At 40.7% G+C, this 60,948-nt stretch overlaps 3 protein-coding genes across 4 annotated transcripts; 2 read left to right on the forward strand and 1 right to left on the reverse strand.

Annotated features, from left to right (window-relative positions):
- Positions 1-11,111: 11,111 nt before the first annotated feature.
- LOC119724128 (peroxisome biogenesis factor 1-like) lies at positions 11,112-42,250 on the forward strand. 2 transcript variants are annotated; one of them, XM_038195046.1, is made up of 22 exons: positions 11,112-11,374; positions 13,862-14,030; positions 15,431-15,589; positions 18,143-18,226; positions 20,583-20,697; positions 20,957-22,227; positions 22,821-22,953; positions 23,862-24,102; positions 25,410-25,666; positions 26,365-26,535; positions 27,271-27,425; positions 28,322-28,538; positions 29,878-30,071; positions 31,016-31,150; positions 32,250-32,374; positions 33,347-33,429; positions 33,550-33,653; positions 34,602-35,193; positions 36,822-36,985; positions 37,766-37,813; positions 38,883-39,016; positions 40,797-42,250. In XM_038195046.1, the coding sequence occupies exons 2-22, from the start codon at positions 13,935-13,937 to the stop codon at positions 40,879-40,881; spliced, it is 4,563 nt and encodes a 1,520-aa protein (XP_038050974.1). In that variant the 5' UTR covers positions 11,112-11,374; positions 13,862-13,934; the 3' UTR covers positions 40,882-42,250. The 2 variants fall into 2 exon arrangements, with proteins under 2 accessions (XP_038050974.1, XP_038050975.1); XM_038195047.1 differs by having other exon boundaries at positions 11,113-11,374; positions 25,434-25,666.
- LOC119724129 lies at positions 42,147-47,594 on the reverse strand. The gene is made up of 5 exons (XM_038195048.1): positions 47,445-47,594; positions 45,630-45,680; positions 45,407-45,505; positions 44,314-44,533; positions 42,147-43,519 (listed from the first exon to the last, which is right to left on the reverse strand). The coding sequence occupies exons 1-5, from the start codon at positions 47,552-47,554 to the stop codon at positions 42,821-42,823; spliced, it is 1,179 nt and encodes a 392-aa protein (XP_038050976.1). The 5' UTR covers positions 47,555-47,594; the 3' UTR covers positions 42,147-42,820.
- Positions 47,595-47,784: 190 nt separating this feature from the next.
- On the forward strand, positions 47,785-60,193 carry LOC119724130 (ribonuclease H2 subunit B-like). Its single transcript, XM_038195050.1, has 10 exons — positions 47,785-48,022; positions 48,896-48,967; positions 49,513-49,620; positions 50,573-50,646; positions 51,340-51,454; positions 52,568-52,738; positions 53,501-53,582; positions 58,446-58,509; positions 58,736-58,819; positions 59,706-60,193. The coding sequence occupies exons 1-10, from the start codon at positions 47,914-47,916 to the stop codon at positions 59,811-59,813; spliced, it is 987 nt and encodes a 328-aa protein (XP_038050978.1). The 5' UTR covers positions 47,785-47,913; the 3' UTR covers positions 59,814-60,193.
- Positions 60,194-60,948: the final 755 nt, after the last annotated feature.

The following is a 60,948-nucleotide window of genomic DNA, read 5'->3' on the forward strand; positions in this document are numbered from 1 at the left end:
CCTGATTTTTTTGACATGTTTGGAGAGCTAGTTAGTCAGGCTACAACGTCCAACAAGTTTGAAGTCCATAGACCCAATACTCGTGGAGAAAATGAGACATAAGCAAGAATATTTTGCCCGAGTTTATTTCTGTGTGTAAATTGCCATAGAGTAGGCTGTCAGCGGGCTTCACTCCGTGGTTTGTTTACATGCTATATCTCGTCTTGAAGGTATCTTGTTATGAAAAATTCCTGATTTTTTTGACATGTATGGAGAGCTAGTTAGTCAGGCTACAACGTCCAACAAGTTTGAAGTCCATAGACCCAAATCTCGTGGAGAAAATGAGACATAAGCAAGAATATTTTGCCCGAGTTTATTTCTGTGTGTAAATTGCCATAGAGTAGGCTGTCAGCGGGCTTCACTCCGTGGTTTGTTTACATACTATATCTCGTCTTGGAGGTATCTTGTTATGAAAAATTCCTGATTTTTTTGACATGTATGGAGAGCTAGTTAGTCAGGCTACAACGTCCAACAAGTTTGAAGTCCATAGACCCAATACTCGTGGAGAAAATGAGACATAAGCAAGAATATTTTGCCCGAGTTTATTTCTGTGTGTAAATTGCCATAGAGTAGGCTGTCAGCGGGCTTCACTCCGTGGTTTGTTTACATACTATATCTCGTCTTGGCGGTATCTTGTTATGAAAAATTCCTGATTTTTGACATGTATGGAGAGCTAGTTAGTCAGGCTACAACGTCCAACAAGTTTGAAGTCCATAGACCCAATACTCGTGGAGAAAATGAGACATAAGCAAGAATATTTTGCCCGAGTTTATTTCTGTGTGGAAATTGCCATAGAGTAGGCTGTCAGCGGGCTTCACTCCGTGGTTTGTTTACATGCTATATCTCGTCTTGAAGGTATCTTGTTATGAAAATTCCTGATTTTTTTGACATGTATGGAGAGCTAGTTAGTCAGGCTACAACGTCCAACAAGTTTGAAGTCCATAGACCCAAATCTCGTGGAGAAAATGAGACATAAGCAAGAATATTTTGCCCGAGTTTATTTCTGTGTGTAAATTGCCATAGAGTAGGCTGTCAGCGGGCTTCACTCCGTGGTTTGTTTACATGCTATATCTCGTCTTGAAGGTATCTTGTTATGAAAAATTCCTGATTTTTTTGACATGTATGGAGAGCTAGTTAGTCAGGCTACAACGTCCAACAAGTTTGAAGTCCATATACCCAAATCTCGTGGAGAAAATGAGACATAAGCAAGAATATTTTGCCCGAGTTTATTTCTGTGTGTAAATTGCCATAGAGTAGGCTGTCAGCGGGCTTCACTCCGTGGTTTGTTTACATGCTATATCTCGTCTTGAAGGTATCTTGTTATGAAAATTCCTGATTTTTTTGAATGTTTGGAGAGCTAGTTAGTCAGGCTACAACGTCCAACAAGTTTGAAGTCCATAGACCCAAATCTCGTGGAGAAAATGAGACAGCAAGAATATTTTGCCCGAGTTTATTTCTGTGTGTAAATTGCCATAGAGTAGGCTGTCAGCGGGCTTCACTCCGTGGTTTGTTTACATACTATATCTCGTCTTGAAGGTATCTTGTTATGAAAAATTCCTGATTTTTTTGACATGTATGGAGAGCTAGTTAGTCAGGCTACAACGTCCAACAAGTTTGAAGTCCATATAGACCCAATACTCGTGGAGAAAATGAGACATAAGCAAGAATATTTTGCCCGAGTTTATTTCTGTGTGGAAATTGCCATAGAGTAGGCTGTCAGCGGGCTTCACTCCGTGGTTTGTTTACATGCTATATCTCGTCTTGAAGGTATCTTGTTATGAAAAATTCCTGATTTTTTTGACATGTTTGGAGAGCTAGTTAGTCAGGCTACAACGTCCAACAAGTTTGAAGTCCATAGACCCAAATCTCGTGGAGAAAATGAGACATAAGCAAGAATATTTTGCCCGAGTTTATTTCTGTGTGTAAATTGCCATAGAGTAGGCTGTCAGCGGGCTTCACTCCGTGGTTTGTTTACATACTATATCTCGTCTTGAAGGTATCTTGTTATTAAAAATTCCTGATTTTTTGACATGTATGGAGAGCTAGTTAGTCAGGCTACAACGTCCAACAAGTTTGAAGTCCATAGACCCAATACTCGTGGAGAAAATGAGACATAAGCAAGAATATTTTGCCCGAGTTTATTTCTGTGTGGAAATTGCCATAGAGTAGGCTGTCAGCGGGCTTCACTCCGTGGTTTGTTTACATGCTATATCTCGTCTTGAAGGTATCTTGTTATTAAAAATTCCTGATTTTTTTGACATGTATGGAGAGCTAGTTAGTCAGGCTACAACGTCCAACAAGTTTGAAATCCATAGACCCAATACTCGTGGAGAAAATGAGACATAAGCAAGAATATTTTGCCCGAGTTTATTTCTGTGTGTAAATTGCCATAGAGTAGGCTGTCAGCGGGCTTCACTCCGTGGTTTGTTTACATGCTATATCTCGTCTTGAAGGTATCTTGTTATTAAAAATTCCTGATTTTTTGACATGTATGGAGAGCTAGTTAGTCAGGCTACAACGTCCAACAAGTTTGAAGTCCATAGACCCAATACTCGTGGAGAAAATGAGACATAAGCAAGAATATTTTGCCCGAGTTTATTTCTGTGTGTAAATTGCCATAGAGTAGGCTGTCAGCGGGCTTCACTCCGTGGTTTGTTTACATGCTATATCTCGTCTTGAAGGTATCTTGTTATTAAAAATTCCTGATTTTTTGACATGTATGGAGAGCTAGTTAGTCAGGCTACAACGTCCAACAAGTTTGAAGTCCATAGACCCAATACTCGTGGAGAAAATGAGACATAAGCAAGAATATTTTGCCCGAGTTTATTTCTGTGTGTAAATTGCCATAGAGTAGGCTGTCAGCGGGCTTCACTCCGTGGTTTGTTTACATGCTATATCTCGTCTTGAAGGTATCTTGTTATTAAAAATTCCTGATTTTTTTGACATGTATGGAGAGCTAGTTAGTCAGGCTACAACGTCCAACAAGTTTGAAGTCCATAGACCCAATCTCGTGGAGAAAATGAGACAGCAAGAATATTTTGCCCGAGTTTATTTCTGTGTGTAAATTGCCATAGAGTAGGCTGTCAGCGGGCTTCACTCCGTGGTTTGTTTACATGCTATATCTCGTCTTGAAGGTATCTTGTTATAAAAAAATCCTGATTTTTTGACATGTATGGAGAGCTAGTTAGTCAGGCTACAACATCCAACAAGTTTGAAGTCCATAGACCCAATACTCGTGGAGAAAATGAGACATAAGCAAGAATATTTTGCCCGAGTTTATTTCTGTGTGTAAATTGCCATAGAGTAGGCTGTCAGCGGGCTTCACTCCGTGGTTTGTTTACATGCTATATCTCGTCTTGAAGGTATCTTGTTATAAAAAAATCCTGATTTTTTTGACATGTATGGAGAGCTAGTTAGTCAGGCTACAACGTCCAACAAGTTTGAAGTCCATAGACCCAATACTCGTGGAGAAAATGAGACATAAGCAAGAATATTTTGCCCGAGTTTATTTCTGTGTGTAAATTGCCATAGAGTAGGCTGTCAGCGGGCTTCACTCCGTGGTTTGTTTACATGCTATATCTCGTCTTGAAGGTATCTTGTTATAAAAAATTCCTGATTTTTTTGACATGTATGGAGAGCTAGTTAGTCAGGCTACAACGTCCAACAAGTTTGAAGTCCATAGACCCAATACTCGTGGAGAAAATGAGACATAAGCAAGAATATTTTGCCCGAGTTTATTTCTGTGTGTAAATTGCCATAGAGTAGGCTGTCAGCGGGCTTCACTCCGTGGTTTGTTTACATGCTATATCTCGTCTTGAAGGTATCTTGTTATGAAAAATTCCTGATTTTTTTGACATGTATGGAGAGCTAGTTAGTCAGGCTACAACATCCAACAAGTTTGAAGTCCATAGACCCAATACTCGTGGAGAAAATGAGACATAGGCAAGAATATTTTGCCCGAGTTTATTTCTGTGTGTAAATTGCCATAGAGTAGGCTGTCAGCGGGCTTCACTCCGTGGTTTGTTTACATGCTATATCTCGTCTTGAAGGTATCTTGTTATGTAAAATTTCTGATTTTTTTGACATGTATGGAGAGCTAGTTAGTCAGGCTACAACGTCCAACAAGTTTGAAGTCCATAGACCCAAATCTCGTGGAGAAAATGAGACAGCAAGAATATTTTGCCCGAGTTTATTTCTGTGTGTAAATTGCCATAGAGTAGGCTGTCAGCGGGCTTCACTCCGTGGTTTGTTTACATGCTATATCTCGTCTTGAAGGTATCTTGTTATAAAAAAATTCCTGATTTTTATGACATGTATGGAGAGCTAGTTAGTCAGGCTACAACATCCAACAAGTTTGAAGTCCATAGACCCAATACTCGTGGAGAAAATGAGACATAAGCAAGAATATTTTGCCCGAGTTTATTTCTGTGTGTAAATTGCCATAGAGTAGGCTGTCAGCGGGCTTCACTCCGTGGTTTGTTTACATGCTATATCTCGTCTTGAAGGTATCTTGTTATAAAAAATTCCTGATTTTTTTGACATGTATGGAGAGCTAGTTAGTCAGGCTACAACATCCAACAAGTTTGAAGTCCATAGACCCAATACTCGTGGAGAAAATGAGACATAAGCAAGAATATTTTGCCCGAGTTTATTTCTGTGTGTAAATTGCCATAGAGTAGGCTGTCAGCGGGCTTCACTCCGTGGTTTGTTTACATACTATATCTCGTCTTGGCGGTATCTTGTTATGAAAAATTCCTGATTTTTTGACATGTATGGAGAGCTAGTTAGTCAGGCTACAACATCCAACAAGTTTGAAGGCCATAGACCCAATACTCGTGGAGAAAATGAGACATAAGCAAGAATATTTTGCCCGAGTTTATTTCTGTGTGGAAATTGCCATAGAGTATGCTGTCAGCGGGCTTCACTCCGTGGTTTGTTTACATGCTATATCTCGTCTTGAAGGTATCTTGTTATTAAAAACTTCTAATTTTTTTGACATGTTTTAAGAGCTAGTTAGTCAGGCTACAACGTCCAACAAGTTTGAAGTCAATAGACCCAAATCTCGTGGAGAAAATGAGACATAAGCAAGAATATTTTGCCCGAGTTTATTTCTGTGTGTAAATTGCCATAGAGTAGGCTGTCAGCGGGCTTCACTCCGTGGTTTGTTTACATGCTATATCTCGTCTTGAAGGTATCTTGTTATGGAAAATTCCTGATTTTTTTGACATGTTTGGAGAGCTAGTTAGTCAGGCTACAACGTCCAACAAGTTTGAAGTCCATAGACCCAATACTCGTGGAGAAAATGAGACATAAGCAAGAATATTTTGCCCGACTTTATTTCTGTGTGGAAATTGCCATAGAGTAGGCTGTCAGCGGGCTTCACTAAGTGGTTTGTTTACATGCTATATCTCGTCTTGAAGGTATCTTGTTATGAAAAATTCCTGATCTTTATGACATGTATGGAGAGCTAGTTAGTCAGGCTACAACGTCCAACAAGTTTGAAGTCCATATACCCAAATCTCGTGGAGAAAATGAGACATAAGCAAGAATATTTTGCCCGAGTTTATTTCTGTGTGTAAATTGCCATAGAGTAGGCTGTCAGCGGGCTTTACTCCGTGGTTTGTTTACATACTATAACTCGTCTTGGAGGTATCTTGTTATGACAAATTCCTGATTTTTTTTTACATGTATGGAGAGCTAGTTAGTCAGGCTACAACGTCCAACAAGTTTGAAGTCCATAGACCCAATACTCGTGGAGAAAATGAGACATAAGCAAGAATATTTTGCCCGAGTTTATTTCTGTGTGTAAATTGCCATAGAGTAGGCTGTCAGCGGGCTTCACTCCGTGGTTTGTTTACATGCTATATCTCGTCTTGAAGGTATCTTGTTATAAAAAATTCCTGATTTTTTTGACATGTATGGAGAGCTAGTTAGTCAGGCTACAACGTCCAACAAGTTTGAAGTCCATAGACCCAATACTCGTGGAGAAAATGAGACATAAGCAAGAATATTTTGCCCGAGTTTATTTCTGTGTGTAAATTGCCATAGAGTAGGCTGTCAGCGGGCTTCACTCCGTGGTTTGTTTACATGCTATATCTCGTCTTGAAGGTATCTTGTTATGAAAAATTCCTGATTTTTTTTGACATGTATGGAGAGCTAGTTAGTCAGGCTACAACATCCAATAAGTTTGAAGTCCATAGACCCAATACTCGTGGAGAAAATGAGACATAAGCAAGAATATTTTGCCCGAGTTTATTTCTGTGTGTAAATTGCCATAGAGTAGGCTGTCAGCGGGCTTCACTCCGTGGTTTGTTTACATGCTATATCTCGTCTTGAAGGTATCTTGTTATAAAAAATTCCTGATTTTTTTGACATGTATGGAGAGCTAGTTAGTCAGGCTACAACATCCAACAAGTTTGAAGTCCATAGACCCAATACTCGTGGAGAAAATGAGACATAAGCAAGAATATTTTGCCCGAGTTTATTTCTGTGTGTAAATTGCCATAGAGTAGGCTGTCAGCAGGCTTCACTCCGTGGTTTGTTTACATGCTATATCTCGTCTTGAAGGTATCTTGTTATAAAAAATTCCTGATTTTTTTGACATGTATGGAGAGCTAGTTAGTCAGGCTACAACGTCCAACAAGTTTGAAGTCCATAGACCCAATACTCGTGGAGAAAATGAGACATAAGCAAGAATATTTTGCCCGAGTTTATTTCTGTGTGGAAATTGCCATAGAGTAGGCTGTCAGCGGGCTTCACTCCATGGTTTGTTTACATGCTATATCTCGTCTTGGAGGTATCTTGTTATTAAAAACTTCTAATTTTTTTGACATGTATGGAGAGCTAGTTAGTCAGGCTACAACATCCAACAAGTTTGAAGTCCATAGACCCAATACTCGTGGAGAAAATGAGACATAGGAAAGAATATTTTGCCCGAGTTTATTTCTGTGTGGAAATTGCCATAGAGTAGGCTGTCAGCGGGCTTCACTCCGTGGTTTGTTTACATGCTATATCTCGTCTTGAAGGTATCTTGTTATAAAAAATTCCTGATTTTTTTGACATGTATGGAGAGCTAGTTAGTCAGGCTACAACGTCCAACAAGTTTGAAGTCCATAGACCCAATACTCGTGGAGAAAATGAGACATAAGCAAGAATATTTTGCCCGAGTTTATTTCTGTGTGGAAATTGCCATAGAGTAGGCTGTCAGCGGGCTTCACTCCATGGTTTGTTTACATGCTATATCTCGTCTTGGAGGTATCTTGTTATTAAAAACTTCTAATTTTTTTGACATGTATGGAGAGCTAGTTAGTCAGGCTACAACATCCAACAAGTTTGAAGTCCATAGACCCAATACTCGTGGAGAAAATGAGACATAGGAAAGAATATTTTGCCCGAGTTTATTTCTGTGTGGAAATTGCCATAGAGTAGGCTGTCAGCGGGCTTCACTCCGTGGTTTGTTTACATGCTATATCTCGTCTTGAAGGTATCTTGTTATGTAAAAATTTCTAATTTTTTTGACATGTATGGAGAGCTAGTTAGTCAGGCTACAACGTCCAACAAGTTTGAAGTCCATAGACCCAAATCTCGTGGAGAAAATGAGACAGCAAGAATATTTTGCCCGAGTTTATTTCTGTGTGTAAATTGCCATAGAGTAGGCTGTCAGCGGGCTTCACTAAGTGGTTTGTTTACATGCTATATCTCGTCTTGAAGGTATCTTGTTATAAAAAATTCCTGATTTTTATGACATGTATGGAGAGCTAGTTAGTCAGGCTACAACATCCAACAAGTTTGAAGTCCATAGACCCAATACTCGTGGAGACAATGAGACATAAGCAAGAATATTTTGCCCGAGTTTATTTCTGTGTGTAAATTGCCATAGAGTAGGCTGTCAGCGGGCTTCACTCCGTGGTTTGTTTACATGCTATATCTCGTCTTGAAGGTATCTTGTTATAAAAAATTCCTGATTTTTTTGACATGTATGGAGAGCTAGTTAGTCAGGCTACAACGTCCAACAAGTTTGAAGTCCATAGACCCAATACTCGTGGAGAAAATGAGACATAAGCAAGAATATTTTGCCCGAGTTTATTTCTGTGTGTAAATTGCCATAGAGTAGGCTGTCAGCGGGCTTCACTCCGTGGTTTGTTTACATGCTATATCTCGTCTTGAAGGTATCTTGTTATGAAAAATTCCTGATTTTTTTGACATGTATGGAGAGCTAGTTAGTCAGGCTACAACATCCAACAAGTTTGAAATCCATAGACCCAATACTCGTGGAGAAAATGAGACATAGGAAAGAATATTTTGCCCGAGTTTATTTCTGTGTGTAAATTGCCATAGAGTAGGCTGTCAGCGGGCTTCACTCCGTGGTTTGTTTACATGCTATATCTCGTCTTGAAGGTATCTTGTTATGTAAAAATTTCTAATTTTTTTGACATGTATGGAGAGCTAGTTAGTCAGGCTACAACGTCCAACAAGTTTGAAGTCCATAGACCCAAATCTCGTGGAGAAAATGAGACATAAGCAAGAATATTTTGCCCGAGTTTATTTCTGTGTGTAAATTGCCATAGAGTAGGCTGTCAGCGGGCTTCACTCCGTGGTTTGTTTACATGCTATATCTCGTCTTGAAGGTATCTTGTTATAAAAAAATCCTGATTGTTTTGACATGTATGGAGAGCTAGTTAGTCAGGCTACAACATCCAACAAGTTTGAAGTCCATAGACCCAATACTCGTGGAGAAAATGAGACATAAGCAAGAATATTTTGCCCGAGTTTATTTCTGTGTGTAAATTGCCATAGAGTAGGCTGTCAGCGGGCTTCACTCCGTGGTTTGTTTACATACTATATCTCGTCTTGAAGGTATCTTGTTATGAAAAATTCCTAATATTTTTGACATGTATGGAGAGCTAGTTAGTCAGGCTACAACGTCCAACAAGTTAGAAGTCCATATACCCAAATCTCGTGGAGAAAATGAGACATAAGCAAGAATATTTTGCCCGAGTTTATTTCTGTGTGTAAATTGCCATAGAGTAGGCTGTCAGCGGGCTTTACTCCGTGGTTTGTTTACATACTATAACTCGTCTTGGAGGTATCTTGTTATGAAAAATTCCTGATTTTTTGACATGTATGGAGAGCTAGTTAGTCAGGCTACAACGTCCAACAAGTTTGAAGTCCATAGACCCAATACTCTTGGAGAAAATGAGACATAAGCAAGAATATTTTGCCCGAGTTTATTTCTGTGTGTAAATTGCCATAGAGTAGGCTGTCAGCAGGCTTCACTCCGTGGTTTGTTTACATGCTATATCTCGTCTTGAAGGTATCTTGTTATTAAAAATCCTGATTTTTTTTGACATGTATGGAGAGCTAGTTAGTCAGGCTACAACGTCCAACAAGTTTGAAGTCCATAGACCCAATACTCGCCGACAAAATGAGACATAAGCAAGAATATTTTGCCCGAGTTTATATCTGTGTGTAAATTGCCATAGAGTAGGCTGTCAGCGGGCTTCACTTCGTGGTTTGTTTACATGCTATATCTCGTCTTGAAGGTATCTTGTTATTAAAAATTCCTGATTTTTTGACATGTATGGAGAGCTAATTAGTCAGGCTACAACGTCCAACAAGTTTGAAGTCCATAGACCCAACACTCGTGGAGAAAATGGGACATAAGCAAGAATATTTTGCCCGAGTTTATTTCTGTGTGTAAATTGCCATAGAGTAGGCTGTCAGCGGGCTTCACTCCGTGGTTTGTTTACATGTTATATCTCGTCTTGAAGGTATCTTGTTATAAAAAACTCCTGATTTTTTTGACATGTATGGAGAGCTAGTTAGTCAGGCTACAACGTCCAACAAGTTTGAAGTCCATAGACCCAATACTCGTGGAGAAAATGAGACATAAGCTTGAATATTTTGCCCGAGTTTCTTTCTGTGTGTAAATTGCCATAGAGTAGAAAATGAGACATAAGCAAGAATATTGCAAAAAACAAGAATCGGGAAATATATACTTGCAAAAAACAAGACTCGGGAAACATATACTTGCAAAAAACAAGACTCGGGAAATATATACTTGCAAAAAACAAGACTCGGGAAACATATACTTGTAAAAAACAAGACTGTTACTAAAAATAGACTTCACAAAAACAAGACTCGCGAAACATACTTGCAAAAAACAAGACTCGGGAAACATATACTTGCAAAAAACAAGACTCGGGAAACATATACTTGCAAAAAACAAGACTCGGGAAATATATACTTGCAAAAAACAAGACTCGGGAAACATATACTTGCAAAAAACAAGACTGTTACTAAAAATAGACTTCACAAAAACAAGACTCGCGAAACATACTTGCAAAAAACAAGACTCGGGAAACATATACTTGCCAAAAACAAGACTCGGGAAACATATACTTGCAAAAAACAAGACTCGGGAAACATATACTTGCAAAAAACAAGACTCGGGAAATATATACTTGCAAAAAACAAGACTCGGGAAACATATACTTGCAAAAAACAAGACTGTTACTAAAAATAGACTTCACAAAAACAAGACTCGCGAAACATACTTACAAAAAACAAGATTTGCCAAATTTATACTTGCAAAAAACAAGACTCGGGAAACATATACTTGCAAAAAACAAGACTCGGGAAATATATACTTGCAAAAAACAAGACTCGGGAAACATATACTTGCAAAAAACAAGATTCGCCAAACATATACATCCAAAAAACAAGACTTGCTAAACATATACATCCGAAAAACAAGATTCACCAAACATATTCATCCGAAAAACAAGATTCCCCAAACATATTCATCCGAAAAACAAGATTCCCCAAACATATACATCTGAAAAACAAGATTCACCAAACATATATTTGCCAAAGAGCAATTTATACATTCGATGGCACTAACGGGCTTTCGTACATAATAAAGAAAAACACACAACAAACTTTTTTATAACGAAACACTTCCAGGCTAAATTATCAACGCTAAGCCAGTGAATGACTTGATCAAGTCTAAACCATCCTCGCACGGCGCCCTCGTGTGGTACGAAACCCATTTTCCTTCGGATCTTTCTGCTGATACATGTGATATGACATGTATGATGCATGACCTGCATGACCTGTGGCGTTTGAGTAACATCGACCGCTAAGCCGCGATCGATTGAATCTTGATCATCCGAGACTAGCACCGTCGATTGATCATCAAATCAAAACTCACACATCTCCAAAAAATGAGGACGGGCCTAAATTTCTTTATCCGCTTCGCTTTTCCTTCCCAAGAAGCAGTTGAGCATAGAGAAAATTTTATTTCTAAGTTATAAGTTGTCCAATTTCCGGACAGGTAAGCCTAACGTTAACTTAAGTTAAAATGACGGATGTTGTGCGCTTTCTTGAAAATCACACAATCTTAAGAATGAGCGTACATTCTTAAGATAAGAATGAGCACGCATTCTTAAGAATGAGCACGCAATCTGAAGAATGAGCGCTCATTCTTAAGATTGCGTGGGAATATCTCGTGCGCAATTGATGAATTTTACGCAATCTTATTCTTAACAAACAATTGCACGGCATAATTATGTTAAATGAAATGTATAGCGGTTAAAGGGGAAATAATTCATATGAAGAAAGAAAACGATCTATGCTCCTGTACTCATAACTACGATAATTTGAATCAAATTAAACCTGTTATTATTGCAACCGTTTTTTTTCTGCCCACCCGGCACTAGGCACTATGGGAAGTTTTGTAATAACGGAGGACTGGGAACAAGTCTGGGAAGTGCTTTGTTTAGGCTAGACAAGTTACAAGTCCCTATATGTATCATATGCATATCACAAAAAAAAACGATGTCCAGAAGCTGCCAAAATTGCTCTTTTGACTAGGCCTACCGGTACTTGGTAGATAAGCTCTGCAGCGTAACTATGGGGGTGTGAACACTGAACAATAGCAATTTAAGTGGCAAATAGCATAAGCGCTATGGGATGTTGCAGTATTCATTCTCATTCTCGCCCCCCCCCCCCTTTTAATTGTTACCCCAAAAATCAGCATTCGTCCCACTTGTCTCTTATTTTTTCCCGGTCTTTTCCTAGGTAAGTGACCTTGCGTTGCAGTGACCTAATTCTTAACAATTGTACTGTTGCAATGCAAGGCTTGCATTGCAACAGTACAATTGTTAAGAATTAGTGAATGAGGATGCAGCTAGACTTGCTGCAGCGCAGCCGGTGCTCGGCATCGACAAGACTGTTATCTTGCCGTGCATTCTTAAGAATGTGCGCTCAATCTGGAAGAGTTATATTTTGCGAAGATTGCGCAAGGATCCAGTTGCGCAATCATAAGAATGTGCATGCGCATTCTTAAGATTGCGTGATTTTCAAGAAAGCGGACAACACGGATAACGTTTTTTAATTGTCTATTTAGCCGCAAACCGGTCTCGCATTGTTTCCGTTCTTAAGCCGGCCGATAGCACCCTCATTACCAGTATAAGGGCGGATCCAGAACAAAATTGTTTTTGATCCCCCAAAAAGGTGGGTCCCAAAAATTACAGCATGGGGTTCGGGGCCCCCTCTTGTGTATGTGGCCTCCGTATTGAACAAAAATTGGTTTCTCACGTTACATTTTCTTAGCGTGAGTAACCGATTTCGTACGCCTTGTTTATCATGCAAAACACATTTTTCTGGATGTCATCTTTGGTGCTTAGGTAGGTCTACGTCTACTCTATCTACCATGTGGATAACAGTTGTTAAACCTTTTCAGTAAGGTAATTACAGCCCAAGGAAACTCAAAAGTACATCAAAAATGTAACGTGAGTAACCGTGGAATTGATCTTTTGATATTCACTCAGGAAAATCTGAGATTTGTTTAAGTGTGCCAAATAAGCAGCTTAACAGGAATTACTTGGCCCAGTTTTGTGCCCAATTTTTGGATGCCACAGGTTTTGGGACTTAATGTCACAACAGTACACTTTTCCACAAATTATCAATTACGGTACATTTTGACATTTTGTTGACCGTGTTGACAGTTTGGATCAAAGGTTGATTCCTGAAATACAGACAAGGCCATTTATTCGCATGAGCTATAAACAAATAAGGGAATAAATGTGTGCTCCGGAGGTTTTTATCACTCGTTTAATACCGCTTAGAGTCTGGGTGCTGATAATTACCCGAGCCGGAGGCGAGGGTAATTATCAGCACCCAGACTCTAAGCGGTATTAAACGAGTGATAAATACCGACCGAGCACATATTTATTCCCATTCATAAATACCTTATCCGTAAATTTTTTTCAAATAATTCGTTCAAAAAATCCCGATTTTGTTCAACAAGTTCATTTCATGCTTTTTGAAACATCCCTCTAGCAAAATAATGGAGTGTTCAGCTGGCGAGTAAGATGTAAACAACCCTTTTATGGAGATTGACGCGCGCGTAACATGTTCTGCGCGATGTCACGCAGAACGCACCTGGGGCGTTGCGTTTTGAATTTAGAACTATAAAATTCTGACTCGCTTGTAGTGTTGCGCATGCCTACGTGAGGATTGTGAACGTTCAACCAATGAAACGGTAAGAGGCACTGGCTTTTTGGGAGTCCACATTTTATTGTGACACTGGAAAAGTGTTTAAGACCAGCTAGCCATGTCTTTATCATCCGTTTAATACCGGCCACGTGACGGGCTCTCGACCAATAGGAATAGCTAAACTGTCTGAGGTATTTATGAATAGAGTTTTCGAAGTATTCCTTAGAAGTACGTTTCAAAAGAGATGATAACAATCTAAAGAAAGAAATGTCAGCGAATGTTACTTTTGAAGCCCTATTGGTATCTTTTTTTAATGTACCAGAAATGACTTGAACAGTCACATCCAACACGGTCCGCGCCGCACACTGGTAGTACGCCTCTGAAAGGGACCAATCATGGCACTTCGTATCGCCGTCGTGGAGTTCACGCCCATGAAGAGTTGCTTCATCAGTCTGCCGGTGACCTGGGGTCAAGAGTTCCAGCGAAAACAGGTGATCTATCACATGACCAATTCTATGAACAGTTCAGACACTTTGTGGTTATTATATCAGTAACCTTGTTGTCTGGGCCCACTTTCATAAAGATGCTTAAGCAGAAAATTTGCTTAAGCACGAAAAAACATTGCTTAGTAAAATTAGGTTACCGGCCAAAACTCCATGTGATGTACATTGCTTGTGACTGGTATTTAGCTATTGTTTACTGAGCATAACAATCGCATTGAGTTTTGGCCGGTAACCTGATTTTATTAAGCAAGACGTTTTTGTGCTTAAACAAATTTTGTGCTTAAGCAGCTATATGAAATTGGCCCCTGTTGTTACTGATTGGCTTTACATGTATTCCAATAATTCCCAAAGTTGATTTTTTTTTTTTTTCTATTTACCTGAGAGGTATCAGATGTGTTATATTTGTTTACAAATGAGTTTTCTTTTGGGTGCCATGCGTGTGCTTTCTTATGGCTCCCGTAAGTGGCTCCCGCAAGAAAGCACAAGTATGCAAACTGTAATGTCCCTGAGTTTGAGTTCTGGAGATTTGAGTCTGAGTATTTTCATATTTCAAAATATGAGTACGAGTTTGGTTATTCTCACAATGGTACTCGAGCATGTCGAGTATAAGCCTTTTTCGGAGTTCCAACTGCGCGCATTAGTAACCTGTGACAACGCACATTGTTTGTCACAAATGCCCTTTGACAGTACCCACAAGGCACAAACAGCCTTTTTGTAAAGTCAGTGGCGCGATGTTGTCAAAGGCCATTTGAGACAAACAATGCGCGTTGTCACAGGTTATGAAGGCGCAGTTGGAACTCCGAAAAGGCTTATTACTTGAGTGCAAATACTGTGTGTGACAGACGTTCTTCAAAAATTCCAATGAAGAGCAGCCATGGTTTCATGTGCGGTGCCTTTAGAGCTTAATAATAATCCAGTGTGACCAAGATGCTCATCGACCTCAATTGGAATCCATTTGAGACCAGGCGACAGATGCAACGACTAGCCACACTCCACAAGATTCTTTACCAAGACACCGACATTGACTCCAACTTATACCTCAGACAGAAAACTACCAGATCCAGGAGAACCCACGACAAGCAGTTTGAAGTCCACCATCATAACGTACATCTTCCCCTTTATCCAGTCTTTTTTTCCTGAAGCCATTCTATTTTGGAATGCCCTACCACAGCAAATTGTCAACACAACTTCCTTTGCCATCTTCAAAAGCTCCTTTCAAGACCAACAAAGCTTTCACCTCCCCCGCTAGGCATCAATCCACTCTCGCCAACTTCACTTTAGTCCCTGGTGGACCGTTCGGGAGTTTGATCTACAAGTTACAAGTGCAACAACACTCAAGCTATTATGTTATTCATGAACTAACTCTACTTTTGCTGTTTGTTTTACAGAATTACATCTTCGAGCTTCAGTGGGGGGATCGAGGCAGGGCATATGTCTCGTGGGCCGGAGATACCCTCAGGTTGCCCGAGGGAAGTACAGTCGGGAATCCCACAATTCAAATCAACGGTCTCTATGGTAACAAGCTGGGGCTGTGCCACGGGGAGGAGGTAATGCATTTGTAATGTTCATGAAAATAAACCCAAACCTTCACAGTAACGTTGTGCATCGGGTCGGGTTGACCAGGCCAAACTGACCCGAAACATAGATATAAACTGAATCCGAACTGAAACAGATCTGAGCTCCCCAAATCCGACCCGCCCCAACCCGGCACAATTTCAGAGAAAAACCGGACCGAATCAACCCAACTCGAATTTGCTTGGGCAAATCCTACTAACAACTGTATATATTTAACAAACGCCGTGTCCATTTTTTGTGCCAGGAATTATTTTTTAAAAATCGTCTTTCAGTAAAGAATCCTATCATACAGAATGGTGAACACTCCTAACGTTACTGGTGTGCCTACACGTCATAGACTGTGCGTGATACTGATAGACCACAAACCACATGTACAATGGGTTGTACCGGGCACAGTGACTCTACAATAATATTACACCTCTTGAAATTCAAAACTGTTTGGGGGGGGGGGGGGTTTCGGTTTACTTTGACTTGTCTTGAAGCAGCATTTGCAAAATGGAAACATGTGACTGGCATTACGACCATTGTACCTACATTTATGGCTTGATTTTTGAGTCTTAACCAAAAATTTTTTAAGCCAGATAATTATATGCAATGTACGTGACGGCAAGATTTTAAGGTACACGTATCATTCTGCGCAGCATGAAATTCTACCATACGTTCTTGTGGAAATGTCTTTATCGTTTCATGGGAAATGGGCTTCAAAGCAAAAAACATTGGTGCAATCTAAAGTAAAGTGCAACTTTAACTCAACTACTTTGGAATTGAACACAAGCTGCCACTTCCCCAGGAATAAACAGAAATCCTCCTTTTTTTACATTTTTGCAAGTTTCATGGGAAAAAAAAGGTTCGACCAGAGGCTGTAAAAGCACTGTTCAGGTACTGCTTGCATCACCAAGAACAAAGTAAACCCATTAGCGCCTGTACTACATAGTATTACATTGTGTTTATTCACTGAAGAATCAATAAAATATACATGTTGAATGCCTGGGCGGTTTTGGGTGCTGGTGCTACAGTGAGTAATAGGCAGGGCGGTTTCAGACACTACAATGACTAAAAGGTTAAGATGTATAGTCGTGTTCCCTAACGTGGCGCACTTCGAAGCTTACCCGAATTTCCTCGTGTAGTGTTGCCAAACCTCTTTGTTGACAAACCTCAAATTCATGCAGAAAAATACTAGTACTTATACCTCATTAATGCTTGCCATTTAACCTCTGTGAACAATTTCGGTTTCATAAAATTTAATCCGAAATTCAAAAACGGTGGCGTCTGGAAATTGGGCACAAATTGGCGGAGTGTTCCCTAACGTGGCGCACTTGAATAAATCGCGGAAAATTCCAAATTAACATTTAAGAATTTCTGTAAACTTGATAAATTCTGATAAATAATTATTATCTCTACTTACATACCCAGCCAGATGTTTGTCAGAAAATTATTTTCTTATTTTTCGGGGCATTTTCAAAGGGTTCACTTTGCACTTGAAAATAAAATCGGAAAATCACGCCAAAATAAAATTTTCTTCTAACTTTGTTACGGGTAGATAAACTCGCAATTTATGAAGAGGAGTGTTAAGAACTTCATGAAATTTCACTTTCTGTGAAATTTCAGTTAAAACTTTTGCTCTAGGTAGGTGCTACAGGCGAAAAAACAAAGTGCGCCACGTTAGGGGCCGCGCCACGTTAGGGTACATCAACAGTACATGTACCTTAACCGTAACCTCACCTAATGCTACAAAATACTACTGAGTAGTAACCTGTAGTATGCATTTCTTTGAAGTGTGCACAACACATGTAGTATTCTGTAGTATTTGGTCCTTGACCCCCAAAGAGCCCTTAGGACGTTAGGGTTAAAAAGAATGCATGTATGTATGTGCACCAGTATATTGGGAATTGTGTGATGTTGTATTGATTTCAACCAGGGGCCTTTACATGTATAACGTTGCCCAGGTCTCCTGTATCAATGCAGGCAAATTGATTTTTCCCCCATATCATGGCATTGATAACATATGTTGATTCTTACTGTCTTTTGTAATGAGAAGCAGTGGCAACAGCTGTTTTAACAATATATGTGTTATTCATTTATAAGCATAGTGTTTAATGCTAAATTTTAGTAGATGCATTTTGTCGGCTGATGCGACATGTTATTCGGAAGGCAGACACAGTAAGTGATATTGAACATACAAACAATGTTTAGAGATGTACTGTTTGACATACTTTGTTCTATTTTGGGCGTCTTCTACTCTCTGAAAAGGGTTTTATTTTGTGACCGCTGCAACGCCGTACCGTAGCTCTACCAAATGAGCTATCCTTCTGTACATGTTGGCGGTTCCTAGTTTGTCAAAGTCTTTGTTGAAGGAGCGCTATAGACAGACGCCATTATCCAAGTTACGATGCTAGCAACGTTAGCAATGCTGCGAACCTTGGAAAAAGCAAAAGGGATCACTCAAAGAGGATAGGGTTTTATTAATACAATTTGTTAAATAACAAATTATGTGTAATTGTGGTTTTTTTTCCTGATGATTTCAGGTTTTGTTAAAGCCAGTCCCAAAGGTCCATTCCTGCAGCAGGGTCAGCGTGGAGCCCGCAACCTCTGATGACTGGGAGATACTGGTAAGTGGTAGGACACCAGACAAGATAAATTCATGATGCATAGATCCGATTAGCCTACAAAAGATTACTCAAAAAACTGCAGACATGAGAAAAAATTTATTTGGAAAATAACCTTGTTGTGCCACACGATTTTAAGAAGATGACTTGCCAGTTATAAAAAAAAGTGTATGGTTTGAGTTTTTATTTGTTTTCCTCATAATTTACTTTCGTATCAAGGTCGTTAAGGCTGTGGTACCCTACACGTATTTAGTTTGGTCTGTAATTGTTTTTTACTCATTAGATGTCACGTTATTAGTGATGTATCACATCCACTGTGCCAACAGCAGCTCATTAAAGTGTCTGACATGCATGTCTGACTTTATGGAATTGCCCTGGATTTAACACTGTTATAGTTAACTCTTTCATTGCCCGCAAAATTTGAAAAGTTTAACCCTAAAGTGCCCAACTTCGAGGTTTTTTTTTTTAATTGTTCAAAATTCTGTAAAAAAAAAAGTAAATAAGTTTTACTCACTAAATTTGTTGTGGCTGTTCTCTGCTATATCCTTGGTACATTGGAAAGTCAATAGTAGTAACATACATAGTGATACACCCTGAAACACTGTCCTGCACACAAGGGAATTCCACACTTCTTGCAGAAAATACAAGTGTCAGTGCTGCGCCCTCTCGCAAGAACTCGAATGAAACAAATAAACGCAGGTCGTTCCCGAATGAAAACGATATTATTAGAAAGAGCGAGAGCGCCCCCTTGTGATAACATGCTTACTCTACCTCGTACATGTACGAGGTTGGCAGTTTCAATCTAACAAATATACCTCGTACATGTACGACTTTGGCACTGAAAGAGTTGAAATAACAATTACATATCCTAAATTTCTACATTCATCATACTAGTTAAATTTAGTGCGTGATTTTGTGATACCTTTTTTAAGAGTTATTTTCCCCATGCAAGTAGTTACACTTAATTCCGGCATGTTCATGTACATGTACTTACAAAACTGCATTACATTGTACATATGTACACGTATGTAAACCAGTTTGGCAGATTTGTATGGTTCACAGGTCAAAGAGCTAATTTTAACAGCTAGAATATGGCAGCATGAGGGATGTGACATGTTTAAAATCTACCAAAAATCCAAGACCTGGCTTTGAACAATGTACATGTACATTCACATTTTACATTCAGGACTATACAACTCAACCACTACATGTATTAGTAGACTTGTGTTTGAGTAATAAACATCGAGCATGTCGAGTTGGAATCTGATTCAGAGTCACCAGTGATTTGGGTCAGGTCTGAGTGAGAGTCACGAGAACTTAAAGAGGTTGTGGAATGCTCGAAGACATTTCCGTCATTTTTCGGATATATGTAGCCTAAGGTGTGATGAAATAAAAACGACTATTGTTTCTGTCATGAAATGAGTACAAAAGGTAGGCCTACTTTTGAGAGCTGTTTTTCAAGTCCTGTCATGCCTGTTTCGACCCGAACGTGCAATTTGTGTAAAAGTCGTTGTTGCGGGCAGCAAACAAAACACAGTAAATCGTGACGTAATAAACAGGACTCCCGATGCAGAGTAGCATAAACGAGTCCTGTTTATTACGTCACGATGTACTGTGTTTTGTTTGCTGCCCGCAACGACGACTTTTACACAAATCGCACGTTCGGGTCGAAACAGGACCTGAAAAATAGCTCTCAAAAGTACCCTTTGTACTCATTTCATGACAGAAACAATAGTCGTTTTTATTTCATTACACCTTATGCTACATATATCCAAAATATGACGGAAATGTCTTCGGGCATTCCACAACCTCTTTAATTCACACACAAGATATCATCAGGTGACAGGTAAAATAAAGAAAGCCATCTTACATTGTACAGTTATGCACGTACAGAATGCAATAGTGGTTTTTTTTTTTTTTGCAATCCTTGTGCAACTCATGAAGACGAACATGTAAGGTACAATTTAATATAAAGTTTATCGTTTCAATTCAATAAGTATTATTTTGCAAGGGAAAAAGTTCTTTTTTCCATTTAAAATCGAGCAAGTTGTCATTTTACCATCAAGTCCGAGTCACTAACATCAAGTCCAAGTCCCAGGTCAAAGTCAGGAGGGTTGAGTCTGAGTCTGAGTCATTGTTAATAATACTTGAGTCCGAGCCTGGGGTTAGACAAATGTGACTCAAGTCAGGCTTGAGTCCGAATCAAAGGTGATATATCTGTGTTTTGTACCCTCTTCTTTTCAAACATAAAGGCGTAATGTGCAATGCATTGCTGCACAATTGTTGGATTGTGAAGGATCGAGGAAAAAGCAAAACTATCTACGTTGTTAGGCTTAATTTTGTATTGTTCCATTAACAGGAATTGAACACTGGCTATGTGGAGTCCAATCTGCTGAATCAAGTCAGGATCGTCTGGACAGGCCAGATTCTGCCAGTTTGGATCGAGAAGAAGATTTGCATATTCATCAAAATTGGTGAGTTGCCCCTATTTTCAAATGCCATGTAATCAGAAACAGAACTTTGGGGGGGGGGGCCTAAGACTACAATCACAACAGCTGGAATAGAGAAAAGCTACACATAATTTCTTGTCTCATAAGTTGAATCCTTTGCTAGCGTTTCTGATAAAAAAAGTTGCCGTTTCCTGTTTTGAATTGCAGCCTCTCACGTACAGACCATACATCAGTACTCGGGACTTGATTCACATTCAGCCGGTAAATCTCTTATTGCTCACAGGTGCTACAGATCCCCCTGCATCTTGTGTCCAGTTGGAGCCCAACACCGAACTCATTGTTGCGCCCAAGTCTCGCCACAACCCAGCACCAGCCACAACTCCTGTATCAAACACAAATACCCCCGGTAACCCTGACAGACAGGGCGGAGATCGTTCTCAGAGACACCCTGACGCACCACTTCCAAACAGTTCCAGTATGGGTTCCATCATCGCCAGTGCCCTGTCCGGCTTCACCAGCGACTACGACTCCGCGACGAGTCCCAGCGACACCACTTTCTCCACAGCCCCTCTGACGGACGCTAGCTCCAGTCCAACGACTCCCAGCGAACCCTGGGACGTTCCCCCAGAAACTCTTGACAAATCAATACCTTGGTCCTACAAATTTTGGCGTAGGGTTAAGTCCGTGTTTGTGCGTGACGAGGCTGAATACATTTCAAAGATGGGGAGCGGGGACATGGAGGAGGCACGCCGTAAGATGGCGGCCGAGTTCTGGAAGGATGTGAGGATCGTTGCTCGTGTCCAGCCGATGTTTGAGCGCCGTAAGAGCTCTGTGTCCCGAGTCTCATCCTCATCAGGTTTACTAAAGTCAGGAGGTCGTACGCAGCTCGCTGACTCCAAGCGGCATCACATAGCACCCAGTACTGCCACAGCCAGCGGGGAGAGACCCGATGATTCTGAAAACTGTCCAAGTCCGTCAGCTGACACCCAGGAGTCCTTCATGAGCTCCTACACGCACCTCATGCAGCCCACCACGGTCTACCTGACCTCCAACTGTGAGACGGAATTCGTCCGGCACCACAACTCCAATACAGACGAGCACCAGTGTCCCGTCAACGAATTTGTCACGTTCCTAGCCTACCTGGCCAAGCTCTCCTCCCCAAAGGAAAAAAAGGAGGAAGTCAACCGCAAGTTTCAACAAACCCAGAACAAGTACGAGAAGGCGATGCGAGAAGCCTTGGAACAGAAACACCTACAGGCTGCCCCTGCCCAAGCAACCACAGACGCTGCCGCAAAGAGCGAAGACTCCAACCCGTCTTGCGTGGTTCGCGTCATCATCCACAGTAACGAACTCCAGCGACATCAATCTGGCCAATCGGAGAATCTCTACTCTTCCAACACGTTTCAGAAGCAGGACATCTCCTGGTTCGTCCAGCTTCCTGACTTGCTTCGACGTCAGCTCGGACTGGAGTCCTCGGCCAAAGTGGAGCTGCGACCGGTGCTCATCCCACCGGTGCCCATTCACAGCATTTCACTATTCCCACTGTTTGACAAGGTGCGGTATTTTGTAATCACTACTTACGTAATTTGAGGGGCTAGCAAAATTACTAAAACCTCAGTGTTGGTTGTAATTGGTTCGCATCATGTCAGGGGGTTATAAAATCAAACGGCATCTTCAGACCAGTTATATAGCGTGTAAGTCTTGCCAGTCCATGTTAACTATCTATGTGAAACTCTGTGTATCAAGCGCTGACTAGTCTAGTCACAGACTCCCGTGTTTGAATTTATCCAATTGTTACCTGTGTGATCGGTTGAACGGAAGTAGAGATCAACAATTGTAATTTTATTATAGTCAACAATTTGCAATTTTTTTCAATATGTTGAAATTGTAATGTTTTTATTTTCTTTCTAAATACACATTTATTGCCCTTGATTGGATGGGCCCAGGCAGGACTCAAACTAAATGAAAAAAATAGGACGTTGCACATATTGCATAATCCTATACATGGTGTCCGGATGTGCTGTGTTCTAGTTAAATCTTGCAGGTTTTTGAAGTCACTTTTCATGTTTGGCTTTGATATCTAAGAGAAAGATCTGCTGGGATAATAGTATGAGGTTAAGTTACTAGCTCTGCAATATTTTTTTCAGCCCTCAGATCTCAAAAATGAGGACCTTGTCTTTGCATTTGAATACTGGGTGACGTGTGTGAGCTGCATGATATCACCCATCCCCATCAGACAGCATGGAACCCTACTGAGGTTTCCCATCTCTAGAACTGGAGGTTAGTACCGTATTCTGGGGTATTTTTATTATACATGTATCTGTTGTGTGTTCAATGCTTGGTGGCTATCTGGATAGTGGTAGTGTTTTTTTTTGTAGTCATGGTAGTGTGGGAAAAATCAGAGACTTAGATATCCGAATATCCTAAAAAAAATTTAAATTGAGTAACGGTTATCTGATTTCACCTGAAGCTCTCATCCAGCTCACAGCATGCTCTCCGCGATGATTGGGTATATAGTGTGCAGGATTCAATGACCCATGGGCCTTTACAAAACCATTCCAGAGCTGAAAATGGGTGAAAATCTCTTATTAGTCAAATGGGCAGGCTGTCCATGAACCACTAAGGCCACTAGTGTTGAGTAATCGGAGACCATTGAGCAAATTGAGGGATGTTCCAGTTGTTTTCTTTAACTGTGTCACCTAGAAATAAAAGACTTTAAGGTTGGTTTTAAATATCCGGTTTCCAAAATCCAAGCCAGATCTATGAGGAATTCAAACCAAGTTTTTAAAAAGTCTGGAGTTTAATCCTACCATTACTCTTCTGTGATTCTTCCAGAGTCAACTGTTATTTCTTTAATTTGTTCACTGGAGGGGTGACCACTGCCTCAATCTTCAATCCTGCAAAGTCCTCCAGCAATCACTGTAAAAATGTTTAGGCAGAGCCAGTGACATGCTGGAGCAATGTGGAGGATTTCAAGTACAATGTAGGCCTAAGTTTATGCACGGCTGAGCATAAACAACACAACCTCCGGGCCTAAGACCTTGATACAGTGCATCCTCCCAAATCAACCACACATTTTTTGCCATATAGTCTCAATCCTGCAAAATCCTCCATTTTGCTAAGAGGATTTTGGACGATTTGGGAAGGTTAGGGTTTAAAACTTTGCCAAACTTGTGTCATCCATCCAGATGTCCATGGAGAGTTTCTCATCTCCGTCAACCAGCAGGACAAGCCTGCCCCCTCCTCCTCCTCACCCGATGCCTCCCCGTCCTACTACCTCCTGCATCCGCTCATCGCCAAGAGATGCCGGGCCGTCATCAGAGACAAGATCACCGCATCCAACAAGCCTGCCTTCATCCCTAGGATGCCATCCAGGGGCGTGGCCGAGCTGGACAATACCGTGGGCGGGTACAGACTACGGGATCTGGGGTAGGTGAAGTTTTTGCTGGACCTGAAGGGCCTGCTTGTTCTTTCTCTGACTCACTGACTGACTCCCCGATTGATTCACTTACTGACTGACCAGAGATAATAATAATAGTGGAGTCTTATATAGTGCACGTATCTACCAACAATTAGGTACTCAAGGTGCTGGAAATTATGTCTATTGTTAAGAAAGGTAAATAAAGTATATGAGAAATATGAGACCCATTATGTAGCACCTTATAAGGGTTGACAAGGTGCTGCGGCGCATATTGCAGCCACTGCCAAAAACACCGGGGCAAACCCCTTCTCTTAGCGATAAGTGTCACTGGGTTCTTTAACGTGCATTACCCAACACATGGGACATACGGCTTTAGATCCCATCCGAAGAGAACAAGCACCATGTTCCCACGGTCAGGATTCGAACCTATGTACCGCGGCACACGAATCGAACACAGTAACCATTGGACCACAGCACCCCCACTGTATGTAGTCGAGTCCATTGCAAGTCCATCACAAGTCCAGTCCCAGTAAATCACAAGTCCAGTCACAAGTAACAGTGGATGTACAACAACTTTGACAAAGCTCACTTGAATAGCTTGTGAGTTGAATTGGAACTGGATGATTTGTGATGGACTTGTGATGGACTTGTGATGGACTTGTGATGGACTTGTGATGGACTTGTGATGGACTTGTGATGGACTCCACTATGTTGTTGTGACCAACTGATTTCCAACTGTTGTCTGGGTCACACTTAGTACAAGTGTGAAAGTAAACACAAGTTTGTAAAACCACACTAAGTTTAGATCCTTTGCGTGGCATATTTTGTTACGTTGCCTTTTGCAAAACAAAACAAAAGTGTCAAAGATGACCTCTGAATGCAAAAGCAATTTTGCGCTTTGGATAATCAAAGGTTGAAGGAGTAGCAACTGTGGCAAATTTTGCCTCCAACGTTTCATGATGCAATTTGCTTCTTAGAGTTTGCATTTGTACAGGCACAAACTGGCCATAATATTGATGTGACACAGCTAGTCCAGTTTTATTGTCTGTGGTAATTATTTTTGTTTTATCTCTATTTATTTAACTTTTTTCCCCTCTATTTGCATGTCTTCGATTGTATTTGGGCCCAATCTTTGGGTTTATCCTTTAAAAAAATATTTAAAAAAATACATGTAGTTCATACCAACTTCAGTCAAAAGCAATACATTTTGCTGATTATTTGCATGATTCTAACGTATTAAAAGAACTTAAAATTCCGGTATGTCAGTATCCACAGCATTTGAAAGTCCTCATTAATCCTGGACCTTTCAAGACAGAAACTTTGGCTGTTCAATTTCCAGGGGAGCCGCAGCTTTGGGCCAGCAAGCCCTGGACTACCTCAGCACGGCGCTGATGACGCGGCCAATCAGCCGGTGCCTGGGCGAGTCCCTGCCGGGGCTCCTGCAAGGCGGCCTGCTCGTCTGCGGCCCCAGGGGCAGCGGCAAGAGCGCCCTCTGCCGGTCGGTCTGTCGGGAGATGGCGCAGTGGCCCAACCTAGCGCACGTCAGCCTGGTGGAGTGCAAGCCCTTGAAAGGTTAGTACAGAACCCGGTGCTCAGTTGCTGGGGGAAAAAAAGAGCCAGTTCATGTTCTGCCCGAAATGCATTTCAAGCAGAATTTGTCAATAGCCAGTTGCAAATAAAAACACAAGCAGAATTGATGTGGTACCTACTGCTTATTTACATCAAACCAGCCAGCCAATCTTGGCAAATTTGGTGGTCAAGTGGTCAAGGCATCTGCACTAATAGGTCTCGTTCAAATGACGTCATTTCCTACAGACTATCCACATGCATCGGCAATTTGAGCATCAACTTGCATAACACGCATCGGCCGCGTCGTATTTGGAACACATTTCGAGCAACAAGCACGCGTGGTTGGATTATTTTCAACACTGCACAATGCGTGCTTGATTACGTAAAATACGCAGTTGCAGTTCTCCTACAGAGATGGCCGTCATTGAGCGAGCCCTATAAACAGAAGGCCCTGAGGTTGAGCCCTGCCCAAGCAAGCTGGTGGCTACAAGGGAAGAAGGGAGGTCATCGCTTGTCAACAAGATGCCTGTGTACTATCAGTATGCTTTGCTGCAACCACCTCTTGACTACCCAGCAAACTCGTTAACATGAATACATTTCTCATTGAATTTTGAAATGTTCTGGGGGAAAAAGTGTATTTAACATATCAAATTGCTCAAAAATCGAGTCGTAACTGTGGTTAAATTTTTTTGTTTTTTCAGGGAAACGTATCGAGACCATTCGCAAGATCTGGGAGGAGGCTGTGAACGAGGCAGCGTGGCGACAGCCTTCCATCGTCCTATTGGATGACCTGGATCATGTGACTGCCTCGCCGCTGGGACCGGAGCAGGAGATTGGCCCTGAGGCAGTGTACCACACCCGCTTGGCTGACGGTAAGTGGGAAAACCAAACCTGTGTTGAGTTATGTAAATGGGTCAGTGTTAAGGGTCCACAGTGTGACATTTTTTCCTGTCCCCGTTACCTTGGCACTTTGTAATTTGTCATTCAAGTATCATTAAGAAGTCTAACCCCCTAAGGGTTCCTCAGGACTACCCTGCTAAATCCAACAGAGTCCAACGGTTACTTCGTGCTCAATCCAACAGAATCCAACTGTGCCTAATTTTGAGTTGTCTGCTGGATCCAACAGAGTCCAAATTAAGTAAGAATTGAGGCTTTGCATGGTGGAGACACTAAATAATGAAAGGTTTGCGGAAATGTGCGAATAATTTCTCAACTAAGAGAATGGTTCTGAAAAGAACCAGAGGTATAAACTCCAAATTGGCGTTATTTATCAGTACAGAATCCGACTCTGAATATTTGTACAAGGGGTTTACTGCTCAATCCAACAGTCTGCAACGGGTATATGATGTAGTTGGATCCTATTGGATTTGGCAGGGTTAGGGTTCTTAAGAATGACTTCAAATGATTATTTTTTTCTTTTGGGTAGGTAGTTTCCATTCATAATCACTCTTGGAGGATGACTGCATGAAAGAATGCGTCAGCATTATTGACTGCAAGCTTTTAGGGCAGCACTGAGTATACAGTGCTTATGAAATAACATTGATAGAGGGCAAAACTAAGTTTTCAAATTCATTTGTTTTCTGTTCCTATTTGATATTTGTTCACAGTTTTGAAAGATATAATGACGGCCGAGGTCAGAGAGGGGTCACGGGTCTGCATTGTGGCCACCACCAGGTCAAAGGGCAGCCTCCACCAATCACTGACCAGTTCCAGAGGTTGCCACCTATTCCAGTGCTGTCTGGAGATACCTTCATTGAACAAAGTGAGTCGTTAGCAGGATCATTTAACCCTAACTCTGTCTAGATCCTTTAAGATCTATCTGGAGGGTTTTGCTGGAGTAAGAGATATAGAGGCAGCCTCTATCATTAACTGGGGTTGTTTTATGCCTGTTGAAGTTTAAGCACAAAACATTTGCCATTCTTTTCATGTACATTGATGGGGCTCATAAGATAAATGACATTGACTTGTATCAAACAGTGGCCCAAAACTTACTTTTTCAGTATCAGTTTAAGTGGGCAAGTCCAAATACTCAAAATATTTTGTGTGATCGGAATAGCTCAAAATGAAGGTTGGTATTACACCGATGCAAATCACATAGTGTTGCACTTCGTTAGGTAGAGCTCCGAAACTTTACCCTTCAACTTAACTGTCTGGGCATTTTTTGCTGGGAAACCTTTAAGCCTCTAACAGCCAACTATGCAGCTAAAGTACCGGTTCTTTGAACTTCATCAAATGAAAATAGGGTCCAATACCAATCTGATATTTCAAAATAAACAAATGCCTCGTGATTTCGCAGCCAAGATGGAATTTATCATCACCCCAATGCCATATTCCATCTTATGAATAGTTTGGTTGCGGTACTGGCTGCTATATCAGATTCGAACCAGCCAGCCGACCCTGGCAAGCTCGGTGGACGTGTGGTAACACGTCTGCACAAGTACCCAGGAGGTCGTGGGTTTGAATCCACCCAAGCACTTTGTGAAATTTTTTTCTCATAATAACTAAGAACAAAGTGTACATTCATCATAAAAAAAAATTTAAAAAGGGCAAAACCAAATTTCTATTATCAAGATTTCTACGCAAAAAATTGACAAAAAATGTATTTCTCAATAAACATTTTATATTTTGCATCAAACTTTCCCCTTTTTGATTTTGTAGCCCCAGCGCATTGAGGTCTTCAATTCCGCCATCCAGTCCAAAGTAGAGATTGACCTGCGAACGTTTGACCGGATTGACCCTGACCACCTGGCCGGACGGATGGAGGGTTACGTGGCTCGGGACATAGTGACCGTCGTGGAGAGAGCTATCCATGCTGGATGTAGCCGGGAGATGATTGAAGGAAGGCCCACACCGCCTGCTGAACCAGACAAACAAGGTTTGTGAAAAAAATTAAAGAAGTCAAATTTTTTTTCAAGGATGCAAGTCCGCCTGCAATTATGGGATTTCAGGCTTTGTTAAATTGAAAATATATATCAGTCCAAACTGTGGATTCCAGTCTGGAGCTTGAATCTGAATTGCTACGTCATGTAGGTTGATTTCAAGTCATCACTGGGAGGTAGGCTTGTGTCCGTTGTTCTAGATCCTCAACACCAAATCTGAGTCCCATTATAAACTTGGAGTCCTGAGTTGTATGGTTGTTTAAAGCTATAGTCCATCATTTGCAGCCATCCGAAAAAGTAACTGGCGTATTATCGTGGAAAAACATACTTGGTTGAAAGATGGTAAGGGGACTAAACTCCCTGTGAAATTAATCTTTCTGGCAAGCTATCATTTTGAAGTAATCAACGAAAGAAGGCCTTTCCAACTGTGCGTCTTAAGACGCACTGTAGGAAGATTTAAATTAGTAGTTCGTTTTGTTATTCGGCGCAGTGCGCGCAAGCATTGGCACGACGCACAGGCGCGCACGGTTGCTATAATTCGTCGGATCAGTGCGCAATATCGCGTATAGCTGCAATTCAAGACAATTCAAAACATGATTCAGCAACTTTTGATTTGAAATTGAGATCCTAGAATGCTGTTTTTTTTCGGAATATACAGCTGAAGCTGAGCTGAAACTTCATCAGGTTGGTTGTTCAGTATCCTTCATTAGATATTGAACACTTTTGTTGCTTCAAACGAACAAAATGTACAAATTACAAATGATGGACTATATCTTTAAGTCATGTACCGGTAGGTTAGAAATATGTGAGTTAGGTGTGAGTCATGAAAGTTAACCCTGAGTCTGAAATTAGAGTCATCTACTCAACCGCCATATACATCCATCCTCTTTTTTTTTAAAGAAAGGTTGTTTTAAATTATGCACTAATTTTGCAAGGTACTGTAGGTTTACGTACCTTAGCATGCCCTTGTATTATTTGTTGCTTATAAATTGTGTGAGTCTCACCATTTCACTGTCACTTTATATCTGACGTCACGGTACCCAACCCTGAGTAGTCTAGTAACAGACTACCAAGTGTTATCTTCATGATTGATGGAACGGAAATTGGAAGTCAAAATAATTCATTCTTCTGTAGTATACATGTACTTTGCTTTAGTAGTAAATAGTTGTAGTTATGATTTGTCATTGGGGACCAACCCGTCTGTCATAAAAATCAAAGGCCAAGATAAGAATTGCTCATGAACTGCACATCTGTAAACCTGAAATGGACTAGTGGCAAATGGATCAAACTCTTCGAAAAGTTATGCTTTGATTCTGTTTACCCTTGATAACCTAGCCAAAGATTCCAACAGCAATGCAGACGAGATTCTGCTGAGGCAGGAAGACTTTGAGGTTGCGCTGCACGACTACACGCCGGCCACTCTCAGGGACGTTCCATTGCACAGCGCGGGGGAGTTGGGTTGGGAAGACGTCGGCGGGCTGAGGGACGTGAAGGAGTCTTTACTAGAAACGCTGCAACTGCCAGCAAAGGTGGGCCACTTCTGCACATTGCATTAACCCATTAGGCTCTGTACACCCACTCTTGTTTTACCATACTCCCGAGGGCAATGCTTTGTGTTTTCCTTTATCCGAGTAATTTAACACACTCCCATAGACTAAGCACACAAACCTACCACAGTGAACCGTTTTGAACAAGAGACCCAACTCCCAGGGACTGAAAGAATCTGTTGTTCTCCCTTTGTGTGTCTGTCCTCGGGGGTTATGTAGAACACGTACAAGCCCACAGTGCCCTGCCTGTTACTCCTTATACCGCCCCAAACGGCCCCAGCACGCTATGGTATTACAGATTCGTCAAGGAATAAATACAGTGTAGTACATAATGGAGGTATATCGTAGAAAAAAAATATAATCTGCTTAATTTCGCCTTCGAAACTAGTTTGTCAACTTCCAATACCTTGGGGAGCTGGTATCGACTATCCACCTTCAAATTATGTCATCTTTGATAGGCATTTTGGCAAAATGAGACAGGACTGGGCAGAGGTCAATATGGGGCTTTGCAGGTATTAGGCAAGAAAATAAATTTCTCCCTACAATACTGTTTGTTGCACTTCAAACAGACATTCTGTTGACAAGTTATGGCTGTTTCAAGTTTTCACATATCAACATGTCAAAACAGTAACATACTGCGAAAAAGGCCATTAATGTATTGAGTTTAGTAGTCATGAAAATAAAAGATGTAAATTTGTTTTTCCTTAAGAACACTTTTCCCATGATATTACACTATTTCTTGACTGTAGACATATCAAAGATTACAAATATCAATCAATCTGAAAATCGAAGAAGAAGAAAAAAACATCCTCAGTTTTGGGTGGTTTTTTTTCATATTTCTCCACTTTTCACTACTATGGCCTGTGCCCAGTTCCATTTCACCTTGCCAAAACGCCTTAAATTTGTATACTTTGTGTCACTTCTAGTATCCATCGTTGTTTGCTAACTGCCCCCTGCGTCTGAGGTCAGGGTTGTTGCTGTATGGCCCACCAGGCACGGGTAAGACACTACTGGGCGGCGTCGTGGCCAAGGAATGTGGACTCAACTTCATTAGTATCAAGGTTCGAACTTTTTTCCGACATTGACAAAGGCGATGAACTATAAAATAACACAAATATCTGTGTGTCAGTTTGCTTTGAATTTTGAGGTTAGGGTTCGTGACTCATGATCAGAGGGTCCGGGGTTTGAATCCAGCCGCTGGTCATATATTGTGTCCTTGGGCAAGGCACTTCACCCCCACTTGCCCCTCTCCACCCAGGAGTATAAATGGGTACCAGCATTAGCTGGGGAGTAACCTGCGATGGACTAGCATCCCATCCAGGGGGAGTAGAAATATTCTCAGTCGTTTCATGCTACTGAAACCGGAGATAAACGTCAGCCTGATGAGCCACATTGGCTCGGGACAGACTTTACTTTACTTTAGTTTGCTTTGAATTTACTCATTTGTATTTTATTTAAGCACCTTTTTGGAAAGTTACATTTTAAATAATAACAGTTCGTTGTTTTGATCACTTGAACTGAATTGATAAGTTTAAATGTTTTAACACATTTGGCCAATTAAAATAATAATTCATAAGAGCACTTGGACATAAACAATTATACAAGTTTTTTTAAAGGATTTTTTTTTTACCAAAAAAGAAATCCTAACCCAAAGATTGAACAGTCTAGTTCAATTTTTGGGTTTTGCCCTTCACTGACGTATTTTTATGTACACTGTATACTAAATGTTGTCCCAAATTATTGCGAAAACAAATTCACTAACTGCTTGGGTGGGACTAGAACCCACGACCTGCTTTGGTAATAGAGTACAATATCGAATATTCAAGTCCAAGTACAGTCAAACCCTGATAAGAAGAGCACTGTTAATATAACATCCTGCTTATAACAAGCAACATTTCAGGTCCCAAGTCTTGTTTTTGTTTGTTTTCATTACTGATAATACAAGGTACCTATTATAACAAGGTAATTTGTAAAGTCCCAAGGACTGTACTTTGCTTCTCAAGTACGAGTGCTGTGAATTTGATTCCAAGTAATTTGATATTCGAGTATGAGTGAGAGTATTCTCAAAAAGTAATTGAGTTGTATTCGAGTACGAGTACTACAACATTGCCAAGGGTGTATGCAATGTGAAACAGGTTTCCCTTCTCCTTGATTCTGCAGGGTCCTGAGCTACTGAGCAAGTACATTGGTGCTAGTGAGCAGGCCGTCCGTGATCTCTTCAACAGGGCTCAGAGTGCACGACCCTGCATTCTCTTCTTTGATGAGTTTGACTCGCTGGCCCCAAGGTGCGAATCTTTAACCCCAAAAAAGGCTGTGGGCAGACTCCTTGTACATTTTTTTTCTAATATAGACTTTTTCTCATGCCAAGTTTGTAGACTGATATCTTGCAGACGTTTAGACACCAAATTCATTTTAAAAAATCAGAAGCAGTGCTCACACAACATGTCTTCTTTTTTTACACAAGCAGAGATGCCAACCATTACTCTTTTGGAGTAATTATTAGGATTTCGAGGCATGTTATTTCTCTTGAAAATTCCAGCTGTCCTATACGCCAACATTGTGGTTACTCTGAAAAGTACTGTGGTTACTCTTAAACTTGACTGTTGTCCTATGTATTTACACTAGCATTACTCTTTGCAGGAAGAGTCATTACTATTTTGTAGTCTGTAAAGTTGGCATCTCTGCACAAGGTACCCAAAACTCTTTTGTATTTAATTGAACGTGTGTATGAAAACGCTCTCATTCAGGGACGGAAGTGTGGATGTAAATGACCATAGTGAAAGAATGATTTAATCAGCAGACTTAATACTGCAAATTGGCCAAGCGTGAATGTCCCAATGAGCATACAGTATTTCTTAGAAGTTGTCCGTGGGTTTTCTGAGATCAGAACGGGGAGGCGGAATAAGCCCCGTGCTGCTGCCCTGTTCAAATGCAGTGGGGGCCCTCGATTGAAGATGAGGAAAGAAATATGTCCGGACAAGTTCTGGACTCTGTATCGGGTATAAGTTGCAGGATTCTAAACAACTTCCCCACAATCTTCCTGCATTGAAGTTATCAGTAAAGATCAGCGAAGCAGTTGCTAATGAAAATTTTCCGGATTATGTCTGGAACAAATGCAGAGCTTCTTCCGGATTAAAGTGAATGATTCTACCCGCAACTTGTCCAGAACGCATCCCAGATAAGAGTCCCAGAGATGGAAGTCAAGGAAAAGAATACTGTGGATTGATTACTAATTAGATTTACTTGTCTTGTCACAGACGTGGCCATGATAGCACAGGTGTGACTGACAGGGTTGTCAACCAGCTACTCACTCAGCTGGATGGCGTGGAAGGATTGCAAGGTAACAAGAATGTCTAGTAACGAATGTACATTACCTTTTATTAAGTTAGCCTTCTGTGCTGTTGCTGTTACGGGCCTCCAGTAGACGATTATTACACATTTTCATATATTTTTTTCCTAGGTGTTTACATCATAGGAGCTACCAGTCGGCCAGATCTCATAGACCCAGCATTACTCAGGCCTGGTAGATTGGACAAGTGTCTTTTCTGCCCGATCCCGTGTGCAGTGAGTGTCTCAAACCATTAGAAATATCTCCTTTTATAGCAGGCCATTGTGTTTTACTTATAACTGGCAGTGTTGTGGTTAAGTCCTTCACAAGTTTAGTCGCAAGTCGAGTCACAATAAAGTCCATTCACAAAGACCCGTCCTAAATCATGGGAGATGAACAAAAGTAAAGGAATTTCTTTTGTTACAGTTCATCTGGAAATCTTGTAACTTGACACAAGAGTAGATGGCTTGCCATGTGCGGGACTTGCAAGGACTTATTATGGACTCCAGTACATTGTTTATTGATGAACTTCTTTAGTGTTTTGAATTATGAAGTTAAACATTTCTAACAATACACTTATTTCCACAAATATTGAGTACTCAAGTATGAGTAGATCCATGCACAGCAAATGTTCCCAAATAAATTTTACTCTGAACAAACGAGATCAACCAGTATAAAAATTGAAAGTGAACTGGCGAGACTTGTACGTTCTATAACAAACAAGTATTTCGGACTTGGCCAAGGAAAGATTTCCATATACGAAGTTCACTAATTTTCCTCTGTATTGACTAACAAGTCCCCAGAGAGTACTCTTGTCAGTGTTCTTATATTGTTACGCCTATTTGTACATTTAGGTAATATGTTTTTGTTTTGGTTTTTAATGTGAAGTTTTTAAGTGTTTTATACATTATATTTGTGTGCAGAACGAGGAGACAAGTTTCATGTTTTTACATGATGAGAATAAATAAATAATAAATAATAATAGGAGAGCAATTTCATGTCATCAAAGTCAATTTGAGCATTGAGAAAATACAAGCATTTTCTTAGAAAACACTTAGAATTTTTCAGTCGAATCTCATAGGGTTTGTACACAGGGTGTTGAGTGAACTTCGTATATGGAAATCTTTCCCTTGGCCAATGTTTGGAGATCAGAAGGTTGTAACTATTTCACTTTCGCATAACAGGAAGAGAGGGTTGAGATCCTGCAGGCCCTATCCCGCAAGATACCCCTGACAGACGACGTCAACCTACGTGCCATTGCCATGAAGTGCGATCACTTCACCGGGGCAGACTTCAAGGCTCTCCTGTACAACGCACAGCTGGAGGCAATCCACAGCACGCTGGCCTCCAGCTTCGCAGATCCCGACGGCGAATACGACCAGCCGATGACGCCGCTCAACACCAAGCAGTGCAGCATGGGAGCCGACGACTGGAAGCTGACGTTCCTGGAGAGCTTCACGGCCGAGGGCGATTACGACGACGCGCCGGGGTCGCCGCGGCGTCGCTCCCGCCAGGAGAACGGTAATTCCGCTCGTTTAGGTTCCCCACGGACCGAACGTTCCAACACCAACTCCGAGTCCAGCAACAACTCGCAGGAGTTCGTCCGAGTGAATTTGCGGGACCTGAACGGGAACCCCGAGGCAGGTGATGAGGAACACTGCGGCGATGACCTCACCAGGAGGTCAGAGGTGAAGGGTCACGGTCCCTCCATGAGGCAGCTGGCTTCGGCAAAGCAAGGCAGCAGCCCCAAGCCACACATCAGTGATATAATCGGTGGTGGGTTGTCTTAATTTATTTTCAGATTCATCATCTCACCATGATCATCACTTTGGTTGCGTTGTCACTAACACCAAAGGGCGGAACTAATATGAGCAGGAGGCATCGCTGCCTGGACGTACTTCTCTTTCCCATCTAACATTCACAATCCATATTTAACGCTCCCATACTCTGCACAATCCAGCAAGACCCAACCCAATAGTTTTTTATTGAAACAACTTGACCAGAAGACCTCATTTTAACCCTTTCCTTACCATGGGTGACTTTTGTTTACAAGGAACTACCCCTGCTGCTTACCATAGGTAACTTTAGTCCACTAGGAAACCACACACAGAACACACTCAACACAAATTCATTCACTGCTTTTCAGCAAGCTGACATGTTGGTGTGTTTTGCAACCCATACATCAACCATACACCAGCTGAAAGAGTGTTTTCGGATCTTTCTAATGGTGTAGTTTATTCATAGTGTTACCATTACAAAATTGAAGAAAAGTACTTCAAAAGTATTCACGCACAATTTGAGGTATGGAGTGTCATAAGATCATGTGGTGGAATGGCTTGCAGTCTGATAAATGATCAAAAACAGGTCAAAAACCGACATAACTTTCTTATTGTTTTTACATATGGCTTGGATTTAAAAGAGTAAAGTTCAAGGAACAAACTTTACACACAACACCTTTGATTTTTATCACTACTTGCCAGCGAAAATCTGGGTTGGAAAAAAAGTGAGTTTTCAACTTGTGGTCCATTGTTCACGCTCTAGTGATCTGTCTGACTGAGCAAACAATTTGATTCTGGGGAGAGCCAAGTCAATAAACGATATGGTTTAAGGAAAGGATTAAAAGTGTTGGATTTTGCTGGATATTGCTGACTCCTCACTTTCCTGGAGTTGGACTGTAGTACTCAGATTCATTACGCTAATTGGAGTGTAAACTTTTCACAGAGACTACCTCCGTTCTTGTTTTGTTAATTCCACAAATATTTGCATTAACACATTTTCCTGTATAGACTAATTCAACGAAAACAATTGGAAGCCGTTTTTGAAGGAGAACTAGGCTCTCACTCTAGTTGGCACGTACTTTGGGCTTCTTCGACCAGTAGGCGCAGTTTAAGAACACGTGCGGCAAGTGGTTCCACCTCAAAAAATGGGTCCTAATTTTGTTCACCGAATTAGTCTAGCTTTTTTATCACATTGGGTGTATAATATGTTTAGGTGCATCATGACATCGTCATCATTACAGTATTGTCATGTCTAGTTGTCATTGGGATTGGCAATGTTGTCATTGTCATTGTGAGACATCATTGTCATCATCATGATTGTGTTGTCACTCTTTTCACATAAAATTGACATGTGTCCTGTCTCTCACCACTTTCATTTGTTACTTAGTGAAAGCAGATTTAACCACCCCAAAAACATTCATGGAATGAATGTAATATTCTGTCACATGCAACTCTATTAATGTTTTAATAATAATCTCAATTAAAAATGGATATGTGCACAAAAGTGATATGAATCACAACCAGTACCCTCCGTGTCATTGGTATAGAGAGTACATGTATTCTTGCGAACATTTTACCCTTGATAGAAACCAGGCAATCACTTTCTGATAATTGGTTTTCTGGCAGATTCCATTGAGAATGAGGAGGTTCCAGGCCCCATGGAGGGGCTGGAGGACCCATTCTACGCAGGCATAAGGCAGGGCGCTGAGCAGCAGGTCATCTACATGCCCACCCTGCGCGACGGAGTGGTAGATCCCAGCAGGGACACGCAGGAAAAGATCAACTCCCAGGTGAGCCGTTGAGTCTGACTAAAACAGACATTTGTGTCTATGGCTGCTGATATTTACCATAGCATGTCTATGTGAAAACCACAATCATACAGTGTTGTAGTACTCGTACTCGGTACTCGTACTCGAGAACTACTCGAGTACTTTTTTTGGAGTACTCGTACTCGTACTCGAATGTCAAAGTACTCGTTCTCGAAATGACGGTACTCGTACTCGGGCAGCAAAGTACTCGTACTCGACATGTCGAAATTGTACTCGATCATTAAAGTACTCGTACTCGAATAGCAGTACTCGGCCGGGGAAAATGTTATAGCTTCACTTACCCGATGGCCTTATTTTATCGATACTTTCAGTTTGAAATGGTTGATTGGCTTGTGGAGAAATCAAGATATCACATTTAAACACATTTAACAGCTAGCCGTGAGTGGGTCTGTATATCGGCCTGACTGGGCCTGGGCCAATTACGCACAATGAACCATTTGCCGTATGGCCGTATTCGGAAATGCAAGTACTCGTACTCGGAAGTACAAGTACTTGTACTCGGAGACCCGTTCTTGTACTCGGAGGTACAAGTACTCGTACTCGTACTCGGCAACCTAAGTACTCGGCAGTACTCGGTACTCGGAAAAAAGTACTCGACTACAACACTGCAATCATAGTAGCAAAACAGCCACTTGAGAGATGGCCCTTGATTGATCAGACCACGTGAAAAGTCAGTCTTGTTTAAAAGCACTAGCTTTGTATAATCATTTTTATCACCCTTTTTTCTATTTGTATTTTTAGGTTGCAGTTATCAAGGAAAACTACCAACAAAGAACACATAGACATCAGGTATTTAATGAGCCACTGTGAAATTTCAGAGTCGCTTCTTGTCAACTTTTTTTTTGCCCTTAATCTAGGACCAGTTAACCTCACGACTTCGCAAAAGATTTAATACAAATCACATGTAAATTAACAACGCTAATGCAGATAGAGTGAACAATTCTCAGTTCCCCACTAGTTGTAAAATGATGCTAAATTATTAATGCTAATGCTAAAAAAGTGCTGTGCATTGTTCAAATAATTTCTATTTACCGTGGAAGTCGATTTAGAAAATAAAAGTTACATGCGCAACTGAGATTTTTCCTTGAAAATGGGCTGAAAAACAAATTTTTTTGCATGCACAGGCAAAATTGTACATGCAAAGAGCCAAAGTTGCATGCATCTGTGCATGTAAACCCCTCTGAATCGACTGTCACGATGGTTGTAGATCCTATACGCGGTGCCTGGATGTGCTGTATTCTTGTAGAATCTGGCAGGTTTTTTTAGGTGAACTTGCGCGCTCTATTAGCAATGCAAAATTTGTAAGCCAGTCCCAAACATGCCAAATAGTCAATTAATGGTCCAACCAATGTCAAATAGCGTGACTAATAACACTTGTTGGTATATTGTGTGCTTGAATACTGTCATTTGTCTAGGATGGCCACGTGCCTGGACAATGAAAATGCATATCACACACTGAGGGCGATATCTCACTAACATTCATTGCATGCGTTGCGCGCACGTGTGGAACCTGCTGGCGCGCAATGAGAACAGCAATGTCAACTGCTCAGTCTCATGTCCAGCAGGACATGAAAACTTTCAGTTACCGAAGGTTACATCGCAGTTATTTAATCTATTTCCTACACAGTAAGTTACAACCATTTATCTTTTTTGAGTCCGTGGCACGACATAACAAAACAATTGTTGACCGCTGTGATGTGGGATATGCCGTTTTTAACCCCCTTGGGGCAAATAGCTTCGCCTCGGGTGCTTTGCGCCCCTTGGGTGTTAAAAATGGCATATCCCACATCACAGCAGTCAACAATTGTTAATTCTTAATGGAACTTGCTCTCTTCAATCTGTCTTTGGTCTCTGACAGGGTCTCAATGACGACAGATCCAAACCTGTCGATGGTTCTGCAGTGATTCACATCAGCCAGTCACATCTGCTGAGAGCAGCCGCCGAGATGAAACCATCAGTCACTGTCAGCGAGAGAGCGAGATACCAAAGCATGTAGGTATAGTCCAAAGTTATAACACCTCACCCACAGTCTCTGTCTTGATTGGTGGAGATGAGTGCTTCAAATGCTATTTTATGCATCTTGCGGTGCATTATATAAAAATAATGAATGTTTATGAATGCAATGGTAAGAATAACTTCATGAGGTGACAGATGGAATGTTCCATTCCAATAGGTGATACAGAGTGGCGGAAATGAGCGCGTCAGTGCAGATATACAAATAATGAGTGCAATGGTAACAATAACTTCATGAGGTGACAGATGGAATGTTCCATTCCAAGAGGAGATACTGAGTGGCGGAAATGAGCGCGTCAGTGCATGATATACAAATAATGAATGTTTATGAGTGCAATGGTAAGAATAATGTTCATGAGGTGACAGATGGGACGTTCCATTCCAAGAGGTGATACAGAGTGGCAGAAATGAGCGCGTCAGTGCATGATATACAAATAATAAATGTTTATGAATGCAGTGGTAAGAATAACTTCATGAGGTGACAGATGGAATGTTCCATTCCAAGAGGTGAAACAGAGTGGCGGAAATGAGCGCGTCAGTGCAGATATACAAATAATGAATGTTTATGAGTGCAATGGTAAGAATAATTTCATAAGGTGACAGATGGAATGTTCCATTCCAAGAGGCTATACCAAGTGGCGGAAATGAGCGCGTCAGTGCAGATATACAAATAATGAGTGCAATGGCAAGAATAATTTACATGAGGTGACAGATGGGACGTTCCATTCCAAGAGGTGATACTGAGTGGCGGAAATGAGCGCGTCAGTGCTTGATATACAAATAATGAATGTTTATGAATGCAATGGTAAGAATAATTTCATGAGGTGAAAGATGGGACGTTCCATTCCAAGAGGTGATACAGAGTGGCGGAAATGAGCGCGTCAGTGCAGATATACAAATAATGAGTGCAATGGCAAGAATAATTTTCATGAGGTGACAGATGGAATGTTCCATTCCAAGAGGTGATACTGAGTGGCGGAAATGAGCGTGTCAGTGCATGATGTACAAATAATGAATGTTGATGAGTGCAATGGTAAGAATAATGTTCATGAGGTGACAGATGGGACGTTCCATTCCAAGAGGTGATACAGAGTGGCAGAAATGAGCGCGTCAGTGCAGATATACAAATAATGAATGTTGATGAGTGCAATGGTAAGAATAATTTTCATGAGGTGACAGATGGGACGTTCCATTCCAAGAGGTGATACAGAGTGGCGGAAATGAGCGCGTCAGTGCATGATATACAAATAATGAATGTTGATGAGTGCAATGGTAAGAATAATTTACATGAGGTGAAAGATGGAATGTTCCATTCCAAGAGGTGATTCCAAGAGTGGCGGAAATGAGCGTGTCAGTGCATGATGTACAAATAATGAATGTTTATGAGTGCAATGGTAAGAATAATTTACATGAGGTGACAGAATGGGATGTTCCATTTCACGAGGCAAAGATGAGAGTGTTACGCGCCATTATATTTTATATCTTGCAGTGCATGATATACAAATAATGAACATTTATGAGTGCAACGGTAAGAATAACTTCATGTGGCGACAGATGGACTGTTCCATTCCACGAGGCGAAGCCCAGTGTAATGGAACATTCCATTTGTCACCGAATAAAAATTAATTCCTTCCATTGCACAAATATGAAACATTCATTATTTGTTTACAACAGGTATTTATAGATTTTACAGACTCTAAAATTGATTGAAAAAGTTGGGTTTTTTTAAGTCATTTCCACTTTCTTTTTGGCCTTACAGATACGACAATTTTGTGCAGTCACGAGGTGGCAACTTCAACCCAACACCCCAGCAGACCGGACAAAAGAGAGCGACGTTGGCATGATCGTATCAGAGATATGCACACGGAGCCCAAAATATTTTGATGACCAATAATTGCTGGGTATTTATATCAAATGATTATTAAAATCAAAATCACATCATGCTGCTATAATTTTTCAGTAAGGCTGAAAAACAGTTGTGTGTTTACGGTGATGCCTTAAAAATTATCTAGGTGGATAGGTACAAAAATAATTTTATTTTGTAAGTTTATGTTTGTCCGGTGTTCTGTTTAATTAACCTGTTTAATTTATTAATTCACCAATGACACACTAAAAACTTGCATAGGGAGGACATTTTATTTTCAAATTATACTTTATTGTAAATTTTTGGCAAAATGTGGCAAAAACGATTGAGGTCTGCAATTTGGCCGAAACAAATCCAGGAAGTTCCGGTTTAATACCGTAAAGGCGTAAACACACTGTTTTTCAGGCCTTCGAAAGTGAATCTTAAAAAAACTTGCTTCAAGACTTTTGGAAGCTATCTTTGTCCACTTCTAATTTATTTTGTAAGATGCAAGTTTATGAATATTTGCAATGACTAATTGACATTTGTTTTATTAATTTTTCAGGGCTGTTTCTGCATTCATCAAAAGATGGGACATGCATTTTCTTTTACTGACATGACTGAGTTTATATATTTGAAATTACAATGGATTTGATATCTGAGTGATGAAATTGAAGTGTTGTACTGAAAGACTTAATTTTCCGTATTTGTTATAAAAAAAAATTGCCAGTGTCATATAACAGTACTTAAAAGTCAAATTTTGTATTTTCAACTTGCAATCAACATATAGTTATTTGTTATTAATAGTACTCATGCAACTACATTGTTGCTTTTATAGGCGACGTGAGTATCTATGATCATAGATTGCAACTGTTATTCTTTTCTTTGATTGGTTTTTCATCATCAGATTCTCTATTTTAGCCTTTTATATATCTTGGGCCTTTTTGATCCCCACCGATGGTACTGTTTCTTAAATGGAATTTTTTTTTTCCAAATACTACTAAGTGTGATATTTTTAAAGCAATGTGGCAATACTAAAGTAAATGAATGAGCTTCCATGATTGTACTTGTAAATTTCATGTTGGACATTTTTTTTGCAGAATCACTGTACATGTAGTTTTGATTTTATTTGCCAAACTTTTACACTAATTACTTCCCAATGATGTGAAAGTGCAGCCAGCTTTGGGAAATTGAGTCGGAAAAGGTCAGAAAATAACAAAGCAAACTTTGAGCTCAGCATTTCATGCTGTATATTTGGTATTTTTTTTCATTGTGTGTTATTGATCATCATTGATTACATGTTTATATATACAGCAGATAAGCTAAGGTGAAATTACAAGGGATTAAAGAAAATCATAGTTACAACTGTATACATGTATTTATTATTATGTGGAAAATAATGCAAATTAAACATTTGAGTCTGATTATTTGGGGCTTACTTTTCATATGTCGTTTTTTTTTTAATTATCTGTTTTCATTTGAATGTCTCAAAATGTTCGAGAACATTTTAGTTTTCCTTTTTTACCTCAAATAATGAGCTTTTATTTCCAGATTTTGACTTGCATACTTAACAAATTGTTTCAATAATAAAATGGCGAATAAAATTGGCCAAATCTTGCTAAATCTAGAGCTGATTACGAAAAAAAAAAGTTGTCCACAAAATCATTACTTGGTTACAATTTTGAGTCAAAAACATTGCAGAAAAAATTACAACAAACAAATTTAAACAAAAAACTAAAGTTGCTATTTATGCTAAAAAAAATGACAATAGTAGGTTTGATCTGATATTGAGTTTTGAAAGTCTTGAGTTTTCAGACTTTCAGAATTCAAAAGCTTTGACTCTTGTCCATCATAAATTATGAATTTTCATAACACTTTTGAGGTTCAATTGTGGGGCAGCATATCTGCAAGTACCGCTGTCATGCACTGCAGTTCAATAATCACTTTTTCTTCTTGTTCTGTTTCCGCTTTTTCTTCAGCTGTTTTTTGTCTTTCAGGTCTTTGGGGATGATCTTGACTGGAAGGACGGTGACTGGCTTGTAGTCGGGCCTCAACACCATTTTGGCTCTTTTTTTCGAGAGACCCGGGGGAGTTCCCGACAATGCTCTTTTCTTCGCAGGATTTTCATCAGTTCTTTTCTGTGATTGTGCAGTTTCCCCAACTTGAACTGTTCTTTTCTGTGATTCAAGCTTTTCTTCGGGCAAAAGCACTAATTTCTCCGAAATGTCATCAACGTTGCTTTTAATTCCCTCCAAGGATTGTGCATGTTCAGGGGCCACAGCACTGTCCTGAGGGTGTGCTACCATTGGTGCTTCACCTTTGACCTTGGGACTGGCCCCTGAATCTGGATTTCGGCCTGCTTGGCTTTGGCTGTCACTGGAAGTTCCTGCTTGTGCAGGTTCCGGGGCCTTGAAACCAGATGACCCTTGACCTTTGTTCTTGCCCTTGCCTTTGCCTTTCTGTTTTTCTGTGCTTTTGTCAGCTGTCTTCACCCGCAGCACAGCAGTTGTGACTACCTCCCGGAGTTGGTCGAGGGTCAGCTCTTTATATTGGAGCCACGGAACGTTGATTGGCGGCGTCATGCCAACGATGCAATTAACAAGCTCATCGAAAGCAGCCGGGTCAGCAGGTGTAATCTTCTGCAAAGAAATTGCAAGAAAGCATTCCATAATTTGGGAGAAAAGAAATTTGAAATATTCAACTATGCCTGGCAGACTGTGAAAGAGAACTCATTCTTTTATTTCAACATCCAAGGGAAAACTTTTGGTACATGCGCGAGTTGGTCATCATGGGATTTGCTCAGCTGATCAGTTTTTCCTTCTTTCAGAAAAGCCATGTGACCCGACCCATAACCCAGACCGTTGCACTTCACACAATTGTGAGAATACGTGGCTTTGGAGCGGCTATGTGTGTGGCTGTGTGTAGGTGTCGTACGTGTGGTTACAGCCCACGAACGCATGGTCAATGGTTTGCACGAATATTAAAAAAACAAAAACAAAGAAATGTCAAATATCAAAATGTCATGAAACCAAAATGGTAAAAAAAAAAATCATAACTGCCTTGTTTCTCCATACAGTATTTGGGTTCTCTTAGAGCATCCCAGCAACATTGCACTGATTGAAACCGCGACCTCCGGATTGCCGTTCCGGTGCTCTACCTACTGTCTTCTGAGCTATCCAGCCCTATGTTTGCGGTTCCCCATTTAAGCAATGTCTTTGTTCAAGGGGGCTAGTCAGAAGCCATAAACATATATAGGGCTGCATAGCTCAGTTGGTGGAGCACCAGAACAGCAATATGGTCACAGGTTCAAACCCCACTCCAGTCAATTTCTTTATTCAACCTGAAAAGTGAATATAATTATAATGCACCTAGTCGGATTCCCTTTATGGTGTATTTGCAACAGCAACAAAATAAAGAGAAAATAGATGATTACCTTAAACCCAACAGCAAGTATCACCTTCAGCTTCAGTATGGGTGCCAAAGTGGCGCTCAGACCCTGAAGGCACAGCACAGGCGTGTCTCGTGTCGCACTGAGCGACATCAGGTGATTGGTCATGAGGGCAGGCTGGGCTGACCGGCACACCAGAGCCAGGCGAAGCTTGTCCTGCTCCAGGGAACGTGTCACCTCATTGAGTCCCAACGCCAGCTGGGATCTAAGACACAAGAGTAAAAAATAACAATACATTGTATTTGCTGTTTTAATATCTTTAACCCTCCTACTCTAGCTAGAACAACTAACAAAAGCCGCATTAATAACCATAATTAATCAAGACTTTTTTGAAAAACACAACTCTTGGCATATATATACATAAAGCAGGACTAGCTTTGACTCTATATGTTTATAACCATAAGGTTGACTGGAGGTCATTGATATGCCAGCTATTGATGAGTACTTGTTGCCTTCTTTGATGACAACTTATTTGACCAGTCACGGTGCTTATCACAACTGTGATCTCACTGTTGGTGACTAGCCCAAGTATCACAGGGGAAGTGCATTGAATTTTTGACTGTCTATGACTGTTTAAGACAGCAGGACATTTTACGACAAATTACCTGTGAGAGACCTCTTGCAAAAGAGGATGTGCTGTGTCCTTTAAAAGACCTTTTAACAGGGACCAGGAATATTAGACACGCCTTGATAATCACATTTGCACACATGGACTCCATCATTGTCAACAGTACACTGCAATGCATTTTGGATTGATAACTTCAGGTGTAAGTAAGTAAAGTCTATCAGGAGCCAATGTGGCCCATCACGCCGGCGTTTATCTCTGGTTTCAGTAGCATGAAACGGCCGACAATATTTCTATTCCCCCTGGACGGTATGGTAGTCCATCCCAGGTTACTCCCCAGCTATTGCAAGTGGGGAGGACGTGGCATTCCCAAGGACACAACATATGGCCAGCGGATGGATTCGAACCCATGACCCTCTGATCATGAGTCACGAACCTTAACCAATAGGCCACACTCCCCAAACTTCAGGTGTGCATAATTGGCTCAAAACTCTGCATCACTTTCTCACCAACCTGAGGAAGGCTCGTTTTGTTTTAGCCTCATCAGAAACAACTTTCTCTTTCCCCTTGGAGGACTGCTTGGCCAGGCTTTCTGCATGAGGGGTGAAGGTGCTGTGGTAAGTGAGGAAAAAAGAAATGACAATTATTAGAAACTTCTTTCTTGTAACGGGACTACAAATACTTTTCACAGAAAGTTTTTCAGAATACATAAAACTGTTGTAAAAATGCAACCAACCTTGTGATTTTCTGCAGTAGGAGTGATGTTTCTTCATGTGAGAGCTGAGGCCTGTTGGCGGAAAAAATGAAGGAACTCCATTTAGGCCTAGATATTTGTTTTGGTGTTGATATGGTTCTTTCCATAAAGATGTAATACAAAGATGTAGCCAAAAAAGTGTGTGGTGTCTGAGTGAAAATATGCCCAATAACATCTCAATTCCCCCAAAACAGTCACTGCGCATGTTCAGTGCCATGCCGGTACAATACCCTAAAACAATTGGGGACTGGTTCACAGTCAAATAAAATATCCACTGCCGAGAAAACATCCACAACACTCTCGTATTTCAATCAAATGTACTAGTGGCTATGGCAGCCGTAATGTGATTTTCAACTGCTATCGTTTACGGTAATGCAAAATCACCATTGCAAATCTATATCAATAATTATAACTACCCGTCCAACCTGAATGCTTCGGTAGCTTGTGTGGTTACACGTTTAACTATACTGTGCCGGGGATCGGGGTTTAAATCCACTGCCCCATCCCATGGCTATTATTTTTAATATTTTTAAATATAAATATATAGTTTTCTTTACTTTCATCTTTTTTATCCAATAGTTCTTCTTCGTAATCCATGATTTTGGACTTGGAGGATTTTTTACAATAAAACTAAAAGGGAAATAATTTTCGAGAACCATTCCGTTGATGGTCTGGTTCCTAACAAGTAACACCCAAAAGATCCTGATGTGAAGACTAGTAGTACTAGTAGTAGTAGTACTATCAGGGAACCAAACGATGCCATAACGATATAGCAGTTGAAAATTGCGTTACGGCTGCCGTAACAAACTTAACAAAGCCACTGCGATAATCAAAACCACAGCAGTACAGCCCTAACGAAACGAGCACGAGTAACGTTGTCACGCCCCAACTATCGCATCGGTCCCAACTATAGTTGGGACTGTCCCAACTATAGTGCGGCAGTTGGGTCGGCCCAACTATAGTTAGGACTGGAGTTGCGCCGGATGCTTCATGCTTGATAGATCTTGTTGGATTAAATGTTCCGCGGCGCTGGCACCGTGTATTCGTCGTGCATGCATGCCGCAAGGCTGGCCGGTCACGTGGTACTGCCTAGTTGGATGAGTTGTCCAGCTGCTGCTGGGTTTTATTGTCCAGCAACATTTTGCAAAATTCAAAGATTGCCATGGCCGGCCAACTATAGATGGGCCCCACCCATAGCTAATGTCAAAGGTCCCAAGTAAAGTCGGACAGTATGTAACAGAGCTGTAGGGAATGTTTTATAGTCGTACATCAATGTAAACTATAGTTGGGACCGCCAAATAAAAATATTGCGGTGGCCCAACTACAGATGGTCCCCACCCATAGATAATTTCATTGGTCCCCAGTAAAGTCAGACGTGTATCAGAGCTGTAGGGAACATTTTACAGTTGTACATCAATGTCAACTATAGTTGGGACACCGCAAAATAAAAAGATCGGAGTGGCCCAACTATAGATGGGCCAGCCCAACAGTGGAACTTACAGTTGGGACCGTCCCAACTATAGTTGGGACAGGCCCAACTATAGTTGGGCCAGCCCAACTGTGGAACTACAGTTGGGACAGGCCCAACTATAGTTGGGACAGGCCCAACTATAGTTGGGACCGATGCGATAGTTGGGGCGTGACAACGTTACTAACGTTACTCGTGCTCGTTACGTTAGGGCTGTACTGCTGACTGCTGTGGGTTTTGATTATCGCATTGGCTATTAGTAGGCCTATTACTTTGTTACAAAGTATAACATGTCAATTTCTTATTTAATAAAACAGTAAGATCCATACCATTCAGACAGAAAAGGTGACGTTATTGTATTCTTTACTGGATAATAGTTTTTATTTCCCTTTTTCCCTCGAACTGTACTTGCACGAGAGTCAACTGTGGGCGCAGCCATCTTGTTTCTTCTTAGCCTCGTTCGTATTATTTTCAAATGGTATGTGAGTTTTAAACTCAAAAATTCTCCCAAAACTATAAAATAGAAGTTACAAATAATGATTTGCAAACTCTATATAAATTATTAATGTATTCTATGTTTATAAAGAAACTGTTTTGTTATCATGTTAGAAAAGGTAAAAAGATTATGTTAGCCATACTTGTAAATTTGGCGCGCTTTATGTCAAAGTTCATCAATTACAACTTGACAATTGCAACAAAATAACAAACACGCGGAGCTAGCGCACTATCTACTGTCATCCGGTTGATAACATGACAATTTCAGGGCTGCTTATGCTGTGATATGTGCACAGTTTGATAATGCGATTGAGAGACAGAGGAACAACAACGTCAAGAAACGAAGACAGCAGCCAAAAGATGACGAAACACAACAAAAAAGATCAAAGCCAGTGGGTTTTTGTTGCACCGAGTAAGCATCGGGTTCAATCAACTAAGCTTTTCCTGTCAAGTGTCATGCCTGTTGAGTGTTGCTGTCATGGTTGTGTTGCATTGCACTGGCTGCAGTTGCCATGGTTGCATTAACTTGCAACATTCAATAAAGATGTTGAACACTCGTCACAGGCCTATTTAATAATTATATCATCTCATCATAGTTATAAATACAGGGAAAAAATGTTGCAACCTGTACCTGACATTCTGCGATTGTGTACAAAGTCTATGGAGTCTGGAGAGTCAAGAAAATTTTCTAAGTAGGCCTATTTCCTAACCAAATTTGAAGTGTTTCTCAGTCTCAGATTCATATAGTTTCCACATTTATGTCACTGACCTTCATTGACTTGAGCCTTGAGCCAGTTGAGGTGAAAAAAGTACAGTAGTAGCGTCGGGATCATGATGCAACGTTCTTTCCCCTCTGCCATGGCTGCCCAAACAATAATCATGCAAGGCCTAAAGTTGTTATTTATTATATATTAATTTTGATAACAAATGGAAGGCCTACCTAAAACTTAAGTGGATTTGGCTGGGGCCAGTTTTCTTTCAGTAGGCCTTAAAAGTTATAGTAATAACGTTATTTTCACGGAGACTTTCTCTGATTGACTCACACAAATACTGACTGCTGCGAGTGGTGTAGTAAAACTAGCCTCCCGAGGTGATCCTCCCGAGGTGATCCCGAGGCGAGGCCGAGGGAAAATAGAATAAAGCAGTCAATATTTGTTTTAACACCTTTCCCACAGATTCTGCTTGATTTTAAGTGATAACTGATTAATTTAATCTAAAGACAATTAAAATTAATAACACTAAATTTGTTCTTGGACAAATCTTTTTCCCCTGTTTGATTTTTTAGAAAATGTGGTGAGTGATAGTAACAGCGAGGAACAGGATGTTGCATTTGTCAAACTGAAACATCCCAAAACAGGTACATTTGTATAAAAATTTTCCTCATAAACTTTGTGCTTCATTTTAATTGTAGTACCAGAATAGATGATATATTTATAGTAACAGTCAGGGAAGTAGTAATGCTTTTTTTTCATTGACTATAGTTACAGCAATGAAACGAGATATCACATATTCTCAGATCTGGGCACTTTGACCAGAAGTGGCGAATGTTACATTTCGTATTATTATCTGCTGGACGAAAATAATGGCACGCCACGAAGTCCCATAGCAACCACAAGAACTTCTGCATGCGTAGACACACGAAATCAAAATGGCGGCGACTTTTGTTTTCAACCATTGCTAGGTCGACTTTAAGGTCAGTGACATCACGCCGGATCCGAGAATTTGAATAAATTCGCATAAGAATTCCACCTAAAGTTCTGTTCAAAGAAGGCCAATAGCCTTGAAATGTCAACTTGTATTTTGCCTTCATTTTTTTGCGTCAGTTTTTCTGACCTTCTTTTTTTCCTTTGACCATGATATTACCCATTTTGTAACTGTCATATTGAACTGATTGCCTTCCAGAAAAGTCTGCCATGTTTATGTTCAGCAGTGACGGAAGCACAGTACTCGAGCTTCTGTCTTTCAAAGAAAAGCACAGATCCTGGTTCATTGATGAGTCCGTACAAGAGGGTGAGTCAAATGTACAAAACTAAGTCCCAGTTGTCATTAGTGGTGGGAAAAATCAGAGATTTCAAAATCCAGTTACCCAATTTTTTTCAAACCGAATAACAGTTATTTGATTTCACCAGAAGTTCCCATTCAGCTCACAGTCGTGCCAACAAAACAAAAAGTGACGAGTGCTATGCAGCTAGGGCTGTGCATTTACGGGTAGTACAGGAGGCGGGTACCCGATTGAAAAAAACACGGGTACCTAGGCACCCGTCCTCCAGAGGCTGTAATGATGAGAAAAGAATAGGTGGGAACTGTCTGATCAGTCAAATGGGCAGGCTATTCATGAAGTGACCTGGCCATCTATAACGGCCTAAAAAAGTGGGAAAGGTGACACGCTTCCAATGCTTTCGTTACATGTATACCTTTAACCCTAACCGAACACAACCCATCAAAGTTCAACAGCAGGTTTGTGTTTAAATCTGTTAGGATAGGTACAGTACCCTAAACAGATGGTCTTTTACACTGGGGTTGGCATACCTCCAGAAATTAAGTCCGATAGTGTGTGTGTACAATTTCCCATGTGGGTGTTGGATTTTGCCTGAATGGGTATGGTTCCTAGTAAAATAGGCTGGGGAGTTAGGGTTAATGTTCAGGCCACTTCTATGGTTCAGCATCTCCTTATATGCAAAACATATCAGTGGTTCTCAAGTACCTGGTTTTAGCCGGTGCGCGCATTGTGCGCTGCGCGCATTGTGCGCTGGCACATGTGGTACAGAGTGCAGGGTCCCACAACCGGTGTTAAACATCGCTGACTGGTGTTTAAACAGTTAAGACTACTTGACGGACTCTCGACCAACAGGAATCTGTAATCTGTCCCAGGTATGTACAAATGATTATTTTAAAGCTCCCACAATTATCAACAATCGATAAGTCTTTGTAATCTGAAATTGTTGTTTTGTTTTATTCATAGATGGCTCCCTCATGATGGCTACTCCAATAGATCCTCTCTTCCTGATCTTGCCATACCTCGTGAAAGCAGAAAAGGTGAGCTGAAGTCAGGAAAAAAAAAACATTTTAACTCAAGTTTCTGTATTATTGCCCAGGAAGACCAGTTTTGTGATAGCTGATGGAGCTGCGTTAAAACCAATAAGTAACATTTCAATATCAACAAAATTATTGATGATTAGAGAATAGGAATAAGAAACTGGAATGAATCATGCTATCACTTAATATTACTTCCTCTTTTGTGAAAAAATAAAATTTTGTACACTGCAACTTTGAAATTTTCTGTGTAGTCTCTATCCACAATCTTGATAAATCAGGGTTCCCGCGACCTGGGGAAAAAAAACCTGGAAAAGTCGTGGAAGTTTATTTTCAATTTTTAGTCATGGAATTTTGTGAGGAACAATTGTTTTTTAAATTTTGAGCTTCGAATATTGATAAATTAGCATTGGAAATCTGATTTGTATACCCGACAAAATGCAACACATTTCGCCGATACAAGCATTTTCATTTTGTCTTGTTTGCCCTGGTATATATCCCCCAAAATGTGATAAAGCACCAAACAAGTTTTACAGTTTTGATCTGCATGTTGATGAACTAGGTCACAGATTTTCATAATTTTGGTTATGGAAAAGTCAGGGAAAAGTCATGGAATTTTATTGCCCTAAAGGTGCGGGAACCCCGATAAATTCATAAGGTGACATAAACTGTCTGGTTATTTTGTTTGCCTTTTAGAGTGGGAAGTACATAACACTGGACCAGATTCTGGACGATGCAGATTATCCACAATGCCACCGGCTGGCCAGGTGTTCCGGAGCCTCTCACCTGCACTGCATATCCAGCGTCAGGGGTCAGTTGCTGTGTTTTTGCCACTGCTCTCCATATCCATACACAAGTCACATAGTTGAATTTACTTTACCAGTTCGCCAACGGTCTTTCAAAAATGACCGCGTATATACAAACGTTCTGCGTGTGCACACTGCAGAACGTTGATGCGCATTTGGGTCTGCCATGATTAAACTTCCAAACTGTGCAAAAAGTGAATTGCGTTATTCAAAAGTAAACCATAGCATTTGACAAATTGTGAAACGTGGTCAGTGCGGTGGACAAAACCTAAAACCAGGTGAACCCGGGTGTTTCAAAGACCTTTATAGATCACCGGCCTGTCTCTCCAATATTGCTTCAAATGGCATTCTTCTGCAGCTTTTTGTACACTTTCCAGTTTTTCTATAGAGATCAGTGGTTTTTGCAGTCTGAACAAAGTGAACATTAAGAAGCAAGTCTGTACCAAGCTATTTCTAACCACAGTTATGAGTAGGCTTGTGCGTTATTAGATTTTGATAGTCCAAGGTATACCGCTACAAAAATATGGCTGTATTCAGTATTATTGGGTACTTTTCCGGGCAGACTATTATGTTATCAAAATGCAATAAAAATGTTTGATGTTTAATCATTTCGCGACGGATTAATTTGACATCGACTGGACCCAGGCGCCGTATTGTTTTTCTCGAACCTCGATGCCAGACGGGTTCAGGCCATCATCTGTGGGTAGCCTACACCCTGATATTTTTGGCCTCGCTCGCTGACAGATATTTCCGGCCTTGCTCGTTGCTTGTATATCGGTCATCCGTTCCGAATACCGCAAAACTTTAGCGTGTGTAACGTCATCTGACGTGAACTGGTTACTAGAGAAACTGCAAACAGGCAGCATGAACTTTTTTTCAGTCGATGTCTGATTCAAAAGTGAATAACTTATGTATTACTAGAAAAATAGCAATTAAGAAAAGGATTCTATTTTTCGGGATGAAATTTAAAAAAGGCACGAGGAATGCAACTTTAATTTTTGGTTGTCAAAAGTGATATCTAATCAATCAAAATGTATATTACCTTAAAAATTGACAACTTGTCCATCGTTTGTAAGTTGTTGTGTTTCAAGGAATGCAGATTGAATTTTTTATTTTAGGAGCGTCAGATGTACAAGCATATCGCTACGACTCCGATAAGGCTCTAGACTGGCTGAAAGCCAAGGTAGAGAGGTTAGCTGAGAAACTGGAAGAGAAGAATGTCCATGTCATATCAGGGGCGCACTCCGCTACGTTTGTTAGGAGCAGTAAAGGCAACGATGCTACGAAAGGTATGAAAAAAAAACCTATTTGTAGTTATTGTGTTAAGGTCTGCATATACGCGAGTCAACATTTCAGCTCAATGTGGCACTTGCTAGATTGTCATATGTGACCTGTTCTGTCAAAATCAGACTTTTCTGGGCATAAGGTCGAAAATGATATTTTTACATATTGTTAACATATGTTCTTTTTCCTTTTAATAGGTGGTTTAATTTTTGAAACCGGTCATTCCTGGGCAGAGTTATGCTATTTTGAAGTTCATTGTGTCGAAAAGTAGAAAACGGAGAAAATGGCCACAAACGTCACAAAACAATTATTTCTTTAACTGATTTACCTTATTAAAATCATCAAAAATAATAGAATTCAAAGTAGGGTTTCATACTTTTATAATATATTTTAGACTTGTTCAGGATTACAAATATGCAAAAATTTCAAAATCGATAAAAATCACCCCCACAGCGTTTTTTGGCCCTATCTCAATTTCAACCTCTGCCCAGAAGCGTCTGCTTTTGACAGAACAGGTCACATATGTTATTCATTATCTTCGTTTGTTTAAACAGCTTTTCATCTTGAAGTCATATTCAACTGTTTATGACCAGACCCAGTGGTTGATTTTGGCTTTTTGACATTTATAGTTCTTGTTCTTTTGTTTCTAATTGGACAAATTCAAGTGGATGGGCACTGAACATTCTATATTTCTATCCTTTGATGTATTTACCTTTATTTCCCTGATTGCGTTATTTTCGCTTTTGTTTTATTTTTTCCCTTGACAGAGGACTATCTGAGGTATGCAGCCGGCATGCTTTCCGACTACATCACATCTGACCACAGCAAACAGCTTTTCAGTCATTTAGGGTAAGCCATGTTGTATCACGTGTTTTAAAGGCATATAGCATCATTTGCATTTATCCTAAAGTAACCTACCCAATAATTATCAAAACATTTACTTTGATTAAAGATTGTACCGGTACTAAACTCACTGTGAAATTATTCGGTGTGGCTTGCTGTCATTTGGCAGAAATATAAAACTGTAGGTGATTTTGAAACGATCAATCAACTGACTGATTTTTGGAGAAAAACAAAGAGTTTTATTGAAGAAATCGTGTTTCGTGATCAAAAGGTTATTGTTACAGTCCCTCTTCTGTTTGTACTTTTAACTTTTAAGGAAGTCCTCCCATATGTGTTGTACTCGAATCCAAATTGGGGCCCTCTCAGGAATTGGGGATTCTATTGTCCTCTATTGTTCAACATCCCAAAAACTCACACCATAAATCTCCTTTTGATTCCACGAAAATGTACAAATACCCATTTATTTATATTTATTTTCAGGACAAGGCTGGTATTTACAATTGTCGTTTAATTACATGTTGCTTGGAAGACAAAAATGTTAAGAAAAACAAGCAAACGACCTATTTCATTTACAAAAAGAACACATTCGTGGAAAAAAACAATCGCTTTTTAAAAATATAACTCATCTGATAAAAAATCCAAATATTAACTACATAGACATTTCAGCGGTTATTTTTGAAAGGTTATTTTCTGTCTTATATAGTCTGAGTATTATGTTTGTATGTGAATTAGTATCTGTAACTACTGAACTTGTATGGGGCGGATCCAGGGGCGGATCGTACCATACTTTCAATGGGGGCGCTGTTCAAATCCGACCATCATTAACGCTGTATTACAGAATAGTGTACAGATAGGCCTAATTCTGTTGGCTCTGTCCGAATTTTTTGCACAGGCGGACATTGTAACCTATCTTTTTGGGGCTTGTCACAGCGGGGGGAGGGGGGGGGCTTTACATTATGTGTTATGTATTTGAGTCAGAGCTGAAGGGGGGGGCTGACAACCCCCCCCCCCCCCCACCCTCCTCCCTCTGGATCTGCGCCCGATACATATACATGTATATATGCCACTCATATAAATAGATTTGTGCATTTTTTTGCATGCAAAATACCTATACGGGAAATTTTGAATGAAAATGGTCGAAATTATGCCAAAAATATTACTTTTCGACCGATTTGGTAAATCACTTGTGGTAGGCTGGCGCCCTCATAATCCTTTAACAATAGACCTACATCTCTGTTAAGGTGTAGAACCCCCCCCCCCCAAAAAAAAAAATAAATAATAATAAATAAATAAATACAAATAAAAAAAAAATAAATAAATAAATAGAGGTTCGCGTTTGTTGTTACAAACGCAGAGTGGTCGGGCAGGCAATTTGTTCATGAAACACTGCCGAGTTAAGTTATGAATATGTTTATGTAACAACAAAGGATCACAAAATTAAATCCTTTCCATCACAATAAATTATTTTGCTGAAAAATGCATCTTTAACAGTGTGCTAAATTTCCATAAATATTTTATGTATACATACATGTACGAGTTATTTCTGGCTTGATGACGTCATTCTTAAAAAAAAAACGCGAAGTGAATACTGATTTAGTTCGGAGTGGATAAAATGTTTTTTGTGAAGTTAAATAACATATGCAAATATGGAAAATATAACTGTAAGTATTTATAACACCTAACTTCCAGTTCCATGATGTCACTAGTAGTTGGAAGCAAAAGATTAACATTAATTGTTATGGTATCGTTATTTGGGCTACGAAGATATACGACATGGATCAAATGATAGAATTCAATTTAAATTATGATCATTTTCAAATGCTCGTGGACGTAACTTCCGGTCTGATGACGTCATGAATTTGAACCTTGCCAAGTTATCTGTGGTTTATCAAAGAATATCAAGGGGCGATTTGGTAAAATTGGAACCGATGTTCTTCAGATTAAAGAAAACAAACACATTTGTATGTGGCGCTAGGGGGCACCCTTTCGGATTATGACGTCATCACACTGTTTTTTGTGACTAGCATTTCTCACTATAACTTGCATAATATATATGTCCGTAGTAAAATGCTTCCGCTTTGGCGTTATATTCAGTTTTCATTGCACTTCCGGTAACACCGGCAGTAAAGGTCAAGCGGTTTTGTGTCCGGGAACAAGAAATGTTTCTCACGGCATAGTCTACAACCTCACGAAAAAAACGAACACGATACTCTATTTAGTTCAAAAGATATAAAGCAATCTATTTTGTCAAAATTTGCCCTTAAATTGCTTGTTATTTAATACCTGATGACGTCATGATGACGTAACAAAATGTATTACATCTATGTAACATGGTACAATTTCACATACGTTTTTGTGATTGTACCGTTAACCGTTCGGAAGAAATTTTGCTTTGTTTTGATTTCCAGCTAACATATTCATTTTGAATTCACCTAACTTTGACCTCCCGGTAGACCCGGAAGTAAAGGTCAAGTGAGTTTACGTATATGACAAAAAATGTTTATCAATTATTGGGCTATCTGATTACAGAATACAAACATCATTGATTATGTTGTTCAAGAGTTATCGATGAACGTAATTTGTCACTTTTTCAGCTAAAATCGCTTGTAATTTGACATAATAACGTCAGAGTAATATGCACCACTTGGGGTGAGGGTCGATTTATATTGAAAGTAAACCGTTTAGGAGAAAACCCGCGGAAACGTGCTGTACGGAAAAGAAAGAAAGAAAGAAAGATTAATTCTAACAGATTCAAAGAGTGGTCGGGTTGTGCCCGACCACTCAATAACGGAAGGTATTGCCTGGCTTGAAAAGACCAGAAAGCTCTAATTTTTATTCCTTTACAATTTTTGGTATATCCAAAAATTAGTGACAGAACGGTTACATTGGAAGAAATTAGTGTACTCATAGTTTTCAGTTTTCCGTTTCTTCGTCTGAATTCTCTTCCGGTTGTTTCGGGCGATGAACGTTTGCTTCTATGTTCTGAAGCTCGATGTTGGGATCGAGCTCTGGCGGCTGATGTCTCCTGGCCACGCAGTTGTTATTGTTTATTCGTATTGGGATCCATTTACGAATGAGGGGGATGGCGTGTAAGACAATGGAGACTACGAGGAGAAGGAGTGCGACCAGAAAGGCGGCCATCCAAGGGGCATGAGGGCACGTCTGAGCGTTTTTAGTCTCGGAGTCATCTTCTGTTGGCCCATCATCTTGATCAACCCCTGCATCTCCATCATCTCCATCATCGTCATCATCTTCAGCAGCAGCAGCAGCAGCAGCAGTAGCAGCAGCAGCATCATCAACTTCTTCATCATCGTCGTCTGTTTTTGGTTGTTCTATGGCTGGAGTTGTAGGTTCAGTGAGAGATCCAGATGCAAGAGAGGAGCTGGTCATCTCTGGGAGTCCTGCCGGGGTGTACTCGGTGGCTGCTCCGGGTGCGCCCGTGACCCGGATCGGTCCGATGGTACACGAGCGTCTCTCATCGGGGAAATACCCCGACCAGATAGTGCAGTCGAAGGCCGTCCCATCGTCGCCAAGACCCACAGACAGTGCCAGCTCTGCCGAGACCGTGTCGTTCATACTGGAGGAAGTCCAGGAATACCGAGCGCACCGTGTGGGTGTCTGAGTCACCTCCATCGTGACCGCCGAGTTACCGCTGTCTGACGAGCAGCGCAGGTTGAGCTCCGTGCCGGGGTCGACCATGACGAGTCCACTAGGGGAGCATATCAGGGACATTGGTCCAGGGAAGTACAGAACCGACAATGCTACGCTTGATTCGCCCAGGAGGGACAACTGTAACGGTAATTCCGTTTCTGTGCAAAGGCTGCAAACATAATTATTGCTGTCCTCTGCACGAAGGTCAGTGATAACGATTTTCAGCAGATATCCGTTTTCAGTAGGTATTCCGTAGTAATTACGTCGGTTGCCTGTGAAGCTTACTTGAAAGTGTTCGTAGTAACACCTAACTTTGTTGTCCCAAAAAACGTGGTGTTTGCTGGAATCAAAGTTGGTAACCAAGCACCGCATCTCCAACTCTCCGCGCACTTTGCGATCGGCTTCTGGTGTTACGATCCAAGCACACACCTCTGGTGTAGCTGTGCTGGCAACTTGGCCACCAAGTGAACACAGAACGACGAGAACAAACAGGCACCTGTAACTCCACGCACCCATTGTGTGGATTAATCCTGGCTGTATCTGAGTTTAAAAACCAGGGCAAATTTAATGGAAAACATTCTGTGCACAAATATGTGCAAGCACAATAAACTACAAAGTGTCATAAGAACATCAAGCAGCCTCAGTAGCATACAGTATTTGAGTTTACCTTTCGCTGACGTGGCATATTATTTACTGTTCTGAGAACCTGAAGCATCGTCATGCTGCAGTACCTCAATAGGGCAGCAATATTACTCAAATAAAAGGTCGAGTAAGTTCACCTTAACAAAAGCTAACCGCAAGCCACACACAAAACCATTCTCCGCTCGTGTTGTTGCGTGCATATTTTTTTTTACTTCCTTCTTATTGTATAAATTCAGACTCGCTTGTGGAAAGGATTAAATCTGGGGGAAAAAAGGGAATAATGGTTCTGTTACAGGTACATAAAAATAACACAGGCCCGTTTCTATTATAGGGTTTGCCGGCTATTTTAACACTTGTATCACACAAATTCCCTATATCGATACTTTAATTTCATCCGCGAATATCCCCAAGCTCAATTCTCAATTTGAATTTCAAAAAGCCACCACTATATTTCATTTAAGGTTCAGTATAATTCAAATTGTTAGGATTCCGATTCCTCCAAAATCTTTGAAATTCGTCTCGTGAAGCAATCGATGGGAAAACATTTATTCAATTTTGTGCAATGATTTGTCGCAGAATCAAAGCAGTTGCAGAAAAGAAAGCCGCTGAGACCGACACGGCTTCAGAACCTCCCTCCAAGGTAAATCATAGTAAATTTATTTTTTACTACTCTAGTAAAGAATAATACAGTCATTATTAAGTGCTTATCACTGTGAGTTCCCAATGTGATATCAGTGAAGAATGAAAAGTGCTGAACTAAACCAATACCTCAGTTACTGCTTTTACCTCTTGAAAAAGTAAAGTTAATTTATTTGTAGAATCTGTTTTTTCTTCAGAATTTCCCAATATTTTTTCACCTTTTACAGAAAGCAAGGTTGTCCACTGCAAATGGCGAACCTGAAGAAGACTACAGCAAGAACTTTAACGGAAATTCAACAGAAAAACCAAAGGTCAGTGAGACTGATTACATATGCTCATGAATGGATCCAGAACACAAAAAATGTTTGGTCTGTCAAGAAGCGGGTCCAAAAAATTATGGATTCTAGATGCTCTGTGGTGTGATCTGAGGCAATTTTTGGAGGAAAAGATGGTGGTGTGCAAAGTGCCCGCCTTTATTACGACGTCACTTAAAAAAACAATTGGGTTGTTTGGGGGTTTTTTTGGGGGGGGATGGCCCCTGTTGCCCCCCCCCCCCAACACTGGATCCACCCTTGTAGATGCTAAAGTCAGGTCAAGTTGTACATGGGTTCAAACCCTGACGTGGTGGCGGTGTTTGTGTCCTAAGGCAAGACAGTTTACAACAATAATCCACCAAAGAGTGTAAATGGGAACTTCCGGTGGTAGAGAACAGATTGTGCTGATCTCAAGCTACTGTAGAAAACTGGCCCAATGAACAGGGGCAATAATTGTGAAGTGCTTTGACCAGAGACATGGGGGGATGGAACCGTCTTCACATGGGGGCGCTGTTCAAAGCGGATGATCATGGACACTATCAGACAATAGGTGGTGCTCTTCATTCCTGCAAATTTGGTGACGGACACATGATGTTTGCCTAAAGGAGGATGATATATTGCCATCCCAATTTTACTATTTAGCCCGTAGCACTCTGCCACTTTGCATCCCCTCCCTTCTCCCGGATACGCCACTGCATGTCGGACAATTAATAACTGCTGTGATTGGTCAAAACACCAGGGGGGCGGAGCTGAATGGATCAGTCTGTTGCCTTTACCTGTCTGTGCTCAGGATCAAAGAGTGAAGTTTCTGGCCTGCTTTACCATGAACTTGGTAACGACTTTTTTTTTTTTTTTCCCGTCCATTATTTTTTTTTTTTTTTAGCCCAAGTTGACGGCAGCACAAAGGGCGCTCAGCAAAGTCGACAAGACGGGAATGAAGAGCATCGCCAGCTTCTTCGGCAAACCGAAGAAGTCAAATTCTACGAAATAATTCCAAAATCCAGAGCGAAAGAGAGACTATTTCTGATTGACGCAGCTGTTGCTGTGGACACATTAACATCCATTAACACTTACATTGTATTACAATGTATTTACTCCTTGATAAATCAAACAATCATCGCCTGCTGGGGCAGTTTTGGGCGGTGTGGGCTCCGTGTACAAGTACATGTACCCCCTTAAGGGTTATGGAGGGAGAGTTGGTGGACCACTGAGAGGGACATACAAATGCATTGCCGCGAACGCTTTCGCTCGTAACCCCCCGCCCTGCAAACAGGACGCTGGGATACTCTGATGAATTCACGCTCTGATTGGTTGGATTTTGCGTGACCAGTGACCTGCGCGTCATCAAGGTCATGACTCTGCAAGGTTTGAAAACGCCGTTATTAGACAGATTCATTACTCTTTTATTCCAGTTTAGAGATTTTTTATCTTGTTGAAAAGCGTAATAATGTAGGAAATTCTGTAAAACTTATCTGTGTTGTAAATTTACAATTCCTGTCACTCGCTCAGGCTCCTTTTCGAATCACGAACGGTCAGATTGCATTATGCGACGCTCAAAATTTTGTCCACATGGTCCGCAATGAAACAGAAATCACATCCGGTATGGAATGTGCGCAAGTCTATGGGAAGTTTTCGGATAGCATTTGCGCACATTGTCTAACTGCGGTTTTGAACAGCTGCAGCAAGATGCTTTATACATAGGGTCATAAGCCACTTCCTTCACAAGATTGTGTGAAGCTCATCAGAGTATCCCAGCATCCTGTTTGCAGGGCCGGGGGTACAAGCGAAGCGAACGCTCTACGCTTGGACAAAGACGCTATGGTTTTGCGCACTTTCAGAATCAACGTCGTCTAGTCATACATACTTCGCACTATATGCAGGTAAACCGGTACGCCCCCACTGGGTATTCTGTCCGTGGAGTTCTCGAAAGTGGTAAAAAAGCGCCCTCTCTTGTTGGCGCACAGAGCCCACAAGGAGTAACAGGCAGGGCATTTGGGTCCTGTAGAGGGACTAATGATGGGCTAATAAAATCAGGTCCCTAGGATCAGGTGTTCAAATAAAAAACAAAGCTGTATTGGAAACACCACAGGGTTGAGGTTTGAATGAATGTTGTTATGAATTTTGAA

This window comes from Patiria miniata, unplaced genomic scaffold (assembly GCF_015706575.1).
Source record: "Patiria miniata isolate m_02_andy unplaced genomic scaffold, ASM1570657v1 HiC_scaffold_18, whole genome shotgun sequence".
Classification (NCBI taxonomy): Eukaryota; Metazoa; Echinodermata; class Asteroidea; order Valvatida; family Asterinidae; genus Patiria; species Patiria miniata.

What these genes read in the sequence shown, in the direction of transcription:
- LOC119724128 (XM_038195046.1), top strand. Translation starts at nt 13,935, where the DNA reads ATGGCACTTCGTATCGCCGTCGTGGAGTTCACGCCCATGAAGAGTTGC. An exon ending in TATTCCCACTGTTTGACAAG is followed by an intron (nt 22,228 to 22,820) that starts GTGCGGTATTTT and finishes TATTTTTTTCAG; the next exon opens with CCCTCAGATCTCAAAAATGA. An exon ending in AGATACCTTCATTGAACAAA is followed by an intron (nt 27,426 to 28,321) that starts GTGAGTCGTTAG and finishes TTGATTTTGTAG; the next exon opens with CCCCAGCGCATTGAGGTCTT.
- LOC119724129 (XM_038195048.1), bottom strand. Translation starts at nt 47,554, where the DNA reads ATGGCTGCGCCCACAGTTGACTCTCGTGCAAGTACAGTTCGAGGGAAA. An exon ending in TCACCTTTTCTGTCTGAATG is followed by an intron (nt 45,681 to 47,444) that starts GTATGGATCTTA and finishes TTCCGCCAACAG; the next exon opens with GCCTCAGCTCTCACATGAAG. An exon ending in ACAAAACGAGCCTTCCTCAG is followed by an intron (nt 44,534 to 45,406) that starts GTTGGTGAGAAA and finishes CTTGTGTCTTAG; the next exon opens with ATCCCAGCTGGCGTTGGGAC.
- LOC119724130 (XM_038195050.1), top strand. Translation starts at nt 47,914, where the DNA reads ATGCGATTGAGAGACAGAGGAACAACAACGTCAAGAAACGAAGACAGC. An exon ending in CTGCATATCCAGCGTCAGGG is followed by an intron (nt 51,455 to 52,567) that starts GTCAGTTGCTGT and finishes TTTTTATTTTAG; the next exon opens with GAGCGTCAGATGTACAAGCA. An exon ending in ATTCAACAGAAAAACCAAAG is followed by an intron (nt 58,820 to 59,705) that starts GTCAGTGAGACT and finishes TTTTTTTTTTAG; the next exon opens with CCCAAGTTGACGGCAGCACA.